At 39.9% G+C, this 72,089-nt stretch overlaps 2 protein-coding genes across 2 annotated transcripts in view; both read left to right on the plus strand.

The window, feature by feature from the left end:
- Nucleotides 1-10,400, plus strand: part of LOC119782278 (ribosomal protein S6 kinase beta-2-like) — an 18,485-nt gene extending 8,085 nt beyond the window's left edge. The window contains exons 10-16 of the mRNA XM_038283172.1: nucleotides 162-252; nucleotides 1,368-1,475; nucleotides 3,856-3,918; nucleotides 4,415-4,492; nucleotides 4,690-4,797; nucleotides 4,874-4,986; nucleotides 9,395-10,400. Of these exons, the coding sequence (XP_038139100.1) occupies nucleotides 162-252; nucleotides 1,368-1,475; nucleotides 3,856-3,918; nucleotides 4,415-4,492; nucleotides 4,690-4,797; nucleotides 4,874-4,986; nucleotides 9,395-9,572 (739 nt within the window). The 3' untranslated portion in view covers nucleotides 9,573-10,400. The remainder of the gene's footprint in view (nucleotides 1-161; nucleotides 253-1,367; nucleotides 1,476-3,855; nucleotides 3,919-4,414; nucleotides 4,493-4,689; nucleotides 4,798-4,873; nucleotides 4,987-9,394) is intronic.
- Nucleotides 10,401-39,349: 28,949 nt separating this feature from the next.
- On the plus strand, nucleotides 39,350-48,326 carry si:ch73-6k14.2. The gene is made up of 2 exons (XM_038283177.1): nucleotides 39,350-39,557; nucleotides 47,332-48,326. Exon 2 carries the CDS (start codon nucleotides 47,333-47,335, stop codon nucleotides 47,729-47,731), a length of 399 nt encoding a protein of 132 aa, XP_038139105.1. The 5' UTR covers nucleotides 39,350-39,557; nucleotide 47,332; the 3' UTR covers nucleotides 47,732-48,326.
- Nucleotides 48,327-72,089: the final 23,763 nt, after the last annotated feature.

Here is a 72,089-nt window from a genome sequence, read left to right on the forward strand (position 1 = left end):
GTATAACTAACTGGCCTGCAGAAGATAACGGAGAAATAAAAAAACAGATTTTAAGACAGGATTTTGTCTACAGACAAACTGAGGATGTTTATCAGCTTAATGATAGTTTTCATCTGTTTCTTTGTTCAACTCTCAGAACTTGTTCTGTCTCTTTGCTCCAGGGCTCCAGAGATCCTCAACAGATCAGGTCACAACAGAGCAGTGGACTGGTGGAGCCTCGGGGCTCTGATGCACGACATGTTGACTGGATCGGTAAGCTGGAGGCCGCAGGGGAAGGATATTGATTAGTGGAGGGTTGGGGGACTCATGTCTCATTTCTTTAGTCTGAATTTAAACAGAGTTCCAGTGGGTCATTAAAATGAATTTGAAAAAACAAGTTTAAGACGCAAGAAAGTTTTTGAAATCAATTATAAAAAAAAAAAAAAAAAACACCCGTCCTTGTTTTAAGATATTTAAGAAAGTCCATGAATTATTTTTTTTTTTATTATTATTTGTGTATTGTTCATGCATGTAACTTTTCCACATGCATATTACATTTATTTCTTTATTTACATATATTACATTTAATAAGGTTTGAAAAGGGTACAATCCTGAAATAAAACTTTGACAAACGTTTTAATGAAAATGAAAATAAGAGTTTTTTTAAGAACTTTATCAAGATTAGAAAATTTTTCATATCTTACTTGTTTACATTTCTTGATGCAATTTCCATTACTTAAAATTATCTTTTTTAGATAAATTTTTATTGTTTTTTTAAACTATGTTTCACAGATGACATTCTCTTCCTTTCAAGCCCAATCAAATTAATTATCCGAACCACTAAAAATGTTGTCTCTAACGTTCGCACAGACCAACAGAAATGCTTCTGTGCTCCTCAGATCAGATTTTAATTTTCAAAATGTGTCTTTTGGTTTCGGCAATAATGGAAAAAAATCTACTCCACAGAGAGGAGCTTTTCTCCGCTCAGATTACTCCTAATAAAGTGTTTATCAAAATGCGATCAGGTTAAAAAGCACACTGCTCTGTTACATCTTTTATTTTATTTGAATCAATTTTACTGAGTCGATCTCTTAAATTGAGGGGCCCATTATCAGTGTACATCTTTAGATGTTTTTATTTAAGTCCAATAAAAACGACTAATCTTTCTTTTTAAAATATACAACTCACCACTAGATGGCATCGGTGAGCAATTGAATTTACCGCACATTTACTAGCAATTCATTCAGTTTTTTTTTTTTATTGAGAAAATATTCAGTGGTCTCAATCTTTCCCTCTTCCGTGTTTATAACCTGTGTCTTTTTACCTGTGATGTTTTCTGTTGCATAGCAACGGTTGTTAACCATTTGTTTGCCGTCTTCTCCCCCCAGCCTCCTTTCACGGCTGAAAACAGGAAGAAGACGATCGATAAGATCCTGAAGTGTAAAGTGAATCTTCCTCCATATCTGACGGTCGATGCCAGAGACCTGATCAAGAAGGTCTGTAACTAAAAAACACGCTGGAAGTTTTTCTGCACTAGAAACACGCAGGGATGCTTGGTTTCCCACTAGATCGATGCTTCAGGGAGGAAGTGCAGTAACTGTGTGCATATTTCTTTGTGAAATAGAAAATTTTTTGGATAAAACTAGAAGGCAGGATAGAAATATAAAAATATAAAACACAAGAACTGAAATAATGAATCTGGACATTTCTGGCATGTTAACTTTTCACCAACATGTGGGGATTGAAAACAGCAACATTTCCAGATTTCTCCTGGCTTGACTGGAGAGTTTGCCTCAGTTTGTAGCAGAGCATTAGCATCAGATGAAAGAGAAGTTCATTTCTACAAAAAAATATAAAATATCTGTGCATTAGATTAAAATAAAAACATTAGCAAAAATAAACTCAGAAATGTCAATGATTAAAGGAAACAAATGCCCAAATTTTAACCAAGATATATTCTGACTTTGAGAATCAATTCAGAAAACAGATTTTTCTTTTTAACTCAGCCCTACTTTACAAAGATTGGTTCGTACAAGCCGGATTTATTTTATTTAACTAATTTCCCACAGTCCTTCCAGCTTCCACTACTTTATTCATTTGCTGTTACACTAATAATCATGAATCTATTCTAAATCTCGAGAATCTGAACGGAATTGATTCCTGAAATTTGAATTGATTTCCAGCCCCTTTTATAAAGTCAGAAATTTACTTGAGAAAAGTTCATGGAATGTAAGAGGAAAAATTACTGAATTTTAAAGAAATACGAGTTTTTAATTTAAATTTTAATTCAATTTAGTTTATTTCTATAGCTCCAATTCACAACATATGTCATCTCAAGGCACTTTATAGAGACAGTTCAACCAGATCCTACAGTCAGATTGATTCAAAGTTTTCTATCTAAGGAAAACAGGTTGATTGCATCGACTCTTTGACTCGAAGGCAATCCTTCACACTGAGCATGCCCGTTCAGTTTCTTACAAAACTTCCTACAAAACATGCAGGAAGTATTGTCTAAGGTTGAAGTGATGCATTTAGATGGTTCCTGGTTGCATCCGCCGCTCAATGCAGAAACAGGCGGATCCTAAACAGAGGCCATGTCCTACTGAGGCAGACACGGGAACAAATCCTGCATGTAAACACACTTCAGGAAATGCTATAAAAGCAACTTAGATTTAAACCATATCTGGCATTTTGTGTTGGGAAATATTAGATTTAACACACAGTAAACCTGTTTTTTTCCTCTGCAGATTTCTGATTTTACAATATCAGAGTATATTTAATAATGGAAATTCCTATAATATTTTAAAATACATTTTTTGGCAGAAATTACACTTTTAAACTTTAGAGATTTTTTTAGAGGATTTTGTTTTGTTATAAGTAAAATTTATCTGTTTTCTGGGGACTGAAATGTACTTTTATTTTCCTTTCATCTACATATACTCCGCTGTACAGACAGGAACTTGTAAACAGTTTAAAACGCCTCATTCAGTCCTCACTTTTATTATTATTATTATTATGGCTGCAGAGCTTCATTCACTTTGATCTTTTCAAACGTCTAAAGGTCTCTGTGGTTCCAGGAACGTTCTTATTGACACAGAGCAGCATGGAAATAAACTCAGAGCTTGTAAACGTAAAGAAGCAGCAGCAATGAGCTTGAAGTTAACATGAATTAAAACAAAATGCAAAGATCAGAAATGCAAAGCTGTACTTGGAACTTTAGGTGATGACAAGTTTTGATTGTGATGCGAGGATCAGGAGAGGATTTATTACCTGGGAGGCTTAATGTTATTTAACTTTTATTATTAAAATATGATACTGGATAAAAATGGGATGATTTCATTTGTTTGTTTAAAAAAAAAAAAAAAACAGTTTGAGGTTTTTGTGTTTGTTGTTGGTTTGTTGTGCTATGTCGATAAAAGGCTTCTAGAGAATTACCCATTAGGACTAAAATGACATAAAAAAAAAAATATAGATTTAATTAATGGAAACCTATAAAACTCTGGTCAGACACGTCCTGGGTGGGATTGGTTAAGCAGAACATTACAGATAAAATCTACTTGAGTCCTCCAGTTAGTCATAAATTTCCTCTCCTCAGTTTACAGACAGGATCTTTCACTTAATTGTATTTTTTAATGACCTGCTGCCATCAGTTCTTAAATGAAGTTAAGAAGTCTCACTGCCAGAAGTTTCTGTGAAACAGAACAACTCTGCCCCCTGCTGGCAGAAACTGATGCTACAGTAGAGACTTGAAAAAACAGAAAACTCAGGATTAAATGGAAATCAGTGGTAAAGTAAATGTTGAAAAAAAAACCAACAACAAAACAAAAACACACCGCTGTGGAGATGATTAAATGTCTGCATGTTTGTATCTTTCAGCTGCTGAAGAAGAATCCGTCTCAGAGAATCGGTTCTGGTAAAGGTGACGCCGCTGATATCCAGGTGAATCCCAGTTACTGCAAACCAGCTGTGATCAATATAGAACCATGAAAACATCCAATCAATGATTAAATAACAACCTGTGTGGAAGAAATGCTTAGATAAAACTCAATAAACCTGAATAATATGTTTAATTTGACGTAAAAACTGTTTAATTTCTGGATTTTAGAATTTTTTTGTTTTTTCAAATTACAAAAACTTGTCTTTGCAACAATAATTGAACAGAATTCACCCCATAAGTTCCATCAGAGACCTGTCTGTGTGAAGCAGTCAGTGAAACTGCTGAATTCTGCTCAGTGTCTCTGGTGTTGGTGAAAAGAAACAGCTTCCTTGATGGGATTTTTTTTTTTTTTTTTTTTGCATAACAGCAAGTGTTTTTTTCTTTCTGTGGTGAAAAACGGCAAACAAAGCAAGAAATGTGATTTTTTTTTTTTTTTTTAAATAATGTTTAAAGGTTTGATAGAAGTGCTGCAGTTTGTTGACTTTCTCTTTTCTGCAGAAACATCCGTTCTTCAGGCACATCAGCTGGGAGGAGCTGCTGAATAAGAGAGTGGAGCCGCCATATAAACCCCAGCTGGTGAGGCTTCTTCTTCTGCAGCCATTATGTTTGCACGCTACTCCCACGTTATAAACTGCTGCCAGTTCTGTCCAGTTTCCAAACATCTTGCTCCTATTTTCTCTTATGTTTTCTCACTTTTTAAAACTGTAATTGGTTCTTAATGGCTTCCTTGTGTCTCTCTCCGCTGTGTGGCGTTGTCGTTGCCCTCCTGGCAGCATTCAGAGGAGGACGTGAGCCAGTTTGACACCAGGTTCACCAGACAGACTCCGGTGGACAGTCCAGACGACACCAGGCTGAGTCACAGCGCAGAGCTGGCCTTCGCTGTGAGCGGCTCTGCCTTCATCATGTTCTCATCATCAGCATGCGTCTACACCTTCTCATCTCTTTGTTCTCCTGCAGGGTTTCTCCTTCGTGGCCCCGTCGGTCCTGGAGAGCCTCAAAGAGGGGTTCTCATTTGAACCTCGGTCGCGTCACATGCGCCGCCACAACAGCAGCCCACGGACGCCCATCAGGTAACAGAAGGATCCCCAATAGCACTGAGGCGCCAATAAAGTCAAAGACAAACTGAGCAGCTTCTATAGGAAGGTCGTCCATAATCAGTCCTCCATGATGGATCCTGTGGAGTTATGAAGCTGAGACAGAGGCATTTCTTGCTAGAAATAAGATTAAAATTTATTTAACGTCCTCAGATGGAGAGAATCGGGCTCTATGCCTGATGCAAGCTCAGTACATACATTTATACCTTACAAAATCAATCACACACACACTCCCCCCTCACACTTGAACATTGAAGCAAAACAGCTTGAGTTCATCACGGCCAATTTCTGTTAGGTTAATATACACTATATTGCCAAAAGTATTTGCTCACCCATCCAAATTATTGGAATCAGGTGTTCCAATCACTTCCATGGCCACAGGTGTATAAATTCAAGCACCTAGGCATGCAGACTGTTTTTACAAACATTTGTGAAAGAATGGGTCGCTCTCAGGAGCTCAGTGAATTCCAGCGTGGAACTGTGATAGGATGCCACCTGTGCAACAAATCCAGTCGTGAAATTTCCTCGCTCCTAAATATTCCACAGTCAACTGTCAGCTGTATTATAAGAAAATGGAAGTGTTTGAGAACGACAGCAACTCAGCCACGAAGTGGTAGGCCACGTAAACTGACGGAGCGGGGTCAGCGGATGCTGACGCGCATAGTGCGAAGAGGTCGCCAACTTTCTGCAGAGTCAATCACTACAGACCTCCAAACTTCATGTGGCCTTCAGATTAGCTCAAGAACAGTGCGCAGAGAGCTTCATGGAATGGGTTTCCATGGTCGAGCAGCTGCATCCAAGCCATACATCACCAAGTGCAATGCAAAGCGTCGGATGCGGTGGTGTAAAGCACGCCGCCACTGGACTCTAGAGCAGTGGAGACGCGTTCTCTGGAGTGACGAATCGCGCTTCTCCATCTGGCAATCTGATGGACGGGTCTGGGTTTGGCGGTTGCCAGGAGAACGGTACTTGTCTGACTGCATTGTGCCAAGTGTAAAGTTTGGTGGAGGGGGGATTATGGTGTGGGGTTGTTTTTCAGGAGCTGGGCTTGGCCCCTTAGTTCCAGTGAAAGGAACTCTGAATGCTTCAGCATACCAAGACATTTTGGACAATTCCATGCTCCCAACTTTGTGGGAACAGTTTGGAGCTGGCCCCTTCCTCTTCCAACATGACTGTGCACCAGTGCACAAAGCAAGGTCCATAAAGACATGGATGACAGAGTCTGGTGTGGATGAACTTGACTGGCCTGCACAGAGTCCTGACCTCAACCCGATAGAACACCTTTGGGATGAATTAGAGCGGAGACTGAGAGCCAGGCCTTCTCGTCCAACATCAGTGTGCGACCTCACAAATGCGCTTCTGGAAGAATGGTCAAAAATTCCCATAAACACACTCCTAAACCTTGTGGACAGCCTTCCCAGAAGAGTTGAAGCTGTTCTAGCTGCAAAGGGTGGACCGACGTCATATTGAACCCTATGGATTAGGAACGGGATGTCACTTAAGCTCATATGTGAGTCAAGGCAGGTGAGCAAATACTTTTGGCAATATAGTGTATCTTTCACTGGTCAGATGGATCGTCTCAAAACCACAGTCCTCCCCTTCATGCCATGAAGGAAGCTGTGTGACTCATTCTTATCTCTCAGGACCTTCGTTTGGAGCCTGTGAGGCTAAGAACAGACATACCTCAACATGTTTTACTCCACAATCCCTTTATTAGTACCTGATGTTTTAGCACATCGAGCTTCAGTTTCCCATCCTCTGTTGTGTCGTTTCATTAAACTTTATTCCTGCTGCATACTGACAGCACAGTCCTGTTTGGTTACAGTCTGATCGAAACTGGTTTAGTTTTTATTCAAATTAAAACTATTAAAAAGTGACTGAAAGCTGAATTTAAAGCTAGAGAAGGTTTGTTAAAGAATAGGTAGAAATCTGGAAGTGTTGAGTCTTCCTGCTAGAGATGGACCCATAAGCCACTGTTTTTGTATTAGTATCAGTAACCCCTCCATGTGTTCAACCATGCGCCGAGATCACATGAAGCTTCTGCATTGCTTCATTTGTTGATCAATGTTTTGGTTTTGTTTAAATTTAGACCTTTATTTTTTATTATTATTATTGTATCATTTTTAATCATGTAGATGGAGGATGAAAAAGCAATACTGGCTCCAATAACTGCTAAAAATATCAGCAGCACATTTTGGGATCCGTTAGATTGATCTAAACAATCAGTTTCACATCAGCCCTAAAAACACCATCAATCCCTGGATATCTGGTTTCATTGTCTCATTTTTCATGGTTTCATTCATTTAGGGACAAAATAAAGCATTGAAATGATCTCTAATAACCTGCAGGAAGTCAAAGTCAGACTTCATAAACTGTTTCAGTTCAAATAAACACCAAAGTTTGAATCAAATTGAAGCTTCCAGGTCGACCATGTAGTTAAGGGCTTACTGAGAAATAAAATATAACGATGCAACAGACTGGAGACCCTAAATAATTATGTATAACCACTTCACTCTATATTATGTAAATATCAATACGTTTTATTTAGAGATTTAGATTTTTAAGCTATTTAAATGTATAGTTCATTTTAAATTAACAGTGGGACTCCATTAAAAAACAGGAGTGTGATTAACAGCAATGGATCGAATTTTAATCACCAACCTTTTGATTTAAAGACACCTTTGCCCCTAATTTATTAAATAAGTAATAAATGAGGACAGCAAAACACAAATTTATTGTTTCAATATCAGGATTATTAAAGTAAATTAAATTACCAGGTTGGTTGGAAGTTATAATCATTTAGCTTTTTTAAAACGCTGCCCATATTTTATGCCACTTTAAAAAAATGACTAGAGGTAATTAACGATACGTTAACATTCATTAAAGCACAACTCCTGCTGTTCAATGTGATAAAACCTCTATAGCAACAAGGCATACAGTGCTGCCTTGAAGAGTTTGACTTTTTCTGTAGACAGAAGGTAAAGTTTAGTTTCTAAAACAGAACTTTAGCAATAAATAAAGCAATCACTTTTGAGAGCTTTTGCTAATCCACACACAATATTTAGTGCGTTTAAAGCTTATAAACCACTAAAGCTACACCAGTTTTTTTTTTTTTATGCATTTAAATCTATACAATTATTTAATCAATATCAATGTGTTAAAGTCCCAACCCCCTTTGTAAAATATATTTTAGTCATTTAATTATTTAATGGTGTATTTTATCATTTACTTGCATATTTAAGTATTTATAATATATATAACATTTTAATCTTGTTTTAATGTAAAAAAAAAAAGCTCTACTTATTTCATGGTACATTTATTTGTTTCATGATGTATTTTGGCTCTTTATAAACCTCATCTGGAACTGCTGGTTTAGCTGATAAAATTATTTAGCCCCGTAGATTCCAGTCATATGCCAACTTCAGCACAGGCTCACTAAAGCCTCTTTACCACTGAAAATAGCGGGCTAACGCGTGTTTTTCAAACATGGGTCGACCCGCTAACAATCGGCATATGGCTTCCTTCCCATTGGCATAAAAAGCTGGTCTAACCCCTCGCTGGCATTTTTTCTGTTCTGCTTTCCCATTGCGGTGTCCATATTATCTGTAAAACTCCCTGCATAATTATAATAAAGCTATTTATATGCATAAATCAAGCGGAACACTACGTACTGCTCCACTTGTGAAAGCAAAATCTGTTGGGCTCTTTTTGGCATCAAGACAATTATTCTTATTGCCACATTGTTGCCACTGTTTTAAAAAGAAAAAGCCAATTGTTCCCGGGTTTAAACCGTTTTTTTTGGCCATTGGTAACTAGACAGATTATAATTCAAATATTTAGATTCAAATAGAACTAAACAATCTGAGTTTTAAGCTCATTTAAAGGGTTTTATAAGAATGTTTGATCAAATTGTTTGATGTTGATCAAGCTATTGTCTCACCGACACAAATTTCTTTATTAGAAGCTATAATTAGCAGATTTGAACACAGTTCTTTCCATCCTTCCTGCTATCGGCAAACATTATTATATAGTAGAAGAAGAGATAACGGCATTAGATGTGATCGAAGGGAGACCCCTACATGGTCATAATTAATGCATTCAGCGTTACTGTAAACATTGGTTAGGGGGCCGACTTTAGGAGTTTCCTTAAAGCATGTTACTGCCTTACTGTTAGCTGCTGAAATCTCTGCTCTCTAAGTTAATGTTGCCTGAATTAAATGAAGAAAAAAAGACCTTCTGTTTTTTTTTTTTTTAAGTTTTACATCTTAATGCATGTGATTTTATAAAATAATTGTCTGAACTATAAACCATTAAAACCAGTAAACACATTAGTAGTTCAATCTGGGGCGTTTTGATAAATGGTCCTTTTTTCTTCTTCTCTCAGTCCTCTGAAGTTTTCTCCTGCCGGACCCTTTAAGTCCAGCCTGGACGGGGAGCCGGACCTCTTCTCCCCCACGTCTCCACCTGCTGCTCCGCCTCGCGCCCCGCTGGAAAACGGAGCAGCCAGTCAGCCGATCAAGACGCCTTCAAGGAACAAGAAGAAGAAAGACCATCGGAGATGAAGCAGCAATCTCCCCAAGGTTCATTTCTGCTCCTACAAACGGTTTCTGCCCAGCGAGCGCCCAGGCAGGAGGAGTTAGGAAAGTGGATCAACAGAGATGCGTCTGAAAGCGGGAATAATCAGAGGAATTCTGCCTCTCCTGGGAAATTATCCGCAGATCGGCTCCCAATAAGTCCAGTTAACAAGAAAACAAAACGTCTGGACGTATTTAATTAAAAAAGGGCAGAGAGCTATTGATTTTCCTTTAGCAGCTTCCCTGTGAATTTATGATGGGTGGAGGGGGGGGGTGATGGATTGACTGGAAGCTCTGGTGTTTAATTACAGCGAAAGGAAGTAGTGATTTAAGGAGTCCACCAGAGCTGGAACATCTGGGCAGATGTTTAATTAGAGAAAATATGAAAACAACCTTTAGCCTCCAGGAGCTCTAACAGGATTTCTGCTTCTTTTTCCTTCTTCCTGTTTGGTGTTTCATTTATTTCTGCATGCGTGTAACGTGATGGGGAACCCTCTTCTGGTTGACGACTCATCGTCCAACACACCTTTTTTTTTGTTTTTTGTTCTTTTGTTGCCTCCAAAGGAGAACAATCAACCAATCAGAGCAGGCTCCGCCTTAATGAGACAGGAAGTAAAAAGAATCCTCGTCTTCGACTTTGAAATTCTGAGTTTGTTGAATGTGACATGGACTTTTTAGGACTGTGTGAATGTATATAGAAACCTACTGATTGGGTAATCATTGAATGTTAGGTTTTATGTTCTTTTCTTGTCTTCTGCCAAAGTTATTCACAGGATTTATCACCTGATCGGATCAAAGGGACTCACCCCATCATGATCTGCTCTAGACACGGTGCTCTCTGAAACAGAACTGTTTGGTTTTTTTAAACAAACTGTTTATGCAAAAACAGTGATGATCGGAGGAATATGATCGTGTTCTTCCTCAATCAGGAATCACTCAGGAAGGACTCAGAAACTAATCTGTTGTTCTGCTTCATCATACAGGCATCCAGAGCCGTATAAGGAACAGGTTATACATGCAGATGTATAGATGTTATTGATAATAATCATGTTTATACAGATGTTTGTGTCACTGTGTTGCTGATCACATCCCTATCCGATCCTCTGGATCCTTCTCTGCTGCTGTCTGTAAATGGAATAAATAGTAGAACATAGTTTAAATCGGATGTTTACATACTAATAGTTCAATATTTATTTTCTGCTATCGGATTAAATCAGAGTATTTTTTTCCTCTTTAACCAAAAACAATTTCTGTTAAGTAAACCGCAGAAAATCGTTGTTTAAATTCAGATCTTTACTGACTTCCTCAGTATTTTTGCAGAACTGCCAGCTAATCTTTCTAAACTGGGTCTGATGTTTTGGGGTTTCCTTCATCCAGCATTTTCATCCATTCCTCACAGAACTGGTGTAACTGGCTCCGATCTGCCATTACCAAACCTTTTCATCTCTATTTGTTGATTTCCTCCTGTACTTGGATTCTAGAGACATTCTGCTCTTTGTTCATCAGCTGTGTTCAAGCTTGAACTTTCTGACTTCTCGAGGTTTTGCTTCTGTGTTTACAGAAACGGTTTAATCAGGATGCCATGTTTTTCGGGCAGCGCACCAGTCCCTCCTCCTGTAAGACACTCGTATAACCACAACGCAGCCCCCCTGTGGGTTACAGCGGAGATCCTGTTCTCAGGGTTGGAAGCTTTCCTCCTTTTTCTGCCAAATGTGGCGATGGTAATTCTGACCAAACTACCAGACGTGTTTTTCGCCTTTACAGTGATGGCTTCTTCCTTCCTGCGTGGCCTTTCAGTCCATGGTGGTGCAGAACTCCTTTCAGCTGTAGATTAATCTTTAAGTTGCATGTTTTCCAACAAAACCTAGTCAGAGAGCTGCTCCTGCTGGTTTTACAGTTTGAATCTGGATGTTAGACACAATGATGGATCCGACTGGTGGAGGTCTACAATTCTCCTTTATTATCTTGTCTGATTTATATAGATCTATCTTTGACGTCACGTAAGGAAGCAGTTTGTTTAAAGTTCAGCTTTAAAATACATCCTCATGTGTGGGGCTGTTTTATTTGACCAATCAGAGGCCTGCAAGGCAAATTGTTTACAGGAAAATTCATTTCGGTGTTTGTAACTCTGAAGAAAAAATTATTTTTTTTAATCAAAAGTTTTGTTAATTGAGAAAACAATATTTTTACTTGAATTTTCTGATGGGAAAAAAAATCTTTCATCTGTAACTTTTGATTTGTAGAAAAAGATTGACGTAATTTGATTTCAACATATATGAATTTAGTCATTTTTTTAAAACAAGAAAGATGCTTTAAGTTATTGTTTGAGAATTAAAATCAAAGAAACAAGGTGAAATTAAAACGTATATATTTCTCACTTGTGCTTAGAGTCTAAAATGTTCTTCCTCTTAACAGAATCTAAAACTTTTCACCAGCTGATCAAAATAAAGAAAAGCTCCTCTGATTCTGTTCAGATTCTAAAGCTGCTAGTTTTTTTAAATTATTTTTATTCCCTTTATGTTCAGATGAAACCCATTTATTGCATATTTTCTGACGTTTCACAACCGTGGTTGAGTTTTAATTCAGGGAGCAGCCTTTTGTTCAGCGTCGAGGTAAACGGGTTGTTCATGTTGAAGTCATTTTCTTCTCCTCTGAGAACCCTTCATTCCTCAACAATTGGTCTGAGTTTATTGATGAAAATCTGTAAAATAAACCATGAAATTGTGAAACTTCCTCATTTTATTTTTTACTCATATGGATTTTTCTTTCCTTGGGGATCTCTTAATAACCTCATAGTGGTGAAAGGCCAGTCGGTTCTGTTCAGAAACCCAATCTCCCCCGGATGGTTCTCACTCTGGTGCCAAATTTAAATAAGTCCAGTTATTCTACTTTTATGTTTTTCTTTGAGGCTGAAACAAGATCTCCAGTATAAAAAAAACAACAAAACTGCTGGATTCAAAGAAGAGATATGTTTACTCTTTTATATTGAAATATTTTCAGTCTCCTGACCTGAGCTTCCATTAGAATTCAGATTTTCTTTTATATATTAAAAGTTATTTTCCAAATCCTCACTTTTTTCCATATCAGACCCGTCCTTCCTTTATTACTGCCATCAGTCTGCAGTATTTGGAAGCTCAATCCGCCTGATAACCATTGCTCCTACTTAAAAAAAAAACGGTACCTGTAAGTACTCAACTTACAGAAACCATCTTCATATATCTTTGAAAAAACAATTGCTTTGTGTTTTATTTTCAGTATTTATTAACATAATAATGAAATGTTATAGTATCTCTATGATGTTAAAGAAACATTTCACCTCTGGAATTGTATAAATCTGTAAAGACTAATGAAAAAAGAGTTTGTATTCAGGGATGTTTCCCATTTCTTCTAACTGAGAAATATTCTAAATAAAAAGAATTTGCTGTTATCGTGTTGATCTCTCATTGGCTGCAGGTTTATGCTAATCATAATCAAGTACAAGGCGACAGGAAGCAAGGAGACGCTAATGCACCCAGATGTTTGGGCAGCAGCAGGTTGTTATGTTTGAAGGTTTTCACCCGACGGCCTGCATTGGTTTAAAATACTATTCTGGGGGGAAAAAAGTAATAATAAAAAAAGAATCCACTGTTACTGTGAGAAAATAACCAGCTAAGATCAAATCAGTGCAAAATTAACAGACTATGGGCCGGATTTATCAAGATCCAATTTTGCGTGCAGTAATTTGCGCTCGCAAACTGGAATTTTGCGCGAGGGGCTGAACCATGGTTTGCGGGTGATTTAACAAGAGTGACTGCGTAACTGGTGGCAGGTGCAAAACTGTTGGAGACGCCCTATTTAAATGATGGTTTTGCGCGTTTTGTGGTTTGCGGCAAAGTAGTTTGTACAAACTGGTGCATTAAGAAATTTAAATCTTACAGTGATCCCTAACAATATATATATATATATATATATATATATATATATATATATATATATATATATATATATATATATATATATATATATATGTATATATATAAAGAAAAAACTTTGGCAACCTTTATTCCCTAAGGTGGTATGTGGCTGAATTTCTACTTCACTGCAGTAAAAAACAAAACAAAAAAAACAGGTGTTTTGTATTGGCCTGTAGAAAAATGCACATACCAAATGGCTCACAAGAAGTGACTGTGGATGAGATTACTGTGCGTACGCATCCCAGCAGCATTGGCATGTTGCTCCACAGGCGCAGGGGGGAGGTCGGGGTTCTTCGGTAGGGCGTCATTTAAAACGTCAGACAGCACTTCTGAAAAAACGAGATTGGGAGATCCCAGCTCTCGCTGCAACCGTACGCTGGAATGACCCAGATGCAAAAAAGTGCAATGTTGCAAGGAGTTTTGTGATATCTGGTATTGCGTGGGTCCTCCTTGTGGCTGGCTCCAAATCCATTCAGAGTTTCCCCAACAGCTCCAAAATGGCAATGCTGGATAAACGATATGTTTTGATGATCGTTTCCTCCTTCATTGCAAAAATATTCACACGGAGTGAAAAAATGCGTTCTCTGCGTCTCCTTGCTTCATTTCCATGTCTCCTTCTTGCGACAATAACCGCTGCCATGTGTGCGCAATTACGCATACAGACCATTTGCACCTTCTTTTGAAACGTGTTGAATATAGAGTCAGATACCGTAAGCAAAATTGCTTTCAGGTTTGATAAATCACTTTGCAAGTGCTAAATTAATATATTTACATGTTCTCCTCCCACAAGACACACTTTTGCGTGTAAACGCCCCATATTGCATATTCATTGCAGAAAAAGTACTAAATGGATAAGAGGCGCTATTTAGCACGTTTTAAAGACCAAATCCTTTTAGCACGCTGTTGATAGATCAGTTTGTACATTTTTTAGCATGCGCAGTGAAATAGCTCACGTTTTTATACACGCAAACCTTTGATAGATCTGGCCCTTTATCTCTCAGGCTGTAAGACAAGGACAGAGCAGCTCTGTCATTAATAATAATTGATTATTGATCTCACATTGGAGAAATATACCTCTGTATTTAAGCCATCCCCTTTGGGGGGGCAAAGTGTGGGGTTAAGGGTCTTTGCTCAGGAAACAAGACGGGAGACTGTGGGGATCGAACTGAGTACTTGCAACCTTCTCCAAGCCCAAGTGCAGTGCTCTGACCTCTAGGCCAACACTCCCTAAATGGATATTTAATGGAGAATTCACACCCAAAGCAAGCGCTCTTCCATTTGAACTAATTCCCCACAGTTATGGTCAAACACTTGCAATTAGTCTTGTTTTCGTCAACGATGACGGAATTATTTAGTTGATGCTTCTTTTTTTTTATGACAAAGGAAACTGACGAGCTAAACATGGTAGTTTGATGGCTAAAACATGACTAGTCATAGGTTTGAGTTTTTGTCAACAAAACAAGACTAAATAAAAATTAGTGGGTCGTTGGTGAGACGTTTAAACTGCATCATTGTGCTGTAATCAGCTAAGCAATATCAGCTGTGCTGCTGCGTCCTGTTTGATCCTGCCGTTGCACATTCTGCAGGAGCACAGATGGATCATGGCAGCAGTGGCTGGGTCCGAGAAAATAATCCGGAATGGTCCGGTACTGTGCGCTTAACACTGACAAACTCTGCTCTTCCATCTGTGCTTGTGCAGAAATGCGTCTTTACGCGTGGAGCTCAGAGTCTGCGCTTCACGCTCCACTCTGATGGTTCAACCTATTCTCAATATGAGTTCGTATGAAATCGTACGAAAAGTTATGCACCGTAATTTCGTACGTTTTGGACGTTTTTTTTTGTGGTATGCGCATACACATCTGACACACCATTCACGAATCTAGAATATAAATTACACTTAGCCCTAACCCTGAACCCTAACCCTAAGATATAAAACAGCAAGCAACGTAGTTAAAGACATGAATAAGTGATGATTGCACTGTTTTTCCCATTTTTACGTCCGTCCGTGGATCTGTTTTTTTTTTCTGTCTGCCAGCGCATGCGCACTGATGTGGTTTTTTGAGGAAAAACGTCCAAAACGTACAAAATTACAGTGCATAACTTTTCGTACGATTTCATACGCACTGATAATTAGAATATGTTGGATGGTTTGCGCTCAGCAGTATGGCTCTTCCTGCTCTCGCTACTTAATAAATATGTGGCTGATCATCCTCTGCCAAGCATAAAAAACCCTTTGCTATCAAGATTTTAGCTCACAAGAAGTGATCCTAATCATTCTTTAATTTCTACCAAAAGGAATCCATGAATTATATCCGAATAAAATACTTCATTGAATTCTGTTTTTTTTTTGGATAAAGAGCCAGGTGAAAAGGTACATAGATCTTTGAATATTCTCTCTCATTGTTCTTGTTTCTTTCTATTGAAATATGATGGGAATGTTTCCATGTATTGTCATTAAAACATTTTCTCTCTTTCATTTAAATATTTCAACATTTTAGTTAGCATATTCATTCAATTTAAGTCTTGATTGCCAAGCCAATTATGTAGGTTCTCTCTGTATTTTTTCAAATCAAAACCCTGTGAATTTATATCTACTTTGACCCCTGAGCAGCGGTAACCAAGGGGTAAATTGAAGAAATAAAACCCTGCTGCCCCTTTTGCCCAGAAACAGAGCCACGGATGGAGAATGGTAGAAAAAAACCTGGATCGTTTCGTTTACGGTCTGTAGAAACGGTTCACTTGGTCAATGTCAGTGAAATTCCAATATTCACCTGACCAAAAGAGAAACAACAGGCGCTGTGCTTGTTAGGATCACAGCTGCTTTTACTTGTTTTAATGAGTTCAACAGATAGAGCTCAGTGTGTCCACTATCTCCCTGATGGAGCCAAGGTTAAACTACATGTACCAAGAATAAAACCCTTTTATTCACTCTGACTCAAGGCTTCTGACCACATGCTCAAAAGCAAACATCCTCTTCATTTGGGACACACACACACAGATTTCCAGCCCTCAGTGCTGCATCAGGAGGATTGCTGGTCTTCTGTTTTATCTAAATAGCTGATGACCTCATGTTGAATATTAAAGACCTTAGTGAATTAGCTTTCATAGGATCACTGGTCTTGGAATGATTACAAATATAAAGTATCTTAACATTTATCCATTATTATATAAGGCCTATATAAAGCACAAAGGGGTATTCCACATGATTCATGCATTTTTGAGGAATCCTCAGCAGTCCCTCTCTGTCCTGGAAAAACAACAGGCCAAAACCGGTCAATATAGGAGGGAATTTGTTTACCTCCAGGTTGAGATTAAGTGGCTCATTTAGCAGCTAATCTGCACAGTGACAGCAGCTGTGCTTTTTTAAGCTAAGAGCTGAGTAATATTTTTTTTTTTTGCAAGAGTTCTCAGACTTTTTTAGGTTTTACTCAGTGCAACTAAAACATAAGAGTTTTCAAATAATGCATGTTTGGTCAGGAAAATCCCCAGATCCAAACTAAATTAGAAGATTTGGGTCAAATCCATGAACAAAGTAGCCTCGTGAGACCATCCTGATCTCGCGAGCCCTCAAGGTTTCACTCGCAGATCAGTCTGGAGACTCTCCGTTAAAGAAAATTTGGAGCCGTTCACCAAACGAACGTCCAATCAGCGTCGGCTTTGAGGCGGGTTGAGGTGTGACGCAACGAGAAGCGCGACAGTTCAGTCTAAAGAACATGGCGGCTTGAGCCGATGAAACTAGCGTTAGCGTGGCTATCGAGCAAGTTTTATCGGAATTACAGAGTATTTCTTCACTGAAAGAAGAGCAAAACACTGCTCTGGAGGCTTTTCTCAGAGGAAAAGATGTTTTTGCTCTTCTCCTGACTGGTTTTGGCAAGAGTTTGATCTATCAATTGGCTTGTGCCTGGCTTGTGTTTTCGTCGTCGCTCTGTTAGTACGTCATATGCTTCGTTGATCTGATTGGTTTATTTGGCCCGTCTATCACCAACATAGGCCAATCAGCTAACCAGTATTTTCGCCCCTTCCCAAAATTACTTCAACGGAAGGTTTCCAGATGGATATGCGGAGCAAATCCATCTGGCGGAGTCAGGTTTGAACAAAGAGGAGAAGAATGGATCTCCATCAGCTAGGATACATTTTACAAGATGGTTTAAATAAAGGTAAAAAAAAAGCAATGACAGAAATATATTTCATGAGACTTTACTATGTATTATTCCTGTTTTAGTGTGAAAGTTTTTTTTTTTAGTTTATATATATATATATATATATAACACTGTAAAGAGTTCCCAGCAATGAAACCTCACAGTTTCACCTAAAATAAACATCCCAGTTCAAGAAGCAGAATCTGTAGCAGTTCAGTACAGTTTGGTTTGTTCTGTTGAGAAAACACATCACAAGGATTTAAAGAGAAAATAACCACAGTGGCTGTAAGGAATGATAACTGATCCAGTGTGGAAATCTGCACAATGCATAAGCTCTGCCAGATCCACTTCTGAACATGTAAATATAGAGCTGTAGCCTTTGTTTAAAGTCGAGAACTCAAACAAGAAGAAACATTTCAGTTTGGCTGTCAAACTCCCATAAATAAATACTGGAACAAATCTTTGATTGTGCACACATTTCAAAAATCCAACAGGAACAGAAAAGGTTACTGAAAGGCTTAAGGTAGCTTAAGGTTGTGGATCTTTGGGCCCAGTCTTTATTATCTGTTTTATTTCTATAATTGCTCTTTTAATTCTGTTTAGAAAATTATTCCTGAAAAAAAAAAAAGGCTGAAGATTTTTTGCGTCCAAGGACTCTCTGGGACTTTATGAGTTTTCTTCCAGCAGATATCCTTAAATTGATATCACAATATTAAGGTAGTAGCCATAGAAACGAGCTGCGTCATCCATTAATAACCGAGCCACTAGGAAACATTTTGGATCACATAGAAGATAAACTCCAACAGAAGTGAAATATATATTACTGAAGCAAAAATACTTCCTCTTAATTCAAAAATTATAGAAACATGTTAAGCTTTGCAGAAACAAAAATAAGCTTCTATATAAAATGGAAGGTTTTAAATGTATTTATCTAGGGTAAAATAAACTACTTATTTTTTTCTAAATAGATTTGTTTCCAAAAGTTTCCATTTAGGGAGCTTACATTTTTATTTATCAAAATAAATAATAATAATAATTTTTTTATTGTGGTGTTTGAATTTAATGTACCTTTTTAAAAGAATATAATACAACTGGATTTAACAGTAAATTAGAGGGATGAAGCTTTTAAAGTTGTAACGGAAATAGGTGTAAATTTAGGAGAGCAAAAGCTGTGAACCCAGATTGGAGCCCTGCTGAACTCCATTTATAAAACAAACTCCTGCTGAAACAAACAAGGCTTGCTTGTTTTAATGTGTTGTAAAAAAAAAAAACTCAAATCACATTTTTGCTTAAAAAATCAGGTTTAAATATGCAGGCAGAACATCAAGATTCACATGATTGCAGATGCCTGTTTGGCCTCCTGGGCTGGTAAACATGAGGCCGGAGAAAAACCCAGAGAAATGGTGTCAAACCATATTCCACCCCTACCTTTTCAGTTCTTTTTATTTAAAATAAAGAATTGCTTATTACTCCTTTAAGCAACAATAAATCTTAATCTACTTTCATAAATATTAGATCAAATCATTGAGACAGATTCCTATTCACACTTATCCTTTCCAACAATTATGTCCTTATAAAACAATCCATCAAATTCAATAATTGATATTGCTTGGTTTTCACTCCAAGGAAACCTGGCTGATTGCTTTAAAACATCAAATTTTAAAACAATCCTTCTTACTAATAATGCATGAGGCGACAGCAGAAAGAAAAACTTCCCTTTAACAGGAACAATCCCCCATGAGATTCGAGTCAGGTGTCAAAACACGCATGGAGAGAATGAAAAAGTAATGGCATCAACAACTTAGCCTTCCCTCCAAGCGATATTCTCATGATATTTGAATGTTAAACACAGAATCTATTTTTAACCATTCCTGCTTTAACAATTTGTGACCCAAAACAGGTCTGTTGTTCACATTGGAGTATAAGGGTTTGCATTGGGACATATAGTTGTGATGAAAGCAAGAGCTCCCGAGTCTACAGCCGAACCAAATAAAGATGGCAGAACAGGAAAACGTACGAGTACCTGCTGCCATTACATCTGTTTTATGAGAATCTATGATTTCATCTTTGACAGAGGAACAGCAAGACCAGAAAAGCACATGTTGGTTGTCTGCTAGCATTTTCATTTTACAAAACTCAATTGGCTCAGAAGTTCTAATGAACTTCCCTAATTTCCTTGAATAGATTTCAGCATTCCCAGATTAATAATGTTTAAATCCAAACCTGATTGCGTTACATTATCAGTCTGGCTGCCAGGTTAGTGATAACTGTAGATTATAATCTGATGGTAGTAGTGCAGGAATGTACCATAGCAAAGTTGTCTTCCAGTCCTCCAGCAGTCTAAGCCTATAGCAGCATAACTATAGAGATAGCTCAGGATAACCTGAGCCACTCTAACTATAAGCTTTATCAAAAAGGAAAGTTTTAAACTTAAAAGTAGACAGGGTGTCTGCCTCACTGACTAAAACTGGTAGTTGGTTCCACAGAAGAGGAGCCTGATAACTAAAAGATCTGCCTCCCATTCTACTTTTAGACATTCTAGGAACCACTGGTAAACCTGCAGATTGAGAGCGAAGTGCTCTGTTAGGAACATAAGGAACAATCAGATCTCTGATGTCAGATGGAGCTTGGCCATTTAAGGCTTTATATGTGAGAAGGAGGATTTTTAATTCTAATATGGATTTAAGAAATATTTAAAAAATATTATCTCTCTGCAGTGTTTTTTGATCAGTTAAGAAGTCAAAGGCTGAACTGCTCCTTATGTAACTCAGCCCCTATTAAAAATTGATGCTACAATAGGGCCAATATGTTTAGGAAATAAACTGATCAATGGGCCTTGGATAGAAGTGTCCATGGTTTAAATAATAGCTTAATCTTTTAAAGTTGACCTGTCTTGCAATGTTTCCTGAGATGACTCATGTTGTTTAATGTAGGTGGACAGAATTGGATGGAAATTAATAGAGAGGGAAAGTCTCTAAAGGTTTGAATTAGGACAGCTCTGGGTAAAAACTGGGACCCATGTGGGTCCTATAAGCTTTTTGCAACATGCATTTGACACATAAAGGTGGCTTGTTAGTTTTGGCAATTAAGATTAGATTTTGTCAACCCCCATGACTCCCATACAGGAAGGCCTTTGTAAGCCAACAATGCATAATCTGTATTGGGCCCACTCACCCATGTTTGACCTGCGTTCAGATAAAATCAGCTCCCCTACCTGATCCAACCAGATCATCAGGGTCTGTGTCGAGCTGCACAGTTGGAGACACAGTTGGACTCAACATTGTGACGAAAGCTGAGCTGTTGCCATTTGAAAATCACTCGGAGGAATTTGCAGGATGTGGGAGCTGAAGCTGTTTTACCTCATCTGTCTTTGATTTACCAAAAAATGTGGCTTTTGTTTTAAAATCTGATTGCGAAACGCTGAGAGCAGTGTTTAAAACATGAGGCAGTTGCACAATCGGTTTCCTGATTAGTTTCTCAACTGTCTGCCTACATGTTGTTTTAAGGAATTTAGTGCATTTCCTTTGATTTTACTTTCAAATGTAGTTAAATTGTGCATCTTATAATTTGCATCAGGTTTTAGATGCAAATGTTGGAAATGCTCCTCCATGCTAGCTTTCTGCAGAAAGATGGAACATCTTAAAATAACATGTAGTACTAGATGGTGACCAGCTGGGGGCAACACACAGTCACTTTGCTTACAGATAAAAGGATAAACACTGTTGTGTAGATAATCATTATCCTCTTTTAAGATCACATCTTGATTTTTTATTATTATTATTATTCAGATCATGTTTGGTTTGGCTTTCAGCTTTCAAATCTATTGTTGCTTTTCTCTGTTTGAACCATCCTCTTCTGTACCTCTTTAATCAAAAATGCATCTCGTCTCAGAAAGTCTTCCCCAAACAGTGCATTTAGTTTTGCTATTGCAACCACCTTCTACTTTCTACATCTTAAGACAACCTTTGACCTTTTTTAAGTGCAGCTTGCTGCACATAATCCGACTTCTAATCAAGAACGACAACAAACAGAAACAAAGTTCCCACATTGTGTGTTTGAACTTGGATATTCTTGTGTTGATCTCCTGCAAAGAAACTCTTCTCTCCCAGGAGAAAAGTAAATCTTCACATCAGAGGCTCTTTGTGTGTTCCTCCCGCAGCTGAATTTAGCCAACTTATAAAAAGTTTCAGCACATTCAGCTGCAGTCCAGATCAAAAGGTAAACGGTTAGGCTGGGTGTATAGAAATAAACCCACCTCTGCTCCAACAGTTATACTGATCAAGAATGAATGACCCGACTTTGTTTGGTTCTGACTCAGTCCAGTCTTGGATCATTTATTATGGCCAGGGGTGAATTTAGGAAATGTGGGGCCCTAGGCAAAGACAGGCAGGGGGCCCTCTGAATTAATAAGACAGCACATAAAACAGACCCATTATACAGATAGAGATAATGGGTTAATAGAATAGACATCCGTTACTTGTTCTAGGCTGTGTCCCTCTCTTCTTGTTTTCCTCTCTATGTTTTGCACTCAGCTGACTTTTCATGCTGTCTCAAAAGGAATGAAAGATTTTTTCCAAGCACTAAGCTGACTTAGCTGATTGCTCCTTCCTGTGTTTCCAAAAAGGCGACGCCAAAGTAAATAACCAAGTCTTTCTTTTCACTGTAGACAGGCCATGATCTGCTTATCTGTTCTCCATTTTTCATTTGGAGGAAATAACAGCTGCATGAATCATGACAGCAGACAAGATAGAGGAGAGCAGGAGGCGGGGTTACCAATCTACTTGCTCTGGAGAGCAGAGTTCACTGCTTTTAGATGTTGTCTCCAAAGTCTCCAGTAGCAGAAAAAAGTTGCTAGATTTGGTGCTAGGCACCTTATTGAAATAAAAGCGCTAGAGGGGTCTGAAAAGTCGCTAAATATAGCGACAAAAGTGCTAAGTTGGCAACACTGCTCTTCACATCGTTTGTTTTCAAATAGTTTGCTGCTGTCTGTTTGGACCTTTCTGAACATGTGCAGCAAATGGACTGATCCAATATGGTGGACACTGAAGGGGGGGCTGAGACACACTTAATATTATAAACGCTCTGAATGCATTTTAGCCAAAGGATTTTTATCAAAAATATAATTAATGTCTACAAATAAGGAATAGTTGTATTAACCATACATGTAAACAGAGTTTTATAGGCCCCCAGGAACTGCCTAGTATTGCGTAATGGTAAATCCCCCCCGATTATGGCTAGACTGAGGAGGTAGTCAGAGCTCAGGGTAATCTGATTGGCTCGGCCATATCTGGGCCACTATCAGGTGAAAACAAGTTTTCTGCCAGGAAACATTGGGCTCTGTACGACAGCCGCCACAAAATCACTTTCCCTTTTTTCAGTGTTTGGGCACCAATTCTGTGGAGAGATGTTGGGTTAAAACTATGGTGATAAAAAAAATTATTCAAGCCCCATCATCCTCAAACTGTCATGTTAAGATTTTATATGATCGTCATAAAGCGAAATAAAACACATACATTGTCTTTACATAAAAAAAAATAATAAGATCGGTAGTTTTCCACTTTATCCTAACACACTTAAATCCATTTCTTTTGCAGTCAACTCTCTTAAGACGCCGAATGAGTCAGCAGAGAAAGCATTTTTTTGTTTCTTTTAAGACATTCTCTGGGTATTTTTAGATTTGCCTCCATTGGTTAAAATTGCATAACTGTAATTATTCTCAGCTGTTTTGTTTCTGGCCTTAGAGGTTCTTCAGGGAACATAAAATAAACAAATAGCATGATGAAGAACAAAGAACATTACGAAGAGGTCACTGAGAAAAAGCAATGGAGACATTTAAAGCAGGGTTAATTTCTGTCTCAAGATTTAAGCATCGACCAGAAAGAAGACAGACCAACTACAGACATATCAGACCATGGACGCCCACCTAAACAAGCAGAGCATGAATCAGCGAAGGTCCATGGTAACTTGTTAAACCCCAGTTTAAGGAGCCCTGCTTCACTACATAAGCCTTAGATATGAGGACTTCATCCGTTCAGAGCGCCTTTAATTGTTTTGAAGTGTCTGTGACTGAGGAAAATAAAAGGTTCGGATATCTAGGAAGCAGTGGAGCAGTTATTAACCCTCTATTCATAGAGACAGATGCAGATTATTTTCCTCAGCCTTTGACTGAGATTTTTAATTGAGGTTTGGAAATCTGCTTTTCTACTTTCAAGTACCTACAGTGGCGGTTCTAGATAAAAACTAAAAAACAGGGCAAAAGATTCAAAAATATAAATAGCTGTATAATATATAATAGCTGTATAATATATATAGCTGCATAAAGTGAAATTTCAATTCAATAAGGTCTACTTAAAATTACATGTCTTCCAACTAAATATATTTATTTTTGACTTTAAAAGGTTCATTGGGATTATCATTAAAATGAAAATAAAAATCCCTTAGCATAGAAAAAAAGCAGCCCCAAAACATTATTGCTATATAAATATCTAAAAGATCAAATAAAGCTATTATTTGGAATATTAGGTCAATATACATTGGTAATTTAGAAATCTTACATATATTTAACTTCATGCAAGTTAAAATGACAGTTTTCTATAAAATCTGAATTAGAACTAAAAAAATCACTGATAAATTCAGCTGTAAAAATTAGACTATTTTTTAAAAATTATGTTTAAAATAAAAGAAATTAGCAGATGAAACTGGGATCCTATCTCAATACCCCTGAAATCATATCAACCTTAAAATAATTAGTAAAACAAAATCTGTAACGAAAAAAAAAAAATGAAATAGATCCAAAGGACCGATCAGTAACCATGTCTGTTCCAGCGAATATATTATTAGAATTTCGTTTAGTATTGTGTCTTCGGTACAGGGGCTATAACAGGGGCCAGGATATGATCTACAGGGGCCCTGGCCCCCTTTGTATGGAGGACCAGCTCTACCATCTTTGATAAAATAAATCTAGAAATAAATAAATGCTCAATAAATAAATAAGTATACAATTAATTGCCCCCAAAAATATAATAAAAAATAAATGTAGGTAGAAATTAAATCATACAGTGAGACATAAATGTTTATATCTCTTTTAATTAGCCTCTTTATTTATTCACCTCTGTAATAATTACCTTATTTATGTGCATGTTATAATATTTTTCTCAGTTTTATTCTTCCTTTGTATTTTTTTACCCTATTATTTCTGCCTTTTGTTTTTACATTTCTGTATGGATTTCTGCCTCATTATGCAAATGAGGAAGGGCTGTGTCTTAGAGCGGGGGTCCCCAAACACCAGGCCGCGGACCGGTACCGGTCCATGGGTAATTTGGTACCGGGCCACACAGAAAAAAATAAAAAATAAAATAAATATATAAATATATATATATATATATACATATATATATATATGTATATATATATATATATATATATATATATATATATATATATATATATATATATATATATATATTTCAATCTGAAAAACTCACCCAGAGAGAAAAGATAATTAGAAGAATTTATTGATAAGAAAGTATAGTCTTTGGCGCTCAGACCTCGGCAGGAACATTCATGCTGAATTATGCTGTAACATGCATTAGTAGATGAATGTGAATAGGGATGTTCCCCCCGGCCTGAAACTGGTGGTGGTTTAATCCGAGCTGGTTGACAAGGTGATCTGCTGGGCAGAATTGTGGGACTAGAAGACTGAGGGAGCTGACGCCGGGGCTTCACTCAGACTCGGGATATAGAGGTCCTGCTTGGTGATGCGGGTACCGTGAACTGTCCATGATGAGCAAGCATGAAGCGACAGTGGAGAGGAAAAACTCCCATTTGGGAAGAAACCTCTGGCAGAACCGGGCTCAACATGGTGGTCTTCTGCCGGACCAATGCGATGAGATGAGGGATGGTGACAACTGGGATTAATACTCTCTGATGAGGTTGAGGTGAAGTCGTGTCATGGAGGACGATTCAGCTGTGATGGCGGAGAAGGGGATGGAGGTGGGTGAATTGTCGTCTGGATCGAAGTCCGACATTGCGATTGCAGGATAGCGGCTGTGGTGAGATTTGAGGGAGTTTGTAAAGTGGAAGCAGGACGCTGATTGGGCTTCGTGGTGGAGTAGTTCGAAGCTGATTGGCTCGCTTCAGAGACGGATCGGCTTCTGATTGATGGAGGTAAGTCAGAGTTTCTTCAATTGAACTTCCGCTAGAGCTTCATTTCAATCTGAAAAACTCACAGAGAGAAAAGATAATTAGAAGAATTTATTGATAAGAAAGTATAGTCTTTGGCGCTCAGACCTCGGCAGGAACATTCATGCTGAATTATGCTTTAACATGCATGAGTAGATGAATGTGAATAGGGATGTTCCCCCAAAAAGCCGAGGTCGAGGCCGGAGAGTCCGTATGCTCGTAGGGCATACACTATGGACAGAATAAAGAATGCGTAATGAAATGCTGAGAAGGTTTGCGAACAACTTACCGAGCCAGGTTGTTGATGAGGATGGCGACCACGGTAGACGCCGAAAACTTACCGATGATGATTTACCCATGATGATGATGATGAACCCGTGATGATGATGATGATGATGGTGATGAACCCGTGATGATGATGATGATGAACCCGTGATGATGATGATGATGATGAACCCATGATGATGATGATGATGAACCCGTGATGATGATGATGATGAACCTGTGATGATGATGATGATGATGATGATGAACCCATGATGATCCCATGATGATGATCCCATGATGATGATGATGGACCCATGATGATGATGATCCCATGATGATGATGAACCCATGATGATGATCCCATGATGATGATCCCATGATGATGATGATGGACCCATGATGATGATGATGATGATGAACCCATGATGATCCCATGATGATGATGATGGACCCATGATGATGATGATCCCATGATGATGATGAACCCATGATGATGATCCCATGATGATGATGATGATTTCCCCATGATGATGATGATCCCATGATGATTTACCCATGATGATTTACCCATGATGATGATGATGATGAACCCATGATGATGATGATGATGATGAACCCATGATGATGATTTACCCATGATGATGATGATGATTTACCCATGATGATGATGATGATTTACCCATGATGATGATGATGATTTACCCATGATGATGATGATGATGATTTACCCATGATGATGATGATGATTTACCCATGATGATGATGATGATTTACCCATGATGATGATGATGATTTACCCATGATGATGATGATGATGATGAACCCATGATGATGATGATGATTTACCCATGATGATGATGATGATTTACCCATGATGATGATGATGATTTACCCATGATGATGATGATGATTTACCCATGATGATGATGATGATTTACCCATGATGATGATGATGATGATTTACCCATGATGATGATGATGATTTACCCATGATGATGATGATGATTTACCCATGATGATGATGATGATTTACCCATGATGATGATGATGATGATGATTTCCCCATGATGATGATCCCATGATGATTTCCCCATGATGATGATGATGATTTACCCATGATGATGATGATGATTTACCCATGATGATGATGATGATTTACCCATGATGATGATGATGATGATTTCCCCATGATGATGATCCCATGATGATTTACCCATGATGATTTACCCATGATGATGATGATGATGAACCCATGATGATGATGATGATGATGAACCCATGATGATGATGATGATTTACCCATGATGATGATTTACCCATGATGATGATGATGATTTACCCATGATGATGATGATGATGATGATTTACCCATGATGATGATGGTGATTTACCCATGATGATGATGGTGATTTACCCATGATGATGACGATGGATCTTGCGGATGACGATGATGAATCCTGCGGATGACGATGATGATGATGAATCCTGCGGATGACGATGATGATGATGAATCCCCATTATGATGACGATGATGATGAATCTTGCGGATGAGTCTGATAATGAATCTTGCGGATGAGTCTGAAAATGAATCTTGCGGATGAGTCTGATAATGAATCTTGCGGATGAGTCTGAAAATGAATCTTGCGGATGAGTCTGATAATGATCTTGCGGATGATTCTTGCGGATGATAACATATATGAAGAATTGATGCATTAGGGAATGCATGACGAGACACAGACCAGACGTGACGTGACACACAGGAGAATGCATGTAAATGCCTGACATAAAGGTGAGATTGCATGAATGCGAGCCAGAATGAAGACAGCATGAATATAGCAAGGAGACAGCATGGAAGACTGCATGAAGCAGGGAATAATGAAGAAAACTGATAAAGAGTGGGAGTAGAAAAATGAGTTAGAGGATGGTCGTGATTAGGTCAGAAAATTATGAGAATGAGTTGAACCACCACTAGTATTTGTAATAGAGTTACCTAGAGGCAGAGAGAGCGCTGAGCTGCGAGAATTGGTGAGAGTTCTGGGCGGATGAATGAGGTATAGGCTGGTGAACCATCGGCCCAGAGCTGAGGGAAGCCTCAGAACCCCGCTAGTAGCTGCGATGCAGCTGCTCGGTCCAGAACGAATGCCCAGATTACCTACTAGAGGGAAGGCCACATGATTCTAAGAGTATCCTGAGGTGGTGAAGGAACCATGAGTGGACGTAGGGTAACCCTTAGGCAAAATGAAAGTGCTGGAATGCCTGAAACATGACGCACCAAGATGATAAAACGTTAGTGTTTGCTGCCAGTGATGCTTCTGATGAAGGGCATGAGAGACTGGGAGGAGGAGTGACTTTATTAGTGGCTTCAACTACTACGAAGTTATCGCAGTGGGCGGACGCGATTCCTTCCCAAAGCCCCACGATGGCAAGCTAGCTAAGGGTAGACCTCACACAAGCATAATTGGGTGTGAATAAAAGAGGCCATGAACCCGCGAACCACCTGTCCTGAAGAACCCCCCAAAACCTACGGATGCAACATCCGTAAAATTTTTGAAGCATGGCAGGAGATAGATAATGTCGACATAGAAAAGAAATTCGTTCCAATTTAGCAGTCTGACCAGGAGATCCGAACGGCAGCCTACGTTCAGTAATCTGACCAAGGAGAGGGACGGAAATTGCCGGATCAAGCAACTGGGAATGAAAGAGCGGCCTTGAGAAATAAGCTCATGGCAAATAGCTGACCTAGCAAGGAGCGCAATTGGCATTTAGAAATGACTGATGGAGAACATCAGTTTATTTATTTTTTTCATTTTTTTTTTTTATTTATTTTTTTTTTGATGAAGAACACAGAACGATAATCAGAAGTAATAATAAGGGGTGGTAAGATGACGGCTGCTAAGACTGAGGTATGATATATATGAAGCGTGCACGGCGGGGACAGACTGATTCGGATGGGCCTCCTGCAGAAGCTCTAAGTAATCACGATAGATGCTGAATGCGGCCAAAATTGGCCAAGAGAAAGATCTCTGGTAGACGGAGATCGGATGATTTAAGGAAAACTGTGACGTCACCTGCTGATGCGACCTGCTGATCGACTTCAGGGGAGGGAAGAATAGAAAGACTAAATTAAAATATTTCCCCTGGATAATTAGAACGAGGCTAGTGGAAATATCAGCATGCATGTTAATATAAGGTATGCCTGAATAAGAGGCAGGCAAAGCATAAAGAGTGAACTCAAACAGATAGAAAATTATGAATGAAAACATGGTTGAATACGTCTTACCTAAGGCTGGCCCAGGGCGGGCGTTCCCTAATGTGAATGAGGGGAGGTCCGTCTGAGCAGACAGCGGCAGGGATGACGTGGCAGTGCAGGGATTTCCGCGTTTGGAGCGTGCGGGCAGGGTCGAAGGATTGAGTGAGAGATTCCGGTGGAGCAGAGGGAGGCTAGAGCTGTTAAACGCCAGAAGGACTAGACGGGAGGCTGCTATGAATCAGGAAGCTGAAGAAGGTCCAAGGCTGGATCGAAACGATGAGAAGGAGCGGGCGTAGCGGTGACTGCTGCTGGGACAGATCCGGGAGGCCTTCTGCGCCTGGCGAGGGGAGCGGAGGACTTGCATGTTTTTTTTGCAGCCAGGAATCGGAGCAGATTGAAGAGCGGAAGGCGAGGGAGATGAATCACGAGGAGGTAAGAGGGAGGCTCGTTAAGGCATCTGAGCAGAGTCTAGGTCGGAGCCTGGCAATATACCCTTGGAGTGTAACGCGGAAGAAGGAGATGAGAGCGGCTAGACGGGAGCTTCTCCGAGCAGGGAAAATTGAATTGTCGTCTGAATCGAAATCCGACATTGCGATTGCAGGATAGCGGCTGTGGTGAGATTTGAGGGAGTTTGTAAAGTGGAAGCAGGACGCTGATTGGGCTTCGTGGTGGAGTAGTTCGAAGCTGATTGGCTCGCTTCAGAGACGGATCGGCTTCTGATTGATGGAGGTAAGTCAGAGTTTCTTCAATTGAACTTCCGCTAGAGCTTCATATATATATATATATATATATATATATATATATATATATATATATATATATATATATATAAAATTTCGACGAGTCTGAGTGATGTTTTATTTTGAAAAATATAAAACAAATGCGGTCAGTCGGTGCATCTGTGCCTCTTGACACAGGTTAATTCAGTTCAAGACTCATCCTATCTATAACATCCTATCTTTGTGAAGCGGGATTTTCTGCGGTTACAGCGACCAAAACAAAGCTACGAAGAAGACTGGACATCAGGAGCACACTTCGTCTGTCATTTTCTCCGATTACAGCTAGATGGGACCGGCTTGTTGTTTTATTTTTATGCTGTTTGTATTTGATTTTATGCCAGTCGTATAATTTAACCCACCACCGGCCGGTCCGTAAAAATATTGTCTGACATATAGCGATCCGTGATGCAAAAAAGGTTGGGAACCGCTGTCTTAGAGGGTGAACTTCTGTCCATTGGTTGGTTAGCATTTTACTGCATTTATTTATTCCTGCATTTATTTTTAAATATGGTAGAACTGGTCCTCCGTACCGCTGGCCCCTGTCTAGAACCGTCCATGCTCATCAATAGGTAATACTGACGTAGTAAATAATTACAGGCCCCATTTTAATGTTTAAAATAATCCAAAATATGTTTATGGATTAAACTGGGGTGTTTTAGAATAAAAGCTTTTTTTAAGTGACTTCTAGTCTTGTTTAAGAAAACAGCATATCACTCACAGCCACATTCACAGCTGTGAATGATTTGGTTAATTCTCTTGACTGCAAACAATATTTTTTTTGACACGCTGGATCATGCTCTTTTGATTAGGAATGTTATTTATAAGGGAATTTTTAATTATCCATGAAAATAGTTCTGCCAAGGTCTGATGCTATCTTCCTGAGGTCACTAAAGGAGGATTTATTTATTGAGTTGTTTGTTTTATTATTCTTGGAAACAGAAAAAAATAATGCAATTCAGAAATTGAGCTTTGAAATAGTAACTTTGCCATTTTCTTAATTTTTTTCCTAATATATAAATTTTTTATACTCTTCAAAATAGGGATGCACGATATAATTGGCCCCCTATCGGTATCGGCCTGTATCAGCCTTAAAACTGAATATCGGACATCGACCACCCCACCGATATTTAACCCGATATTTGATCAGCTTCTGAGTTTCTAAAGTCTAAAAAAAAAATATAACAATAATACTACTTCTTCTTCTTCCTCAAAAACTTCTTTTTTACAGACTTAAAAACTTCTAAAGACGAGGGAAAAAAAATGATGATATATAAAAATATCACAATATCTTCATATGCTGATATATTGCCATTTAAAAACACCATATCAATCTCTTACTAATGAAATATTGCTATATGTCATCGTTATGCTACGAAATCCCCCGAAAATTCACGAAATTTTGCCATATTTTTATATGTTGATATATTGACGTGGTATCGATCTATTTTACTAACAAAATCTCACAAGAATTTCCAAATATCACGAGAGTTTGTAACAGAACGATGAAATTTCACGAGATTTTGAAAGTAAAATAGATCGATACCGCGTTTTAAAAAATCTATTTAATATCAGCATATGAAAATATATTTGAGTATATTATTTTTCAAAGTGTCAGAAATGGATAACAAAACTGCTATTTTCAATGACTACTTATTTTTGTCCACCTTTAACATCGGTATCGATATCGGTTATCGGCTACATGAGTTTTAAAATATCGGCAAATCAGATATCGGCCAAAATCCCAATATCGTGCATTCCTACTTCAAAAATATCTATTTTCAAAATGTTTTTTAAAATTTATTTTATTGTTCCAGATATTTTTCAAATTTCTATTTTTCAGATTAGGTTTTTCCCATTGTATTTTTAAAAAAATGTGTTATACAGATCAGATTCTCTTCACGTCGAGTGAGGAGTGTTTCTTTTCTGTTGGTCTGCGGTTAGGTTAGCGACAACATTTGTTATTGGTCAAAATTGAGGATTATATGCCTCCTGAGACACAATTTGAAAATAATGTAATTGGTAAAACTAAAACTAAAATAAAAGTGAGAAATCATGGAAAAATTGAACAAAACTCCACTCCAAAATGCAGAAAGCCAATTTGTTTTGCATAATGGGATAGATGGAAAGGCATACACTGTGTTGGGTAAATTATTTCTCTAAGAAAATTTTTATTTTGTGTTTAGGATAATTTTTTTCCATTGTTCTTCTCTACCCTTCTCCATGAACAGGTCTAAGAAGAATACATCTATCTTTACTCATCAGTAAATGTCTGTGGCTCTGTGTCCCTGCAGCTGTAGCAACAGGTTAACTGTGTTATTCTGACAGAACCTGAGCTTGTGTCTCTGAGCTTAATCACATCGGGTTCTATTTTCAGAACCAACCCTAATCTCAGGCTTTATGTGGAGCTGGACTGAAAAAGAAAAGCTCCAGAAATAACCTGATCGGTTGCAGGACTGGCATTGGCTGTTTCCCTGAGGTCAGCTTCCAGAGCCACGCAGGGAGGTTTTTATCTCCACACTTAAATAGACATTTTAATAGAAATAATTTGCTGCATTTAAGTCTGTGGTAGACTTACATTATATTTAACCATTTTGCCAGAAAGAGCAGAGATACAGATTTACTGTAGCACTGCAGAATAAGTTCTTCCAGAGAAATTCCTGAGCTTCAGACAGACGTTTTGTTTTCCTGTAAGTAGAAAAAAAGGGGTGAAAGTTAAAATGAGAAAGCAGATGTTGACCCACTGTGCTCATCCTGTACACTCACCCTTAAGCAGAAAAAGACAAGAGATCATTCCTCTGCTATCAGTCACCCTGAAGCTAAATAAATCAGCTCAATAAAGCTGATAATATGAATCCTCTGGTGAGAATTTAACGATAGTTCAGCCTCTCTGCTCATATTCTCATTAGAAAGTTTATTATTTCTAACTTTATGTGCTTCACCAAAAACCCCAGTCTCTGTAAACATTCTGATTTAATCCAGAGGAACTGAGCAGCATTTGACAGGCAGTGGGGTCACCATATCAGTGGCCTACAGGGGGCGACTACAAAAGACAAAAACTGCCCTTTTCCCTGTATTTAGATTTTTCCAGTAAAATCCAACAGTGTATGACTTATTGATGAAGAACATGGGTCATGTTTCCTTAATATATTTATTGTCAACAAAGACCAAACAGCATTTAATGGTTTAAAACAAACAATAAAATGGGAAAATATAAGGCATTACTTTGTCTACAACACTGACTTCTATAAAAACAGGAGATTCCGTTACTTTTATATTTATAGAAGAAATCAGGATCAGATCAATAAAGAAGGATCAAGGAGCAGATTCCTCCTTATTCTCTGGTTTGAACTTCTGGCAGCTCTAGATTCTCTTAGATATAAAAAGAGTTTTTTCTAATGTTTGCAGTTAATGCAGTAATTGCAGTAAACTATAATCCAATGTTTTAGCTGTGTGACGATATTATGTAAATTTTGACTTGAACAATGTGACAAAGTGGTTCAGTTTGTGTTCACCACTTGTTCATTATTCTTATTTTTGATTTGTAATGCTTAAATTTAAACATTAGTTTGCAACTTTGCTTAACTTTCTATCCCGGGTTGGTTTGAGTTAACATTATGTGGCTGTTTTCATCTATTTATATGTTTAGGTGAAAGCTACTACTTGTTTATTTTGTTTCAAACTGTACTCATGGTATTTATTTTCCTTTTTACTCACCATTGTTTGTTCCTGTATTTCCTGCTGAAATGGCCGGTTGAGGTCATTTTTTACCTCGCTGAGTTCTACCAAATAAAGGGTTTTTCTTTGGAGTAATGCTTTGTTTTTTTTTCTTTAAAGTAACTTTTTGAGTTATCTTAAATCACATTGTTTATTTTTCACTCTTTCATTATGTAGATGAGGTTGTAAAGTGGATGAATAGTTTTATTCTTTTTTTTTCTGTTAAAGTCGTAGGGAAATCATATTTAAATGTCAAATCATTCTGGCTTAAACAAGTATATTAATGCACTCTTTATCAGACGATATTTTCCCAAAATTTAGAACATTTCTATTTAAAAAGAAAATTCCTGTCTTAAAATCTGTTTTTTTTTCTCGTTATCTTATGCAGGCCAGTTAGTTATATGTCAGCCTAAACACCTAAATTCAGCCAATCATATATCAACGGTCATCTGTTAATCCAATTTTTTTCGGTCATAGCATCTTGATTCAAATGTCGCAGCTAATATACGCAACAGTTAAAATAAGAAATAAGAATCATTTCCTTTCCCATTGAGTTCCATCCCAGTGTTCACGGGGATGGACGTCTGTGTCTTCAGCAGGCGTAGACCTAACAGAAGGGGCAGCGTTGCGAGGCAAGGGCTCAAACATGTACGGCTGGAAGCCTTCTACACCAAACCAAGCTTCTGCCGCCCTGGCGTCCTCTTCCACAACATCTTCGTCCCTCCTCCAATAAAAAATGGATAACGGAAGAGACTCATCCACGACCTCCGACACTAAACTCTCCTCCTCTTGTATGTTTCCGCTGTCCATAGCGTTCCTTGACAGTGTCGTTTCTAAGTCACCAATTTAATGCTACTTGGTCCCAATGGAATTTCCCATATGGAACCTACTAGCACTAAGTTGCTAACTGGTTAGCAAGATGCTTCTGACAAACCGGACACAATCAAACTTGCTTGCGAACCTTCCGCCGCAACAATGCCGCCCTCTTGTTAAACAACCAATCACATTCACTTTATTCACTAGTGTAAAGTCGGGCACCACTCGGGAGAATTCAGAAAACAGTTGGAACAGCCGCTTCCCTACGATCTAAGACATTGTTTATTTTTTCTAGCTGTTTACTTGTGGCTCGGTCCACAAAAGTGCAGGTGTGCTGCCAATTGACGATACAAACTGTGAGTTCTGGGAAGCTCCAGGAAATGTTTGTGAGAGTGAAAAGGGCTAAATAAAAACCATCAGAGGAATCTGAAACTGATGGCTGATGCTTTTTTTTGTTCACCTTGCTGATCCTTGACCATACTAATAAACAGACAAAATGTTCCAAATATATTCTCTCTGTGTTCTTTAAATTTCTTCAATTGTGAGAGTAAGCATCAGAACAAGCATGTGCTCAAACTGTCCTGATTTGTTTCTTTTTTCTGGAAGTTTTTATTGAGGATTCATCAATGTATGCTTGGCGGTGCCCTAGGGGTTAGAGCAGTGTGCTTGTGCTCTGAGAAGGATGCAAGTAACCGGTTTGATACCCACTGCCTGCACTCCGGATTCCTGAGCAAAACCCTTAACCCCACACTGCTCCCCAGGTGCCACACAATGACAGCCCACTGCTCCTCAAAGATCAAAATGCTGAAAGTGAATTTCTCCATTGTAAGATCAGTGAAGTTCAATTATTATTGTCCTTATTAATGAAAGAGCTGCTGGCTTAATTTGGCATATCTGAAGAGATATGGTGATGCTGGTGACACCACAAGTTCAAAGCCCCACAGCTCTGGAACTGCCGTAGCTAGAGGTCTGAAATGTTCTGCATTTGTGTTTAACATGATGTAGAACAGATGTAAGACAATGAGACCTGCCTTTTCTCAAGCATGTCTTTATTACTGCTGTTCAACAAAGACCTATTATTTTCGAGAAAAAAAAAAAAAACTTAGAGTCAAGTTTGAACTGATGCAGCCTGGTCTGTGTTCTACTCACCCAATTGCACATGTAATATGGGCTTACAGTTCCTAAGTTATTTGCTTTTCCATTTGGGTATGCAAAATAGGCGAGAATTTCCCAAAATGAGGTGGATGTTAAAAGGTTAACCCACAATTGCTCCCCAGGCGCCGCATAGTGACAGCTCACTGCTCCCAAAGGGGATAGGAGCAGAATTGATCAAGTGAATTTCTCCATTGTGAGATCAATGATTTTCAATTATTCTCCAACAATTTATCCCACAATCCACCATAATCTGCGGGAACATTGATGATGAGTGCAGATGAATTTGTTTTAAGATGATTTAATGCAAGAAGGAGACCTGAACACTGTGATATCAACTCTCTAACAATGAAGCTATTCTGAAATATTCTCCACAGTTTTTAGAGCAGCAGAGCTCCGCTTATTGATATAAATCATACAATAACGATACGTTTATTATGAGTAAATAGAGAGAAGCAGAAAGGAAATTAAACAGAAATATCCTCTTCTGGATGGAATATTTTGTTTTTCACTATTTATTATAATAAATTAAAAGGCTATAACATTTTGAATGATTACTTTAAGATAACATATTTGTGTTTAGGTTTCCTGCACTTTTGAGATGTGATTCATGACCATTCTGGCTTTACTGGTAATTCAACCAGTTTATTTATCAGCAATTTATCTCATAATTCTGATATATAACACGTTTCATGGAATCCTATTAGCAACCTCTGTATCGGCAGGAATCTGAACATGCAGTGAGTCATTTTTTCCCTGCAACAGATGATTCTGTGGTTTAATAGTGGGATCTGTAAACAGATTAGCTCAGCCTGACTTTTGTTAACAACCTCAGGGAAATTGATTCTCGGTTTAATGTGTATAAATTCAATTTCTGGGGAAGTGTTTTTGTCCTTGTGTAATTAAATGGAAGAGTTGTATTTCTGGAATGTGGGCGGAGCCAGGGACTGCTTGCTGAGAGGCAGCAGTGCTACCAAGCCTGCTTTAATATTATTGATACTAAGTGTAATAAATATTGAGCAATAGATCACCTGTTGACAGTTTTTTCATGTACATAAAGCTTGGTTTGTAAAGAGATTTATTCTTAGACAGTAACTACTTACATTTACCCGAAATAGTTTTTAGAAACCACTATAATTTTAGGAATAGTTGTTATTTACTAGTATAATTACTCTTGGATCAAATTTCTGGTCATTTTACCCTCCATGAATAACGTAATCTATTCAGAGATCAGGTGAAGATACAGTAAACTGTGGATATTATTACTTGCAGGTCTTTATCCTTTGATCTGAGTTTTATGGACACAGTGTAGAAAAAACAAACAAACAGATTTTTATATAAAGATGGGTAAAGAAATTAGAAAATAAACATAATAACAGTAGTGGTAAAGTATAAGAATATTTCCATGTTCAGTCCCGTATTACCTCGTGTTAACATTTAGAGGTTTTGGATCAAGGCTTATAGTGGCAGGAGTGGTGGCCCAGTGGTCAGGGCATAGAGCTTGGAAACCTGATGTTCTGAGTAAGGGCCCCACTCCCACAGACTGCCACTCTGGGAGCCTGTGTCAGGATCCCAATTTTTGTGTTCGTCTGTTTGTCTTGTCTTTTGTGTTTCGCCCTTCCACCACCAGGAGGCGCCTGGCTCCGGTTCGCCTCCTCACACACCTGCAAGCTGTTGCCTCATCACCGGACTGCTCTTAAGCTGCTGGTTGCCACTACTTCAACGCCAGAGTGTTTGCCAGTTTGGGGTACTCTATCCAAGCCTTGTTTATGCTGAGTCTAATCTGAGTTTTTGCATTTTGAGTTTTTGTCCTCTAGCCAAGCTGAGATCACATTGAGTTTTACTGAGCGCTTGTTTCTCCCTGAGACTCAACTTTGTTTGTTCTTTGCCTTTTGGCAGGAAGCCTTCCTGCAAACTGGACCTTTTCGGACCGCTTTCTCCCAAGTGGGATTAACTGAGTCTTACACTGAACGACGGATTGCAAACAGGAGGTTTGGATCCAGCCACCTTTGAGCACACTGAGATCACTCTCTGAGTAAGGACGTCGTCTTCACCACGACCAGTTCAAGTACCACAGGAAAACTGAGTTGCAACCAGCGGCTGCATCTTTCCACTCCATCCGAGTTCTGGGTAAACCCTGTTCTGCCCTCCACCGAATCAAACAAACCCTGGAAGACCAACACACAGACTGGAGTCTACGTGTCTCTTCTTCTCTGGAAACGTGAGTGGCAACAAATCCTCTCCTTCAAGATTAACAACTCCAATTCCCCACAGAGCCTGAATCTAACAGTCTGTCTTCCCTTCGTCTTCCAGTTTCCCGGCCGAGCAGAGGTCGGAGGAACTCTGCACCAAACTCAAAATGCTCTTCAATAAAACGCGTTCAAACTTTTACTCTGTGTCTCTCTGTTTGGCTTCACTGCATGTGGGTCCGAGCCTTAGATAAAATCATGACAGCCTGAGCAAAAGACCCTTAACCCCACACTGCTCCCTGGGCCCCCCATGATGGCAGCCCACTGCTCCCCAAGGGTATGGGTTAAATGGTGAGAGTTAATTTCGTTGCTCTGTGCTTGTGACAGTGGAATGACAATAAAAGTTGAAAAAAAGGTCTACTCTGCACCCTAAAGCCTTACACTACAAAACATTCTAAAAATGAATAAAAATGTCTTAAATTAAGTGGAATTACCCTTAATTTGAGCAGGTAAATAAGATGATTTGCCAATGGAATGAGTGTTTTTACTCTTAAATGAGTTAATTAGATAATATACACTTGTAATAAGACAATATAATTTTTTTCTTATTTTAAATGTAAATTATCTTGTTACATTGGCAAAGTGTCTCACTTACCTACTTAAATAAAAATTGCCCTTATTTTATGAAAAAAATTACTTTTTTTGCAGTGTAGAAATGGTTCTGTAGCTCTTTCCAAACTTATGCACAACAACAACTTGTTTCCTGATCTCTTCCTGAATGTGTTTAGGTGACCAATGGCATATTGCTTTCTGGGATTTTTTTAGCCTACTTCATGTTGTCAGACCGGTTCTCTTTACATTATGTTTTGATTCTACATTTGTAAAGTAATTAGGCCTGTTTGTGGCTTTTAAAAATGAGACTTTTTTGTTATGAAATGGATTTAGATTCTGTGTAATTTCTGTGTTATAAATCACATTGTTCCTCCGGTGCACAAACAAAAGGCTCCTTTAACAGATCTGTGGTGTTTCATAAGTTTCTCCTTGAAATTAAACCCAAATAGATTTTTCCTCTAAGCTGATCAGCAGCTTCTCTTTAACTCACCTATAATCCACTAACTCTGTTATCCAACTCTCCTTGCACAAAAACACACCTACTCCTCAGAGTTTGATGTGACCTTAAAGTCCCTCCATGAGGCCTGTGGTTGAGCTCTAACTACTCATGTCCATCCATATCCCCCTTCCTCCTCCACTCATCACCTTATTGGCTCCTGTTGTCTAACCCAGACCCACTGACTCTCTCTCGGTGTGTGTGTGACGAGGCGGCTATAATTGGCTCTCTCAGACTAGCTGGCTAATGAATTATAAAAGCTCCCTTGGCCCAGCTTACCCTCCAGCAGCGCTTACAGAATCATGCCTCCGTGTCATCGCAGCATGTTTTGGGCGGGCTGGGGGCTGCAGTGAGGCAGAGTGCTGGCATCCCAGGTGAAAGTGGACAGGAAGGGCTGTTTCAGGACCAATACGATAAAAACCCAGGTGAGTTTGTTCAGATGGCAGCATACCTGCGGGCATATTGGAGAGATTCCTGCTTAATTATTCATTCTGCTCCTCACTGCTGCTAAAATAGGGAGGAGATTCAAATGAATTTTACAGATGAATAGATTCCAGTAATAATTTACAACAGGATGGTGTGGAAATTAGTTAATCTGCAGTTTCGGAGAAATTCATCCTTCAGCCAGGCATCAATCATTGATCGACAGAGAGCTTGGTTTGAGTCATTAAGAGGTTTTTACTGGACAAATAAATACTTCTAATTTAAACACATAGCAGAGGCTGGACTAACTAGGTTCCAGTAGAGATACGCTTTATGTCAGTAGATTAAAAAATAGATCAATTTCAGCATAAATACAGAAAATAATTTTGTTTTGTTTTAAGTTAGATTTTGTAGTTTTGTTAATGGAATTGACTGGACCTTTAAAAGGAACATTGCGATAATGATCAGTGGTTAAACCTCTACCCTGAATGCAAAGCCAGCCTTAGCTGGATTTTATTATTAATAACATGGATCGTCATCGGTCTCATCAGAGAAAGGAAGAAAGAGTTACTGCTTCTGCTCTGGAGCATAGAGGTTCATGTTTTAAAGGACTAAAGGCCAGTGGTGTCAAAAGTACACACATTTGTTACTTAGGTAGAAGTATAGATACTGCAGTTTAAAAACACTCTGGTAAAACTTGAAGTATCAACTTGATCTCTTGATGAAAAAAGTATGTGCTCCAAAAACTACTTAAAGTATAAAAGTATAAAGTATAAAAACGGCCAGATGCCACTATATGAATTGAAAGCTAAATTTTTCGACTATTTCTAAAAATTCTTTTAGATAGAGCCAAGGATGAGGGAGGTCTTGTTGGTCTCCATCTCCCGATACGCTCTCGCCTGTGTTCCACTTTTCAGACATTTCAACATCTTTTTCTGAATCCAACATTGTAGCATGGCATAGACAATACACGTTTGCAGTTTGAAGAACACCTGCTTGCTTCTGATGATTTCCTTTAGCTAACCAATGAGTGTTTGCGTTATAAGACTCATCCAATTACACTAGTTTTCACTAGAGGAGCCAACTATCTATGCATTGGATAGAGCACATGACGTGAAATAAATATTTATAAACATTAAACTTAAGCCAAGAGTAACGACTAGCGTTTGTTTTAAAAATGTAAGGAATAGAAACTACAGATACCTGTTTGAAAATGTAATGAGTAGAAGTCAGAAGTAGGACGAAAAATAAGTAATGGAGTAAAGTATAGATACCTAAAAAGTTTACTCTGCTAAAGGGTAATTTATACTCAGAAACCAGGTCGTCCGCGTGTGTGTCACAGTTAATGCAGATATGCCCTTCCGCAGACCTCTCCAAAATTGTACGTGACCACAGACAGTGCCGCAGACGGGAGGCCTCTGATTGGTCAAATCTACATCCGCTCTACTCTATGCATAATTCCTGTTTGGTACCTTACTGGCTTGCTTTATTTGTATGACCGCCATTGTGGAAAACGACTCGTGAAGATGGACCAGCTAGAAGAGCGAGGTGCGCCAGAACGCTGGGACCCTTTTCCCACCTGGATCCCCGCTCTTTTTCGCCCTCATGTCTCTCCATTGTCGCACAAACTTGCCCCCACTTCCTCTTCGCCTCAACCATATCTAGACCCACAGCTAGTTCCTGATTGGCCCTCTGGCGTTGTGGCGTGGAAAAACATAGTGCAGATCACGCTTCAATATTGGGCATAAATCAGAATGACTGCGACAAGCTCACTGCGAGACACTGCTGCGAGATGATAACCAGCCCTTAAGGTGGAAAGACCTTTACTAAGCACTGCTTGGTCCATTTTCCATTGCAGTCTAGTACCATCCTTGGAGTGGAGTTGTGGCCTAGTGGTTAGGGCATTGCGCTTAGATCCCAGAGGTTTTGAGTTCAAACCCCACCCACTGCCATTCTGGGTCCCTTCCGCAGACCTCTCCAAAATTGTACGTGACCACAGACAGTGCCGCAGACGGGAGGCCTCTGATTGGTCAAATCTACATCCGCTCTACTCTATACATAATTCCTGTTTGGTACCTTACTGGCTTGCTTTATTTGTATGACCGCCATTGTGGGAAACGACTCGTGAAGATGGACCAGCTAGAAGAGCGAGGTGCGCCAGAACGCTGGGACCCTTTTCCCACCTGGATCCCCGCTCTTTTTCGCCCTCATGTCTCTCCATTGTCGCACAAACTTGCCCCCACTTCCTCTTCGCCTCAACCATATCTAGACCCACAGCTAGTTCCTGATTGGCCCTCTGGCGTTGTGGTGTGGAAAAACATAGTGCAGACCACGCTTCAATATTGGGCATAAATCAGAATGACTGCGACAAGCTCACTGCGAGACACTGCTGCGAGATGATAACCAGCCCTTAAGGTGGAAAGACCTTTACTAAGCACTGCTTGGTCCATTTTCCATTGCAGTCTAGTACCATCCTTGGAGTGGAGTTGTGGCCTAGTGGTTAGGGCATTGCGCTTAGATCCCAGAGGTTTTGAGTTCAAACCCCACCCACTGCCATTCTGGGTCCCTGAGCAAAGACCATGCAATGCATAGAGTGAATTTCGTTGCTTTGACAGTGTAATAACAATAAAATTGAATTCTATTCTATCCAAACAGGCTCAGAGAATATAAACAGAGACAGAGAGGTAGGGGAGGTGTAGGGTGGTCTTGGAGAAGGGTACAAGCTGTGTGAGAGCAAGCTAATGCTAGCCTGTGCAATGGGAAAAATCTCCTATTAATTCCCCTTTACATATATTGGATTATCAATGGTGAGCTTCATACATTCAGGCCTCAGAGCTGCAAGGCCACAAAGTGAGAGGAGTTGCTTGGTACAAGAAATACTTCTTCCCATAAAAAACCTGGTACTTTCTTAAGGTTTATACATAACATGTTGCTGTTAACCATAGTGTCTGTAATTTGTTTTGGGTTCTGACAACTTTTACAGCTTCTCCACTATTGTAAGTAAGTGAGGAAAACAGTGTCTAGGTCTAAGTCTTGTTCTCGTTTTAGTTTGCAAAGTAAAATAGAATCCGGTTGAGTGAAATCCATCTCCTCCTATTTAACTGGACTATATAGATGAACATCTTTTCCTACAAGACCTGCTAAAGGGGTGGTATGATTGATATGCCCGTTGGACAACAGTGTAATAGATTATGATGAGAGTTTATCGCCTCCAACCCAATCAGTGACTCACAGAGATTACAGATCTACTCAGTGTGGTTGGATCTGCATCCAAGTAGGCAAAAAGATAGTAAAAGTTGTTTGCAACCATGAATGAAAATGCCTAAAAGGGCAGAACAGCTGTGCCAAAACAAGCCAAGTGGGAATAATGGAAAAATTCCTTTAGAGAAGCCGCCGTTCCTGCCAAAAAACCTGGAACTGGTTATCAGATCATCTATAAACCACCTAAACTCCATCATTCTCATCAGAGAAGGATTCTTCAGAGGAAGAAAACGTCTCAGACAGCTCAAAATCTTACAATGAGTGGACCTCCCAGTAGATTCAACCAAATGTCAGCGCATGAGGTGCAAGAAAAAAACAAAACAATGTTAGCAAGCAGATTTAAGGTTAAAGGTTCACAGCAGGGAAAACAGAAACACATTGAACTGGTATGGCTGTATGCAAGCGCATGGGACAGTTTCCTTTCTGAGAGAAGAATACTGCATGAGCTGTAAAGCACGGTAGTGGAGGGTTGATGATCCGGGCCACTTGCAGTTACCAAGTAGATCATAATCTCTGGCAGCCATGTCTGTTTTAGTCAAAGTCTTAGGCTGTTTCTGAATTCACAAGAATACGTGTAAGGACTGGTGTCCTCGCCAAGTATGTAATTGAGAAGAACACAGGAAAATGTGGACTCTGGGAGAACGGGAGCATGCAGAATAAATATGGGTCAACTGGAACAGACGCGTACTGATGACATCATCACACGGTTTGCTCGTCTGGAGCTGCATTTCACCTCCTGTTATTAATGGTCTCTAGACAGCAGTCAATCTGATGCATGCTGGGTAAAGAGGGAGCGGCGAGAACAACATCCGGGGACTTTGTTCGTTCTTTGTCTTGTGTTCTTGTGAATTGGAATAGTACTAGGGCTGAGGCTGGCGATGTTTCACGAGCACATGAGAGCGCACAAGTACGCAGATTGAGAAACGGCTGTAGTCCTTTGGATTAGAATGCCTATTAGTTTAGCCTTTTTCATACATGATGGTTTAGTCGATAAAAAATCTAAAAGGTTAAGTTTAGTTTGAGTTAGCTTCGATAAGATAAAGCAAATTGTTTATTTTCTATCTGTATATGAAAAACTCTTGTAAATGTCAAAAAGTGAATAAAAATAATTAAACATATCATATCTTATAAAACATGTGAATATAAAATGCTAGTTAATGTGTTTAAACACATTGGTTTCACTAAACACAACCATGTTAAGGTGGTAAAATGCTTTTAGCGGTCAAAAAAGCACAAAAAAAGTGAAACTGTAAACAAAATGTAAATGTATGCAAACTGCTGATTGGTTTCTCATTTTTTTTGTTTTCAACAATTTGACTAGTTTTCTTAGCTATTGAAATGTCAACATTTAGCAAAGATGATCAAAGCATCTTTTGTTCCTTGGAGCTAAAAGCCAAAAAAAACAAAAGAAGAAATGCACGTTTCCCTCCTCATCATTTTCAATTCATGAACTTCTATCCTCATTCAGTTTCCCTCTCACTCACTTTGTTTGCATTCACAAAAAGTCTATGATTAAATTGAAATCTATTGTGACTTAGTTTGTTTCATTTATATAGACACAAAAATAATTTAAACGAACAGATGGGCACACAGTCATTGATTATAAACACGTCTAAACTTGCTGCTGATGTTACAGTTAGACACAAAGGAAACAGCAACAGGTTTGAAATATTTCCCTCAATATTCTACCCTGGCAGAAGGCTTACACTAAACCTTTTTCATATAGACTGACAAGGTCAAATTATTATACTGTCTCCTTATTTTTAACAATAATGATGAAATGATTTAAATTAGCTCACTGGAAAAAATCGAAATCTAGATAAGTAATTTTTTCTGAAAATAAGTGCATATTCTTCAATTGAGGAGGAAAAAGAGACATCTTGCCTATGGAACAAAAAAATTTACACAATTGCATTGTCTTATTTCTTGTGCATATTATCTAATGATCTTATCTTAAGAGTAAAAATATTAATTCCCCTGGTAAACTATCTCATTTACCTACTTAAATTAAGGGTAAATACCCTTAATTTAAGAAATTTTTACTTGTTTCCAGTGCTTTGTTTGTCATTATTATTAATATCCAGTCAAGCTAAACTGAGAATCGACATAAACCAGATGAAATCTTGCAGCTTTTTCTCTGTGGTGACACCAGTGGTATCAAAAGTACACACATTTGTTACTTAAGTAGAAGTATAGATACTGCAGTTTAAAAACACTCTGGTAAAAGTATTTACTCAAGTGAAAAAGTATGTGCTCCAAAAACTACTTAAGGTATAAAAGAATAAAGTAACCTTTAAAAAAGCAGCCAGATGCCACTATATGAATTGAAAGCTCAATTTGTCGACTATTTCTAAAAATTCTTTGAGATGGGGCCAATAATGAGGGAGGTCTTGTTGGTCTCCATCTCCCGATACGCTCTGGCCTGTGTCCGACCTTTCAGACATTTCAACATCTTTTTCTGAATCCGACATTGTAGCATGGCTTAGACAATTCACATTTGCACTTTAAAGGACTCCTGCTTGCTTCTGAGGATTTCCTTTAGCTAACCAACCAACTCATCCAATGACACTAGTTTTCACTAGATGTGGATGGTGCAAATCATCTGCATTGGATGGTGAACATGATGTAAAATAAATATTTAGAAACATCAAACCGAAGCCAAAAGTAACAAGTAACATTTTTGTAAGGAATCGAAAGAACAGATACTTGTGTGAAAATGTAATGAATAAAAGTCAGAAGTAGGAAGAAAAAGTAGTAATGGAGTAAAGTATAGATACCTAAAAAGTGTAATTAAGTACAGTAACAAAGTAGGGCTGCAAGATGTAGAAAAAAAGCTTATCGATAAAAAAAAATGCATATCGATAGATAATTATTGACAAGATTTCAAACCATATTTTATGTGCAGCTCTGCCTGGACATTTTATGATATTGCTAAATGATTTAATTGTGATAAAGAACACAAAAACAGACTTCCAATTAAATCTTTATTTAGCCAAATTTTTTAACCATAACAGAATTGTTTTAAAGAAAAATAACTTAGGAGACCTGAGTTATGTTATTAAATACTGACAGCGCTGTGTTTGAGAAAAACTTTCGGCCCGGAACTTCGTATCGAGGATCCAGAGTGGCGAACAGCTGTTTGAACTCAGGTTTCTCAACAGCAAACAACGGCGGCATATCTTTGCTATGAAGCATGTTACAGCATGAGTAATGTCCTTGTGCCGCTTGGACGCTTTGTCGTATTTATCACAAACCAGGAAGCCCAATTTAGCTTGCGAGTCGCTTGCTTTATTTGGGCAGAAATTCCTGAACATTCCTTGGAGGACGATGCAGAGCCCCACCGGGGCAAACACAGCTCGTACTCCTGCGGGTGTGAGCGGCTGAGATGATAAAATAAGTTGGTAGTGTTATCAGACTTCGTTCTCACTGGTTCCCTACAAATTTTACAGATGACTGTGGTTTGTTTTATGTCCGACTTGCCATAACCGAAATACTGCCAAACTGGCAAACTACAAAAACCCTTCTTTGGAACAATTTCCTCCGCCTCTCCTTGCTGCGACATCTTCATGTGCTCTGTGTTGTGGTTTGAGAGGGCGGCGCTTTGTGACGGCGTGCCTGGGTCCGCGATTGTGATTGGTTGGGAGGAAGTAGTGACTAGCATAAACCTACATGATAGGCTACAATGAGAAGGAAGGAAAACTGCGTTTCTTTATCAAACTTTTATCGACTCTCTTTTTTCTATTGCGCCACACGTCTATCGATCGATACATATCGTCACACCTCTGGGTGACCCAGACCACAGTCTCACAGGTGGCTCCTGCTCTACAGGAATCTGAAATGTGATTTAATGTCTCAGATTGGATTCCTGCAGAGGTTTTTGATTCAGACAGATGAGTTCAGTCACTGTTTTATGTTCAGAGTCTGAATCAATGCTCTGCTGCTTTAATCAAACATAGAATTACAAGCTTAACTTCAGACAAAATTAGAAAATATTGGAAAATTTCACCAAATGCGGCAATCAGATCAGTTACCTGATCCAGCAAAGAATCGTCTCAAAAAAAACCCAACAGCAAACGGTAAGGGTCAGTTATTGAAACATGACCCTTTGGTCCTGATGACGGTGATTAAATTCCCCCCTTGTGGTCTTGAGTATTTCTATTACGCTGCACTATTGTCCAACTTTTCTTGACTTGAAGTTTTTTTTGTTACTTGCATAATTTTTCCTGTGTGCTTTGTGTCTTTTTTCGTCTATTTTGTCAATATGCAAGACTTTTTGAATCTGCTGTGTCATCATGCATATAAAACACAAAACCCAGTGAGCTAATGACCGACCCACGCAGTTCGCCACATAATATGGAGCAGCTGATTTTTATTATCTTGTTTTCATAAGTTCTGCTACAGTAAACCAACTACTTTCCTCCCATAACCATGACTCTTTGCACTGATCCAAAGCATAAACACATGAGCAAAGAACCACAAGAGATAAACGGAACTGTTTTCCTGTTTTCATTGCAGAATGAAGCCCAGATGCCTCCTTTCCACCGTGGACAGACTTCCAACCATCAGTGAGCTGCGGGAGAGCGACTTAGACGAAGCAGACCCAGAATGTTCCTCTCACACCATGGAGGAGTACTTGGACTCAATCAAAGAGCTCTCCCAGCCGGCCTGTTACCCGCTGCATGGCCCCCTAAGAGGCCACCTCCGCTGGAGGGTTCGCCCGGGCCCCGCAGTCACGCCCATGGCTGCTTCCTTATTCCTGAACGCCTCCAGGAGCCAAGTGCTCTGGCTCCCCGTCGACCCCTCAGATGTGTTCCTCACCTTAGCAGCTCCGCCCAGCTGTAAGCCGTCAGTGCGCGTGAAACAGAACCTGCTGGACACGCTGATGTCCCCGTCCCTGTTTGCAGGCCTGGTGTGAAGTTAGAAGAAGAGCTGGAATCCCCTGGAGAACAGAAACTATCTACATGTTCAATGGATTCTCTTTGAAGCTTGAAACAAATGCAACACATGAAACAAAAGATGAAAAGAGGACATGAAGAAGAGAGCAAACAGTTGCAGAGCACCAACTAAATGGCTCCGCAGGGGTCCACAGCAGCCAGAGGGGCCCCCAAACAAACTAGGTTTAATTATTTAGAGATACGCAGCATGGTTTCTGGTTTCTGTTCAACCTAGCAGAGCGTTTCAGCTAAAATCGAAGCCGTCTGCAGCTCAGTCCTGGTGTGACACACCTTGTAGTTCCAAACACTTGATTTTCCCTTTTGATTCTTTGCAAAAGATAAACTATGCTGGTTTTAGTTTCATGGTGAAGATGCATTTTTTATTTTGATGAGTGTCAGAAATTAGGACCAGATCTCTACAAAAAAAGTTTGAGCCTCAGCAGTGTTCATCACAAAGTCCCACAATAAGCGAAACTGTTTTATAATAATGTTTATACTCTAACTACTGTTTAAACAAAAAATAAAACAGATGTTATGTTAATTTCATGGCTTCTTTTGGATATTCTTTCAGGTGTTTGGATGTTATGTGAGTCAGATATTTTTATATCTCAAATGAAAATTCAATTAACACTACTTTTTATTGTTGAAATGCAATATTAAACACTCAGCGATCGGTCACCCTGTTTGCTGTTTTTTTTTTTAATAGGGTTTGGTGACCGATGGATTTATATCAAGGAAATATTAAACACATTTCTTTGGAATTTAGTTTTTCTATTGTAAAATCTAGTTAGCAATTTGTAAAAAAAATAACAATTTAAATAACAATGCAAATCAGTCAGTGCAGGTTTCACTATAGCTTCATGGAGACAGTAATGAGCAAGAAATAAATGTTTCTGAGTCAAAAAAGAAAAGGAATAATATTACGATTTAGTAATTTATTCTGCCTTTATCTGGAGGATGGATGGATGGATGGATGGATGGATGGACGGACGGACGGACGGACGGATGGATGGACGGATGGATGGATGGATGGATGGTGGATGGATAGATGGATGGATGGATGGATGGATGGACGGACGGATGGATGGATGGATAGATGGATGGATGGATGGATGGACGGTGGATGGATGGATGGATGGACGGTGGATGGATGGACCGACGGATCGATGGATGGATGGATGGATGGACGGTGGATGGATGGATGGATGGACGGTGGATGGATGGACCGACGGATCGATGGATGGATGGATGGACAGACGGATGGATGGATGGACGGATGGATGGATGGACGGACGGGTGGATGGATGGACGGATGGATGGACGGACGGATCGATGGATGGATGGATGGACAGATGGATGGACGGACGGATGGATGGATGGACGGACGGATGGATGGATGGATGGACGGATGGATGGACGGACAGATCGATGGATGGATGGACGGACAGATGGATGGACGGACGGATGGATGGACGGACGGGTGGATGGATGGATGGATGGATGGACGGATGGATGGATGGACGGATGGATGGATGGACGGACGGACGGATGGGTGGATGGATGGACGGATGGATGGATGGATGGATGGATGGACAGACGGATGGATGGATGGACGGATGGACGGACAGATGGATGGACGGATGGATGGATGGATGGATGGATGGACGGACAGATAGATTGACGGATGGATGGATGGATGGGTGGATGGATGGATGAATGGACGGACGGGTGGATGGATGGATGGATGGACGGACGGACAGACGGACGGATGGGTGGATGGATGGATGGTGGATGGATGGATGGACGGAAGGATGGACAGAAGGACAGATGGATGCATGTTTTGTGCCACCTTGTGATTGAGAGCTGAGACCTCAGGGTTGTTGAGTGCAGAAGTCTAACTTTACTTTACACCTCACATCTTTTACAGTCAACCGGACCACAAAATGTGGATTTAATTTAATGCATCTATCCTCTGTATCTGCTGACCTTCCTCTATGCTCCCTCCAAGGTGAGCCAGATTTTATATCCCATTGTACTCCTGCTCCCAACCAGCTGAATCATTTACTGGACTGGATGTGAACCAAAGCAGCTAATTTCTTCTATATGCTTCACTTGGTGCTTCTCTGTTATAAGTTGTGCCAATTCAGAGCTCTATCTCTTAGATTACCTTGTGCACCGGCACGTGTTTCAGTCCAACTTCAGAATCGATAAAAAGACTTTCAACTTGCAAAGAATTAGTCAGAGTGCAAAGAAAAAACATTTTTGTTTGTGTTTAAACTTCAGCAGGAACGTACTGTTATTCTCCTAAATTGTGAAATCAGTGTTATTCTTTTCTAGAACAGTTCATGGGACTCAAACGAAAGAGCAGGCAAAAAAAAAAAAAACGGTTTGCAGATGCAGAAACTTCTCACAGGTTTGGACATGCACCTCTGCAGACAGAGGTTACTGACTTTAGGGAACATTAGGAATGACCTTTTGGGTTTCTGTTGCTTAGTTTGGCTGAAATATAAAAAAAATCCACCACGTTTTATTTGGACAACATCAGTTTGAAATGTAAGCCATGACTATTATTGTTTATCTTCAAATCAACAGAGACAAAAAGTCCAGTTCATCCTCAGTTCATGCATCAAGCGCAGATAATCAAAATAGTTTATTTGTTGAAGGTTGCTTTAGACGCGCTGCAATCAGGCATATATAAAGATTTCTCTGACATTCAATCATGACATTTAATATCGAAGCTCTTCATTATTCGTCAGTAGCTTTTAGGCTAAATATACAACCCTCTACTTTTAGTTTCTTTTTCCCTGAAGTCACATTACAGAGAAAAAAAAATCTGGGTTGGGTGTTGGCAAGCTCTTCTGAGTTCCTTCCAAGAAACATTTGGTATGAGACAGAAGGACTCCCTGGAGATATTTCCACAGAACGGGCTCTTAATCTGGCTGACCCTGAGACAGCTCGCACACATTGTGCAACTCTGCATACAGATGTGAGCGCACAGGGAGGCCCGAGAACAGAGCTGCAGCACAGCTTTGCAGCTGTAAGGATGTGCAATAATAGTCTAAAAATTAATTGGACCAATGTATCATTAGTAAGTTAATGCCACAGCGATAAGAAGAGACTCACGATGCAGAACTTATTAGATTGTGCAACACTTATGCAACTTTGCTGCTTCAGCAGAGTGAAAAAATTGGATACATAGGATGTGTTTTAAATTAAATCCACAGCAAGTTGTAGATTCATCTATTCTCCAAACCTCATTAAATGAAAGGGGTAAGTTACTGTGAGCAGCCTGGCTTACTGCAGAGAGCCCGAGGACAGAAATAAAGCAGATTCACTGTAATCAAGTCCGTCTGGAATGATCTGAAGACGCGAGTGCTGCATGCCTCTACACATCAAACACAGTTAAAGAAAGCAGTAGGTAATGAGAGCGGTGCATCAGGGGCTACACGACGAGAATCATGCAGCGGAGTGATGACATCGACAGCTCCAGTTGAGGCATGCACGTGTTCACAGAGGAGGAACCACAAACAGTTGCAGTTGGCATGATTTTACTTTACAGCACAAAGAGCTGAACAGTTCAGGTTCAATCAGCATGACTGTGGACATATCTCTCAAATCAGGGCAAAACAAACCTGCACTGTAACCTTTAACAGTAGAATATGTTTTAACATGGGTTGATTTTTATTGCTTGTGTCATATTTGAACATGCTGATGGAGGAAAGGTAAAAGACTTTGGATTACAGCAAATGCAGTGCAGCTGCTCAGAGATCAGTTTTACCAGCCTGTCCTAGAACTGACACTTTAGACACAGGAAATCAATCATGCAGGCATTTAAAAAAAACCCAAGAATAATGTTAGTTTGTCTTTGCAATTGTCATTCTATCATAATTTGTCTCTTGCATTTAATGCTACCCTGAAGGAGCAGATTGCATCTCTCAGTGAACATCCTTCATCTACGGGTCTTGACCAGGGACCCAGATTAAAAGTGTATGAGGTTCAAAGCTGGAACTTGCAACAGCTGCAGCTGAGAAAACTCTCAGCTGCAGCCTCTAAGCTAGTACTCCCCATGTGACAAAGCAGGTCTATTGAAGGAGTGTATGTTGCACTGTAACCTTGCATCAAGAAGGTTCTGGGTTCCACTCCCGGCCTAGGGATTTCTGCATGGAGTTTACATATTGTCCCCATTCATTCGCCCTGGGTACTCTCCCTTCCTTCCACGCCCCAAAACATGAATGTTAGCATAAATTGTCATTAGGTCTCAGTGTGTGTGTATGTGTGCATGGTTGTATGTCTCCGTGTTTGCCCTGCGACACACTGGCAATCTTTCCAGCATGTACCCTGTCTCTTGCCCATAGGCTGCCGAAGAAAGGCACGGATGGTAGGACCTGTGACAGAATAAGCGGGAAAAGGTGGTGTCATTTGGATTGTACCATGTTTAATATTCACAGGCCTATCCAACATTTATTTTACACTGCAAAATCGCATGCATTAAATATCCTGTGTTGGTGTTATATACTGAAAGTACAGTTTTAATGTGATATTTGTTTAGTCTAATTCCACTATAAGACTAAACAAAGTCAAAGTTAGTTCCTCCAAAGGGCTGGAGTTAATCCCAAGAGATAAATCAAGCCACCCTGTTTTGTTGTTTTTAATTAACCTTTCCAACTTATCTGTGAACTCTGATCTCTTAAAACACCTGTGCTAGTTAAAACATTAGTGGGTTTATGTTATTTTGTAAGCCTGGTAGTGCACCCTAGATTCTGTCATCATGCCCCAGGGCAGCTGTGGCTATGATGTATCAGACAGAATGAGATTATTAATTTCCACTGTTATGCTGATGATACTCAGCTAGGTTTGTCCATAAGACCTGGTGTTAGTACAGGTGATAATGTCAACCGTTGACACTATATACCAGTGTTAGGTAGATTCAACACTGTTGTGTTGAATTAAAGCTACTGTATTAAAGCTATTGAGAGTGTTACTCTAACTTCTAAATTTAAATAATTGAACATCTAACTTTGTGAAAAAGCTATTATAAATTACATAGCTATTTTCAAACAGTACATATCTATCAAACCCATGAAATCTAATATAATGTAGGAAAATTTCTAATTACAGAAAAATATATTTTTACATGATCTCAGCTATAATGCCTGGTCTGATTACTCATTTCACATACCTGCTTAGCTCCGCCCAGTTCTCATTTCCTTACCACAGAGCCTGGATTCCCTTGTCCAGCCTGTCAGCCACACTGTGTACTGTACCCGGGGGGGGGGGGGGGGGGGGGGGGGGGGGGAGGGGGGGGGGGGGCAGTTGCCTATGAATATGAAACTCTGTTTACATGTATGGTTAATACAACTATTCCTTATTTCTGCATATTAATTATGTTTTTGATAAAAAATCATTTTGCTAAAATGCCATCAGAATGCTGATAATATTAAGCGAGTCTCAATTCAGAGGGCCCCTTGCCTGTTTTTGCCTAGGATCCCAAATTTCTTAAATCTGCCCCTGACTGTACCTGGAACTGTGACTGAACTTCATCCTGGATTGCTCTGTGGCACATCACCGGATAGCTGGCCTTCTGGCTTTGACAACCGACCACGTCACCAACTTCGTCTTCAGACTCCTGATTATTCTGCCTACATTTGCTAAGCTCTGACCTCCTGAAAGTCCTCTGACCTCCGATACATCTGCGTCTGGCATGCCGAATTGGCAGCCAGCTGGCTGGAACAATCCTCTATCTCTGGAATTGGACTGAATTATAAGACCAGGTTAGCCACTTACATGTTCGTGATCATTCACTCCCGGAAAGATGTGGTCACTAACCTTCTTTCTCCTCCCGCAGAGGTTCTGGCCATAGATGTCCCTTACTCTGATCCTGTTATCAATAAACGTTCTAAAAAATCTGTTTGTCCGCCTTGAGTATCGGGTCCTTCTATTCTGAGCCTGACACATTTTCATATGGAGTGTCATTGTTTAAAACTTCATTAAACACATATCCTGTGTCTGATGCTTCAGCTACTTGGGCTGTTTTGGACAGTTTTATTATTTACCTGATTCTCACTGCAGTGTGGTTTTAGGCTAAGTGTCTGAGTTGGAGGAATTAGCAGTCCAACAGGAAGACATCCTGATAGAATGTATACCCTAAGCATTGTTTACTGCACTTCAGTTTCACTTAAAGGTGGGGTATGTGATGTTTTCTGGAGCATGTTTTTACCATACTGATTGAAAACCTCCTCACGAGCCCATTGCGCCAACTGAGATAGAATGTTTGGAAAAAAAACGAAATCTTTTAGTCCAGTGTAGAGGGCGTAGTCAGAGGAAAACGCAAACCAATAGAAGTAACTATCATCCCTACTTCTACTGGCACGCCCATCAACCGTCAGCTCTGAGCTCTCCCCACCCCTCCCCCCTGCGCGTTCACAGACTCGTGACACCCCCCCCCCCCCCCCCCAAGTGCCGCTGAAGGGAGGACCTGTTCGAATTTACAGACAGAACTCTTGTGGTCTCCTTATTTTCAAGGACTTCGAAGGGTCCAGTCTAGGTAGACCGCGTCCTTGGAGGATGCAGCCCAGGTTTTTGAACAGAGCCTCTGATTAAGAACAGGGCTGCCTGCACTGACGCGGCTCAGGGATTACGTCACACGGAGCGTCGTGCGCAGTGAAATCAGGACATTTCCTCACTTTCTAAAAAAAACCCGGGACGCCCGGGACAGGACGTGAAATACGGATATGTCCCGGGAAATACGGACGTTTGGTCACCCTAATCAATACTTCTTGAAATGACAACCATGACAACTTGTTTACGACCATATTGAATTGTTCAACACTCTTACCGTACTAGGAGAAGACGACGCCATCATGGAAGTTAGCCTGTTATGTTGTGGTTAGCTAGTAATAGACATGAGCTTCTCGCCTCATCCCGAGTCACGTGCACTCGCGAGGTCTCGGCCTGTTTCTTTCTCGTTCTCGGGAACATCCGAACATTCTCGACTGACAGCAGGCGCGTTCATGTAATTTGGAGGCGTGGTTTCGTGGGGTGGGCTGAAGGTGTGTATTTTCAAAAATGTAGCTGGCAGGAACCGTTTATCCAGGATCATATACCCCACCTTTAACTAATTGAGGAAGAAGTCAATTTTCACTTTTCTGGACGGAGGAACAATAAAAATGTAATTCTCCACTGTTCAGTTAGTTTCATCATATGAAACAGATTCCAAATGAATAAAAATAAACAGTTGATAAAGTTACATTTGACATTTTTTTTTAAAGTTCTTTGCATCTAAGTTAAAAGATGCAAAGAACATTCTTTCCAGAACGTGTAGGAAACACATCCGATAACTCTTTAGAAAAGTAAGAGAAGGAAAATAAAAAAAAGGCTCAGCTCTCCCTGCAGAAGCTGCACTAATTTAGGGGAGGATCAAATTCCCTTAGGAGACCTACCTACAAAAGCGATGCAGCCGGACGAAGGCTCTCGTCCACTGGCAGTGTTGATTAATCATGTTGACCGGGTACCGTACTTTGCATTATATAATCCCATAGCCAGTGTTTATGGGAGCCGACTGGTCATTTTCTTAATCAACTGTAAACTTAGACAACTTTTGTTGTCATTTTGTATACTCATAGTGTATACAAAACGAAATTTCATTTTGTACAGCTTTCAGACAGTAAAACAGCAGCAACTTAGCAATGAAATGTCCCAGCTGCTGTGCAAACATATTGCTGCGCACACAATTCTGACTCGCTGGTATTAGGCAGCTTCTATTTTCCGGTCAGTGGACTGGACATCAAAATTGCGAATTGAAAATAAAAAATAAAAATTTGAATGATCAAGGAGAATCCAAGAGAGTTGAAGCCGTTTCAGATTGATGATTGATTTTCAATGCCCAGCCCTAGGGACAGAGTGGTTGCTAACTTCGATATTGATTGCTGCACATATGTGGCTGCATTGTGCTGCAAATCAAGTCCCTTTTAATGTCTTTTAATGCTATAAATCAGTGGTGCTCAAGTCCAGTCCTCAAGAGCTACTATCCTGCAACTTTTTGATGCACCCCATTTTAAACACCTGAATCAAATTATAACCACGCCTCTGCTGGGCTAATTGAGGGTATTGAGCCTTTCGATTCAGGTGTGTTAGAGAGGAGATGCATCACTAGCTTCTGGCTCTGTGTTCAGGGTGTCACACAGTTCCCTGGCAGATGCCTTGGCAGCTGCAAACCCAGACTTTCTGGACAGGGAGCATACCTGGATGGACCATAGGGAGAACCGGGAGTATTCCTGAAGCGCCGGCCTGGGATTGGCCTGCTGGCCTGCATCTCCCTCTCTCTCTTTTTTGTTTTTTAAAGTCTTCTGGGGCAGCGACAGTGTGCCTGTAATAGAGGCAGGCCAGGCCACTTAGGCCAGTGGCATGTGAGGCGGGAAAGACCATTGGTTTATTTCAATTAACACCCGCCACAACAGTCTGTATCAACCACACAGACGGCTGCATGTGGAGGAAGAGGTGTGTAACCTTTTATGTGGCGCCAGCTGCTGTTGTGATACGTGTTTTTGGCGAGCGGTGCAAGTGAGGATAAGAAGCAATTGACTCATTCAACGAACGTGGCAAAAAGAAGAGGAAAGACGATGCAGAGAAGGAGAGAGACAAAAAAGAAAGGTGCTGGAGGAGGTGCAACCTATGGATCAGAGACCGCAAAGGTCAGTGAAAGGAAGAACACTGTTAGCATATGTTTGCTAGTCAAAGGTGTTGATGGTGATGACATCACTTCTGCTGGTGCTTCAGGAGAAGTAGAGCATTTGGGAGAAGCAGTTACAGAACCATTACTACAGTAGAGCAACAACATGAACTAAAACTCAGTATAAGATAAAATAACTTTTTGGTTGATAAAAGCTTGTTTAATTTTTCAGTTGGGCCCTCAGAAAGCAAAACATTTCAATTTACTACTGTACCTAAGGAATCAATCATGTCAGTCAACCAGGGTGGCCTGGTTACATGACTGACTCCTGGCCTGAACAAATCTCCCACTCCAGCCCTGACAGCTAGGGAAGAAGTTTTTTGTACTTTCATTAAGTTTGAAAGCAATGTAAAGTTATACTGAAATAGAATAAAGCAGCTCGCTCATCCTCTTTATTCAGAATGTCAAACCAAACAACTAAGCCCGTCAAACACCTGCTACTTTAGCGGTTTTTCCACAATTTAACCTTACAGAAAGCATCCTGGATTTTCTTTTGCTTGATGTCTGGCAGCAGTGGTTAGATGAAGTCTGTTCTCTCACCTAACATCACTCACAGACTTCAGTGTCACCTTGGAATGCTCAGGGAAGATGTTCTATCACTGTGAGGCTCCTAAGAAAAAGCTTCAGCATATAGCCAAAAGAACATACGGCATCCTTGGAGCGCTTTACTGAATGTGCTATTGCAAGATTCATGCTATGTTCTCCATAAGGGAAATATGGGCCTCTTTGCTTTATTTCACCAGTCTTTCTTGCACACCTTGGGTCTTCCCTATCATTATTTTTACCGTGTTGACATAGGCCTGTCCTCTGCAATTTCCAAATGGAACCTGCAGCTCTTCACATTTATCCAGGATGACATTTGATAGGCTAAGGCCAGTAGTTTTCTCAACTACAGCATATCCACAGAAATATTCATTAACTTTTGGCTCGGGCTTCAATAACACTGCACAGTATGACTGACATCAATTTCTTGTGACTTGCATCTGGGATGCTGTCAAGGATAACATTATTTTGCCTCTTGCACACAGGAGACAATCATTTGTTTAACTGTCAGCAATTATCTGTATCTTTTTTCATTGTATATGTATTATCTGGCCAGTATGCTCCCATATTTTATTCTGTCACGAACAAGTTCAACGGCTGCTTCAGGGTGAGCCTCTCTCGGATTCCGGGGAGGTCGGGGACATGAAGTCTATGTGGATGATTATTTTCTTGGCCTCTCTGTCCACTGCTGCGGCCATAAGTTTTGCAGTGCCTGATGTGTCAGCAATCCCCAAACAGGCGGAGGTCTGAAGCTGTAAAGGATGTTGTCGAGCTGAAGAAGGAGTCCTATTGAGCCTGGTTGGCTTGTCTGACTCCTGACGCAGCAAGCAAGAGCAATAAGGCCAAGCATGCTGCCCAGGTGGTTGCAGAGACAGCCATCAGCCTCAAAGTGATTATTGCAAACTGACCAGCACCTCCAGAGATGGAAGTGCTTTGCTCACACTGTTTTTCATGGGGCAGGGAGGAGCTAAACTTGAGTAAGGACATCGTTAGATTTTTGTAGGAATACTTTAGGGATCCCCTCAACTGAGATGACACATCTCTCCTGAGAAAAGAAGAGACTGGGTCTTTGGAGCCAGAGTAGGAGCCAGGCTAATACCCCTGGACTGTCAGAACTGGATGGTGGTTCCCCCGATTGATCCTCATGTTTTTCAACTTTGGGCTTCCATGCCACTCTGCACATAGGAAAATCAGTAACTAAGCAGATGGATCTGTGTGAAAAACATGGCAAGCGAGCAACAGCTGCTGGTAGCGATGTTTCACAAATATAAACATCTAGACGTATCACATGTTTTATCTCATAAATATCACTATTATCAACACATTGGAGAAAAAATCGTGGAAACAAATTACTGTTGCTCTCATGGAGAGGCTTAGATAAAGTTGTATAGTTGTATATGTCTTCTACTTTCTCATGCAGTGTTCTTATCAGCTTGCTGTTTATGCTGACAGAGCATTGCATCATGCCATTAGTAAAGAGGACATACTTCCAGTCTGCCAAAACTCTCTTTTTCATTGTGGATGGATGGATGGATGGATGGATGGATGGATGGATGGATGGATGGATGGATGGATGGTTGGATTAATGGCCGGCTGGCTGGCTGGTTGCCTGCATGCCTGGATGGATGGACAAATTGATTGCTCAATCAATCCTAATTTCTGGAGACATGTCTGGTCTGGTTAAAGCAAAAAAAAAAAAAAAAGTTATCATTTGACTACTGCCAAAATTTGGTACAGAGAATGGAGAGCAGGCGATTAACATCTTAAACAGCCTGGTTTACAACTCAGACTGTCTCTGATTACCTCAGGAATCCTTTTTGATAAAGCTTTTAGACAGAGTGGCTCAGGTTATTCTGATATATCTGTATAGATTTGCTGCTGTAGGCTTAGATTAATGGAGGACATAGGGACCATGTTCCACACCGTGAAACATTCTACCTTACTCCAATTCTGCATTATTTGTTCATTCAAATTGTTGGTTCTCCCTGCTTTTTTCTTATTATAGTAGCTCCATCTGACCTGGTTCATATAGTTAGGATACAATCTTGTAGGGAGAAATCAGTTGGGCTGCTGCTATCAGCAATTTTATATTATAGATGGAACATTTCTCCTTGGCAAGCCTTTTGTTCAGCTTGTATTGTACCTAACAGTGTGGTCTGATTACTCATTTCACATACCTGCTTAGCTCCGCCCAGTTCTCATTTCCTTACCACAGAGCCTGGATTCCCTTGTCCAGCCTGTCAGCCACACTGTGTACTGTACCCGGGGGGGGGGGCAGTTGCCTATGAATATGAAACTTTGTTTACATGTATGGTTAATACAACTATTCCTTATTTCTGCATATTAATTATGTTTTTGATAAAAAATCATTTTGCTAAAATGCCATCAGAATGCTGATAATATTAAGCGAGTCTCAATTCAGAGGGCCCCTTGCCTGTTTTTGCCTAGGATCCCAAATTTCTTAAATCTGCCCCTGACTGTACCTGGAACTGTGACTGAACTTCATCCTGGATTGCTCTGTGGCACATCACCGGATAGCTGGCCTTCTGGCTTTGACAACCGACCACGTCACCAACTTCGTCTTCAGACTCCTGATTATTCTGCCTACATTTGCTAAGCTCTGACCTCCTGAAAGTCCTCTGACCTCCGATACATCTGCGTCTGGCATGCCGAATTGGCAGCCAGCTGGCTGGAACAATCCTCTATCTCTGGAATTGGACTGAATTATAAGACCAGGTTAGCCACTTACATGTTCGTGATCATTCACTCCCGGAAAGATGTGGTCACTAACCTTCTTTCTCCTCCCGCAGAGGTTCTGGCCATAGATGTCCCTTACTCTGATCCTGTTATCAATAAACGTTCTAAAAAATCTGTTTGTCCGCCTTGAGTATCGGGTCCTTCTATTCTGAGCCTGACACATTTTCATATGGAGTGTCATTGTTTAAAACTTCATTAAACACATATCCTGTGTCTGATGCTTCAGCTACTTGGGCTGTTTTGGACAGTTTTATTATTTACCTGATTCTCACTGCAGTGTGGTTTTAGGCTAAGTGTCTGAGTTGGAGGAATTAGCAGTCCAACAGGAAGACATCCTGATAGAATTTATACCCTAAGCATTGTTTACTGCACTTCAGTTTCACTTAAAGGTGGGGTATGTGATGTTTTCTGGAGCATGTTTTTACCATACTGATTGAAAACCTCCTCACGAGCCCATTGCGCCAACTGAGATAGAATGTTTGGAAAAAAAACGAAATCTTTTAGTCCAGTGTAGAGGGCGTAGTCAGAGGAAAACGCAAACCAATAGAAGTAACTATCATCCCTACTTCTACTGGCACGCCCATCAACCGTCAGCTCTGAGCTCTCCCCACCCCTCCCCCCTGCGCGTTCACAGACTCGTGACACCCCCCCCCCCCCCCCCAAGTGCCGCTGAAGGGAGGACCTGTTCGAATTTACAGACAGAACTCTTGTGGTCTCCTTATTTTCAAGGACTTCGAAGGGTCCAGTCTAGGTAGACCGCGTCCTTGGAGGATGCAGCCCAGGTTTTTGAACAGAGCCTCTGATTAAGAACAGGGCTGCCTGCACTGACGCGGCTCAGGGATTACGTCACACGGAGCGTCGTGCGCAGTGAAATCAGGACATTTCCTCACTTTCTAAAAAAAACCCGGGACGCCCGGGACAGGACGTGAAATACGGATATGTCCCGGGAAATACGGACGTTTGGTCACCCTAATCAATACTTCTTGAAATGACAACCGTGACAACTTGTTTACGACCATATTGAATTGTTCAACACTCTTACCGTACTAGGAGAAGACGACGCCATCATGGAAGTTAGCCTGTTATGTTGTGGTTAGCTAGTAATAGACATGAGCTTCTCGCCTCATCCCGAGTCACGTGCACTCGCGAGGTCTCGGCCTGTTTCTTTCTCGTTCTCGGGAACATCCGAACATTCTCGACTGACAGCAGGCGCGTTCATGTAATTTGGAGGCGTGGTTTCGTGGGGTGGGCTGAAGGTGTGTATTTTCAAAAATGTAGCTGGCAGGAACCGTTTATCCAGGATCATATACCCCACCTTTAACTAATTGAGGAAGAAGTCAATTTTCACTTTTCTGGACGGAGGAACAATAAAAATGTAATTCTCCACTGTTCAGTTAGTTTCATCATATGAAACAGATTCCAAATGAATAAAAATAAACAGTTGATAAAGTTACATTTGACATTTTTTTTTAAAGTTCTTTGCATCTAAGTTAAAAGATGCAAAGAACATTCTTTCCAGAACGTGTAGGAAACACATCCGATAACTCTTTAGAAAAGTAAGAGAAGGAAAATAAAAAAAAGGCTCAGCTCTCCCTGCAGAAGCTGCACTAATTTAGGGGAGGATCAAATTCCCTTAGGAGACCTACCTACAAAAGCGATGCAGCCGGACGAAGGCTCTCGTCCACTGGCAGTGTTGATTAATCATGTTGACCGGGTACCGTACTTTGCATTATATAATCCCATAGCCAGTGTTTATGGGAGCCGACTGGTCATTTTCTTAATCAACTGTAAACTTAGACAACTTTTGTTGTCATTTTGTATACTCATAGTGTATACAAAACGAAATTTCATTTTGTACAGCTTTCAGACAGTAAAACAGCAGCAACTTAGCAATGAAATGTCCCAGCTGCTGTGCAAACATATTGCTGCGCACACAATTCTGACTCGCTGGTATTAGGCAGCTTCTATTTTCCGGTCAGTGGACTGGACATCAAAATTGCGAATTGAAAATAAAAAATAAAAATTTGAATGATCAAGGAGAATCCAAGAGAGTTGAAGCCGTTTCAGATTGATGATTGATTTTCAATGCCCAGCCCTAGGGACAGAGTGGTTGCTAACTTCGATATTGATTGCTGCACATATGTGGCTGCATTGTGCTGCAAATCAAGTCCCTTTTAATGTCTTTTAATGCTATAAATCAGTGGTGCTCAAGTCCAGTCCTCAAGAGCTACTATCCTGCAACTTTTTGATGCACCCCATTTTAAACACCTGAATCAAATTATAACCACGCCTCTGCTGGGCTAATTGAGGGTATTGAGCCTTTCGATTCAGGTGTGTTAGAGAGGAGATGCATCACTAGCTTCTGGCTCTGTGTTCAGGGTGTCACACAGTTCCCTGGCAGATGCCTTGGCAGCTGCAAACCCAGACTTTCTGGACAGGGAGCATACCTGGATGGACCATAGGGAGAACCGGGAGTATTCCTGAAGCGCCGGCCTGGGATTGGCCTGCTGGCCTGCATCTCCCTCTCTCTCTTTTTTGTTTTTTAAAGTCTTCTGGGGCAGCGACAGTGTGCCTGTAATAGAGGCAGGCCAGGCCACTTAGGCCAGTGGCATGTGAGGCGGGAAAGACCATTGGTTTATTTCAATTAACACCCGCCACAACAGTCTGTATCAACCACACAGACGGCTGCATGTGGAGGAAGAGGTGTGTAACCTTTTATGTGGCGCCAGCTGCTGTTGTGATACGTGTTTTTGGCGAGCGGTGCAAGTGAGGATAAGAAGCAATTGACTCATTCAACGAACGTGGCAAAAAGAAGAGGAAAGACGATGCAGAGAAGGAGAGAGACAAAAAAGAAAGGTGCTGGAGGAGGTGCAACCTATGGATCAGAGACCGCAAAGGTCAGTGAAAGGAAGAACACTGTTAGCATATGTTTGCTAGTCAAAGGTGTTGATGGTGATGACATCACTTCTGCTGGTGCTTCAGGAGAAGTAGAGCATTTGGGAGAAGCAGTTACAGAACCATTACTACAGTAGAGCAACAACATGAACTAAAACTCAGTATAAGAAAAAATAACTTTTTGGTTGATAAAAGCTTGTTTAATTTTTCAGTTGGGCCCTCAGAAAGCAAAACATTTCAATTTACTACTGTACCTAAGGAATCAATCATGTCAGTCAACCAGGGTGGCCTGGTTACATGACTGACTCCTGGCCTGAACAAATCTCCCACTCCAGCCCTGACAGCTAGGGAAGAAGTTTTTTGTACTTTCATTAAGTTTGAAAGCAATGTAAAGTTATACTGAAATAGAATAAAGCAGCTCGCTCATCCTCTTTATTCAGAATGTCAAACCAAACAACTAAGCCCGTCAAACACCTGCTACTTTAGCGGTTTTTCCACAATTTAACCTTACAGAAAGCATCCTGGATTTTCTTTTGCTTGATGTCTGGCAGCAGTGGTTAGATGAAGTCTGTTCTCTCACCTAACATCACTCACAGACTTCAGTGTCACCTTGGAATGCTCAGGGAAGATGTTCTATCACTGTGAGGCTCCTAAGAAAAAGCTTCAGCATATAGCCAAAAGAACATACGGCATCCTTGGAGCGCTTTACTGAATGTGCTATTGCAAGATTCATGCTATGTTCTCCATAAGGGAAATATGGGCCTCTTTGCTTTATTTCACCAGTCTTTCTTGCACACCTTGGGTCTTCCCTATCATTATTTTTACCGTGTTGACATAGGCCTGTCCTCTGCAATTTCCAAATGGAACCTGCAGCTCTTCACATTTATCCAGGATGACATTTGATAGGCTAAGGCCAGTAGTTTTCTCAACTACAGCATATCCACAGAAATATTCATTAACTTTTGGCTCGGGCTTCAATAACACTGCACAGTATGACTGACATCAATTTCTTGTGACTTGCATCTGGGATGCTGTCAAGGATAACATTATTTTGCCTCTTGCACACAGGAGACAATCATTTGTTTAACTGTCAGCAATTATCTGTATCTTTTTTCATTGTATATGTATTATCTGGCCAGTATGCTCCCATATTTTATTCTGTCACGAACAAGTTCAACGGCTGCTTCAGGGTGAGCCTCTCTCGGATTCCGGGGAGGTCGGGGACATGAAGTCTATGTGGATGATTATTTTCTTGGCCTCTCTGTCCACTGCTGCGGCCATAAGTTTTGCAGTGCCTGATGTGTCAGCAATCCCCAAACAGGCGGAGGTCTGAAGCTGTAAAGGATGTTGTCGAGCTGAAGAAGGAGTCCTATTGAGCCTGGTTGGCTTGTCTGACTCCTGACGCAGCAAGCAAGAGCAATAAGGCCAAGCATGCTGCCCAGGTGGTTGCAGAGACAGCCATCAGCCTCAAAGTGATTATTGCAAACTGACCAGCACCTCCAGAGATGGAAGTGCTTTGCTCACACTGTTTTTCATGGGGCAGGGAGGAGCTAAACTTGAGTAAGGACATCGTTAGATTTTTGTAGGAATACTTTAGGGATCCCCTCAACTGAGATGACACATCTCTCCTGAGAAAAGAAGAGACTGGGTCTTTGGAGCCAGAGTAGGAGCCAGGCTAATACCCCTGGACTGTCAGAACTGGATGGTGGTTCCCCCGATTGATCCTCATGTTTTTCAACTTTGGGCTTCCATGCCACTCTGCACATAGGAAAATCAGTAACTAAGCAGATGGATCTGTGTGGAAAACATGGCAAGCGAGCAACAGCTGCTGGTAGCGATGTTTCACAAATATAAACATCTAGACGTATCACATGTTTTATCTCATAAATATCACTATTATCAACACATTGGAGAAAAAATCGTGGAAACAAATTACTGTTGCTCTCATGGAGAGGCTTAGATAAAGTTGTATAGTTGTATATGTCTTCTACTTTCTCATGCAGTGTTCTTATCAGCTTGCTGTTTATGCTGACAGAGCATTGCATCATGCCATTAGTAAAGAGGACATACTTCCAGTCTGCCAAAACTCTCTTTTTCATTGTGGATGGATGGATGGATGGATGGATGGATGGATGGATGGATGGATGGATGGATGGATGGATGGATGGATGGATGGATGGTTGGATTAATGGCCGGCTGGCTGGCTGGTTGCCTGCATGCCTGGATGGATGGACAAATTGATTGCTCAATCAATCCTAATTTCTGGAGACATGTCTGGTCTGGTTAAAGCAAAAAAAAAAAAAAAAAGTTATCATTTGACTACTGCCAAAATTTGGTACAGAGAATGGAGAGCAGGCGATTAACATCTTAAACAGCCTGGTTTACAACTCAGACTGTCTCTGATTACCTCAGGAATCCTTTTTGATAAAGCTTTTAGACAGAGTGGCTCAGGTTATTCTGATATATCTGTATAGATTTGCTGCTGTAGGCTTAGATTAATGGAGGACATAGGGACCATGTTCCACACCGTGAAACATTCTACCTTACTCCAATTCTGCATTATTTGTTCATTCAAATTGTTGGTTCTCCCTGCTTTTTTCTTATTATAGTAGCTCCATCTGACCTGGTTCATATAGTTAGGATACAATCTTGTAGGGAGAAATCAGTTGGGCTGCTGCTATCAGCAATTTTATATTATAGATGGAACATTTCTCCTTGGCAAGCCTTTTGTTCAGCTTGTATTGTACCTAACAGTGTGTGTTCTCTTCCTCCTTTCTATTTCAGGCCTCAGCCAGCTGGTTTCTTTAACCAGCTCAGAGGTAATCTCTATAACTGTATCTATAGAGCCACCCATGGAACTAGTCCACCATTAACTTCTATAACTTAGAAATCATTCCAGAAATGGGTGCTTCTATTTAGTTTTTGTGTTTATCCCTTTTAAACCCGCAGTGACCCACTGCAGAAGGCTTTTCACACTGAGCCTGGTTCTTCCGAAGGTTTCTTCCTTTTAAAAGTGTTTTTCCACTTTTCATTGGTGCTTCATGCTCAGTGCCAGGGATCCCTAAGGTCAATGACACAAAGCTAAGAAGCTGTCCATTTTCACTACATGCTTATCCAGGTGAAGAATCCAGCAAACTGATTGATTGGATGCAATCTCTCTGTTTTTAGAAAGATAGAAAAGTTGAACTAATCTTTCTGTATGATCTAATTGACTTGCCTCTGTAAAGTACCTTAAGATGATAAGTGTTTTAATGCACTTAGTTCAATTGCAAAGTACAGCGTCAGATGCAAATGGGTTTAAAGACAACAATGTTTATTATTTCCCAACAAAAGGCCCCTGGCCTCTCTGATTTTATTATCCCATCCTGTTTGGTATTATAAGCATACAATGTATGATTCCCTGCGATGGACTGGCGACCTGTCCAGGGTGTACCCCGCCTCTCGCCCATTGACTGCTGGAGATAGGCACCAGCACCCCTCGCGACCCCACTCGGGACAAGCATGTAAGAAAATGGATGGATGGATGGATGGATGGATGGATGGATGGATGGATGGATAGATGGATGGATGGATGGATGGATGATTCCAGCATTAAAGTAGGTAAGCAAGTTGTTCTTTGTTTGACCTCCAACCTGTGGGGGGATTGATTGGTGCATATGTGTGTGTTTGAATAGGTGAGCATATCTTTAGAAATCAATGCGTTAGAGTTGATGTAGAAAAAGCCTGTCATCATCCCAGCACTGATGGCTGGGCTGATCTCTCATTTCACACACCTGCTTAACTCCACCCAGTTCTCATTACTCACTCATCTGATCCACCTGCATTACCCACCTTATAACCAGCCTTCCAACCAGTCAGCATTGCCAGATTATTTGGAGCCATTGGAGAGACTTATTCCAGTTTTCTTAGTGCTGACTTCCCGATCCTGACCTGTCTGCCTCATGACTTCTAAACCTGCCTGTTCCTGTCCTATACTGATTGCCTGACCTGTCTTGTGGCTTCTGCCTGACCTGACTACCTGCCTTATCTCTGCCCAAATTTTACCAAACGGATTTGTTTCCTGAATAAAGAGCCTGTTTAACCTGGTCCAGACTTGTCAGGGTTTGGTTGTGGTTTGAGGACCCAAATGCAGAGGCAGAGAGGCTGTGGTGATTTCTTGCAGTTTAATTGGTGAAAACAGTAAACAAAGGCACAATTTCAAAAATCCAACTCAAAATGTAAAACAAACCAGAACCATGGAGACATCGGGGGAAAACAATGAGCAACAGCGACGAGGAACCAGTGACAACAAGGAACCAGCAAGGAGTGACAACAGAGGGAGAGTATATATAGATGACTGAGGCAAAGGCAGGGCTAACGAGCAGATAGGGAGCAGGTGTGAGTAGAGACAATGAGGAAACCAGGGGGAAAGGAACACACACAAGAGGGCAACAGAGGACAAGAACAGAAAAACTTGAGAACTAAAATAAATCTAGAAACACAAAGTAGGAACTAAACCAATGAAACACACGGATCAAAGTTAAACTGAAAGACAAGACTGCTCTAAAAATCAAACCTGGAACTGTGGCCTGACTCCAGGCCAACATTAAAAAGAAATGTTATAAAAGTCTGAGTAAAGAAATTCCAAATATTTTAGCCAGGTCAGACCATTTGAAGGACAACTCTACGAGCTAGCTTTTAACTTCAACAAAGTTAAAAAAAAAAGTATTTCTAAACTTATCTTTTTTTCTTTGAATTCAGAAATAGACAAAATTATTGACAAATAACTGACTTGAAACAGGAAATCTTTAGCTTTGTAGATGCCACAAGTTAAATGTTAAGATTAAAACATGACAGAAATACTATATGATTACCAAACCAAGAGTAGTGACAGCATCATAAGAAAAAGATGGGAATAAAAGATGTGAGGAGAACATACATCTTCTACATCCATGAATTCAGACAGAACCTAGCATACAACATGTGTAGAAAGATGCAGAAACATTTGCTATTTATGTAAAACAAACATATAGTTTGGAAAGGTTATTACTTTCTTGAAAATATTTTTTTAACAAATAAAGACCTAGATAGCTGATCGGAGGGTGGCTAACTTTTCAGTCTGAGACTCCACTCACTCATTTTTCTTTGCAGTACAGTTCCAAGTGGCAGCTGGAAAGCTGAAAATATATTTCTAACAGGTTCTGAAATGCTCTGATTGGATCCCTTGAGCATGCTGCATCATGCCCCAAAGTTGGAGACAAGGGGTCAGAAATCTTTTATATTTCACATAGATGCAGTTTCAACAAATCCTTTAGTTTGGTCTGTAAGATAAAGTACAAAAAACTTGGCCTGCCAAAGGACAATTGGATCAAATACACAGATGTTTCCACAAGGATTTCTTCACATTTTAATATTCAACTTCCAGACTGTTTCACTTATAAACTAGCAGATTTCTGCTCAGTGTGAATTTAAATAGTATAGCAGTAAATGTATAAGAGGAACATGACTGCTGAGTTCAGGCTTTAAATACTGCACTCATTTAAATACCTTTTAAATACCAAAGAAAGCACTGAGACACAACAAAGGTGAAAAAAGCAGATTAGAAGCGATTAGGAAAGACAAACAAAAGGGAGGAAGGAAGGAAGGAAGGAAGGAAGGAAGGAAGGAAGGAAGGAAGGAAGGAAGGAAGGAAGGAAGGAAGGAAGGAAGGAAGGAAGGAAGGAAGGAAGGACTCACTAAATGTCAAATGTCAATGTTAAATTTATTTATATAGCACTTTAAAAAACAGGTATAAAACTGCACCAAAGTGCTTTATAGGAAAGGCAACGACATCAATAGTTGATGTCAGTAATAGTTGATTATTCACTAAAAGTGAATACAATCAGAATTTTCTTAAATATATTCATTTTCATCAACTAAAAAAAAAATCTAATTCCAGCCCTTTCCCCTCTTCACTAGCAACCATATTTTATTTCTAAGGAGATGTTTTAAAAAATGTTTTATAACTGTTTTTTCTTTGTACAGGTCCAGGAATCCACCAAAAAGCAGACATTAGCTGCAGCAGCTTAATCAGGGGAAGGGCTTCAAATCCCAGCCACCAATCAGGATCTTTTCACTTTGTGTACGCAGCACTTGTGTTTCAGTCACACTGTACTTCCAGAGAAATCCCAGAATTCCTTGTGTAAAAAACTCCCTTAAGGCAATATTTTATTCAGAGCTGAGAGGAGAAATAAAACCTGATCGTGTTTTGAACAGCTGATGCTGCAAAAAGTGATGAAAATCTAACCCAGTTGTTGTTGGTGAAGAAACTGATTTTGTTGGCTGCTGCAGAGAGAAGTTTCCTGGAATATTGCCTTCTCTTGACAAAAGGCTTATTTTCATTTATATTGCATATTTGCATGACTGAGTAGAGAGTTAATTGGTCTGATGTTAGCGTCCTTGTTCATGACCATATTAGGTCAAGTGTGAAATTTGCACAATGTTATGGGAATCAATATACAAGGAATCCCAGAAGGGACCACATGTTAAAACCGTACTTTCCTTCAACCTATTATAGAGACAAAACCTTCATCAAGATTAGGATAATTAATGATGGCATCTGATCTATTTGTTCCCAAATCTTGAAACCTAAATAGCTTACAGGGAGAAAGCATCACTGCGCTGCCTCCCAGGGAAGAATCTGTTATGTCTTTTTCAGTCACATAAAACTGAAATGTGACGCTCTGTGTGGCTGCAGGCCTGTAATCCTCAACACAGTACATCCATTGGCCTGAAAATAAAGCTGTTAATAAAACAAAAGAGGACTATAAATTCAAATCTGACTCTCACTGTGTCTTTTAAAGTGTAACAATAAGGAAAGTGAGCCAAATAATTAAAGCAGAGCCGCAGCAGGAGCAGCTAATGAGGAGGCAGTGTCACAATGAAGAATACTAGCGCCGTCATCCATGTTTTTTCCCCTCTTTATTTTGGCTGCAATCATTTTCTCTGCTGGACCGCAGGATGCAGCTGTGAAGACTGAATGAGCTTCCTAACGTCTGAATCACTTTGGTGGAGCCAATGATTCCAGAGCCAGAGATTATCAATTTTTTTTTAAGGTCAGATGGAGAGCTGAAGAAGTGAGGTGGTTGAAGATTACGAAACAGTTGTTTTCTGTCCTCAGACGACTTGGAAGGCCCACAAGTTCATGTCAATGGGAGAAAACCTGAAATGTCGGTTGAGGACAAATCTGTTGAAACAAAAGTGGCTGAGAGCTGGGTCGTTCAGCAGCTCAGGACATGCTTTTATCCCTGCAAATCTCTGTAAACCACTTTCCCAAAACACAGATCTGACTAGTGAGGCTGTAGAAAATCTTTGGTTTTGTTCAATGGATTAAACATATGTTCAAGTCTCTCCAGTAGGTAATATTCTCACAAAAATGCAATCCTATGTGATAAAAGTTTGCAAATTAGTACTATAATCAGTTTATAATACTTTAACAATTTTCCTTTCCCCCAAAGCGGATGTGTTTTACTTTGTCACCGTGTCTCATTCCCTGTTTGACTCAGAAAATTCCTGTCTAATTGCTGCAAAAGTCCGACCAAAGACATCACTGGTCTGCCTGGGTTGGACAGTCGGAGAGACGCCTTTAGGGGAAATCACAAGTTGCTTGTTACTTTCAGGGACTGGTTTATGTAATTTTAAAAGTGAAGCTTAAAAAAAAAAAAGGTTCTGTTCAAGTTCTGAAAAGTTCTGTTCAAGTTCTGAAATTATCATTACTAATAATAATATTAACAGGTACATTAGGAACACAAGCCACAGGTTCCAGAAAGTACCTTATAAGTCCTGAAAGAATAATTCAAAGTCACAGAAGGTTCTGTTGGAGTTACAGGAACTAATTAAGTTCCCAGTGTAACCAGTATGTTCTGGTAAAATAACCTTAAATATTCAGCAATATACCTGACAAATTCTTCAATTTTCTTTACTATCAGGAAGTCCACAAACTGTAGTTAAAAGCCTTCAGCTGATCCAAAATGCTGCAGCCAGAGTTCTGATGAAAATGAAAAAGAGAGATCATATCTCTCCTATCCTGGCTTTTCTTCATTGGCTTCCTGTTAAATCCAGAATAGATTTAAAATCCTCCTTCTCACATATAAAGCCTTAAATGGCCAAGCTCCATCTGATATCAGAGATCTGATTGTTCCTTATGTTCCTAACAGAGCACTTCACTCTCAATCTGCAGGTTTACTAGAGGTTCCTAGAATTTCTAAAAGTAGAATGGGAGGCAGATCTTTTAGTTATCAGGTTCCTCTCCTGTGGAACCAACTACAGTACCAGTTTTAGTCTATGAGGCAGACACCTCATCCAATGTTGGGCAAGTTACCTCCAAAATGAAATACATTTCATATTACAAGTTACCTTTGTTAGGAAGTAAATTTTTACTTTACAATTTGTGTAAAGAAATCAGTATATGATTACTTTCTAGTTACCTTTGCCAAAATAAAGGCCGTTCACAAGAATGAGAGTATGGAATTGTGTTAACCAAGTATGGACTTGGTGAGAATGGGAGCATAAGAATAAATTATAAAGTAATAAATAATTACTTTAGTGGGAGAATAATTATTAACAGAGTCAGAAAGAAAAAATCTAATGAACATTTTTAAAATAAGACAAAGAAATACCATCAGAGCCAGCAGTATTTCTCGCACAGCTATGCTAATTCACTTCAGTTTATTTCTATAGCATCTCAAGGCATTTTACAGTTCACCAGATCATCCAGTCAAAGTTTTCAATCTAAGGAAAACCAGCTGATTGCATCAACTCATTGACTCGAAGGCAATCCCTCACACTAAGCATGCTTGTAGCGACAGTGCAGAGGAACAGGAACAAACATCCAGCTCAGTGTGAACGGTCATTTGCTGTGGGCGACTGGGGTCCATGATAAAGCTTGTGGTACAGGATAGTTATCCATTTCTTTCTAAATAGGGTAAAAAAAAAAAAAAAAAAAAAAAAAAAAAAAACAGCTTGAAAGTATTGGAGTCTCACCAGTGTGGAATGAACAGCATGATAAATAGATACTGAGAGGCTTTTAGAGAGCAGGCCTCCAGAAGATGGTCAGTGTGACGCCCAGTAAGTGAAACTGGTTGTTTCTGTCGGGTCCAATGTGGTTTCTGTGGTTGTCTCACATTATGTTAAACATCAGAATGTATGTTTTGCTCCGAGCAGAGGGTGACTCAGAAACATTTCTTAACTTTTAACAGGCAAAATCAGCTGAGTCATTATGTTCTTACTTTCCAGGCACTTCACTCACCGCCGACCCCCCTTCCAGGAATCTAATAAGAACATTTATCATACCCTAATGCCTATCCTATCCTTCATGTCAGATTCATAATGAAATTACTATGTGGAACCCATTTCTTTTCAGTTGAAATCATTACTAGTTGAATAAACAATTTTAGGTC

The sequence above is a fragment of the Cyprinodon tularosa genome, unplaced genomic scaffold (assembly GCF_016077235.1).
Source record: "Cyprinodon tularosa strain WSP-4 unplaced genomic scaffold, ASM1607723v1 ctg190, whole genome shotgun sequence".
In the NCBI taxonomy this organism is placed as follows: Eukaryota; Metazoa; Chordata; class Actinopteri; order Cyprinodontiformes; family Cyprinodontidae; genus Cyprinodon; species Cyprinodon tularosa.

Excerpts from the sequence above, each read along its gene's own strand:
- si:ch73-6k14.2 (XM_038283177.1), top strand. The coding sequence starts at position 47,333 with ATGAAGCCCAGATGCCTCCTTTCCACCGTGGACAGACTTCCAACCATC.